This window comes from Lycium barbarum, chromosome 9 (genome assembly GCF_019175385.1).
Source record: "Lycium barbarum isolate Lr01 chromosome 9, ASM1917538v2, whole genome shotgun sequence".
Lineage (NCBI taxonomy): Eukaryota > Viridiplantae > Streptophyta > Magnoliopsida > Solanales > Solanaceae > Lycium > Lycium barbarum.
Window position 1 is genome coordinate 18,786,007 of NC_083345.1, and position 72,089 is coordinate 18,858,095.

General features: G+C 36.8%; 2 protein-coding genes, 1 long non-coding RNA gene and 1 pseudogene across 6 annotated transcripts; 3 read left to right on the plus strand and 1 right to left on the minus strand.

The window, feature by feature from the left end:
- The first annotated feature begins 12,004 nt into the window (after positions 1–12,004).
- LOC132609233 (uncharacterized) lies at positions 12,005–14,802 on the plus strand. Its single transcript, XR_009570767.1, has 2 exons — positions 12,005–13,603; positions 13,699–14,802. It is a non-coding gene; the product is annotated as an uncharacterized LOC132609233 (long non-coding RNA).
- LOC132609232 (tubby-like F-box protein 3) lies at positions 14,683–20,583 on the minus strand. Of its 3 annotated transcripts, none has more exons than XM_060323110.1 (6): positions 20,446–20,583; positions 17,169–17,256; positions 16,538–16,667; positions 16,277–16,459; positions 15,082–15,561; positions 14,683–14,895 (listed from the first exon to the last, which is right to left on the minus strand). In XM_060323110.1, the coding sequence occupies exons 1-5, from the start codon at positions 20,455–20,457 to the stop codon at positions 15,093–15,095; spliced, it is 882 nt and encodes a 293-aa protein (XP_060179093.1). In that variant the 5' UTR covers positions 20,458–20,583; the 3' UTR covers positions 14,683–14,895; positions 15,082–15,092. The 3 variants fall into 3 exon arrangements, with proteins under 3 accessions (XP_060179093.1, XP_060179092.1, XP_060179091.1); XM_060323109.1 differs by lacking the exon at positions 20,446–20,583 and adding an exon at positions 18,897–20,088 and having other exon boundaries at positions 14,683–14,983; XM_060323108.1 differs by lacking the exon at positions 20,446–20,583 and adding an exon at positions 18,897–20,087.
- A 14,553-nt stretch (positions 20,584–35,136) lies between these two features.
- Positions 35,137–38,514, plus strand: LOC132610264 (sodium/hydrogen exchanger 3-like). 2 transcript variants are annotated; one of them, XM_060324575.1, is made up of 9 exons: positions 35,137–35,715; positions 35,817–35,935; positions 36,129–36,257; positions 36,445–36,470; positions 36,699–36,745; positions 36,824–37,474; positions 37,554–37,616; positions 37,766–37,849; positions 38,125–38,514. In XM_060324575.1, the coding sequence occupies exons 1-9, from the start codon at positions 35,551–35,553 to the stop codon at positions 38,455–38,457; spliced, it is 1,617 nt and encodes a 538-aa protein (XP_060180558.1). In that variant the 5' UTR covers positions 35,137–35,550; the 3' UTR covers positions 38,458–38,514. The 2 variants fall into 2 exon arrangements, with proteins under 2 accessions (XP_060180558.1, XP_060180557.1); XM_060324574.1 differs by having other exon boundaries at positions 36,129–36,226; positions 36,414–36,470.
- A 2,989-nt stretch (positions 38,515–41,503) lies between these two features.
- LOC132610732 (protein NETWORKED 3A-like) lies at positions 41,504–44,496 on the plus strand (annotated as a pseudogene).
- Positions 44,497–72,089: the final 27,593 nt, after the last annotated feature.

Here is a 72,089-nt window from a genome sequence, read left to right on the forward strand (position 1 = left end):
GATAACAAGTTCAATTTTCAAATAAACAAAGATTGATTTAAAATTGAATCGTATTGATATAACACATTTCACATACTGAACTTACACTGTTGAATATAAATCTATATATAATATAAAGTTAGGCATAGACAAGGTGATGTAACACTTCTCTATGGCCACCATTCCTATTTATCTTTTTTCTCCTTTTTTTGGCCTTTTTTCCTTTATTAATCTTTTAATCACTTTATTAAAAGCCAACAAAGTCTCTATTGCATAAAAATAAAAATAATCCGTTTCATTTCCTTATACTTAAAAAGCACTTAATACATCGTAATGATTTCACAATGTGGTCTTTTCTGTTACAAATTGAACCCTGTAATAATTACTCAAAAGTTTGCCCCTTCATATCCCCAAAACAATAAAGAAGAAGAAAATAAAGAGCTTTGTCCTGGACCATATATATCCCATGGTCATTGCTATCTTTGTGGCTGGTGATTGAAGAACAAAAATGGCATGACCATTGAATTAGCGTTTAATTTTCAGATTAGAATACAAGCATCTCCTTGATGTTCCTAAGATTTCCAGGTTTTCACTTTTTCATTTCAACCTTCATAAGCATTTTGATGATGCAACTGATCTGAAAATATTACTTCAAATGTGAATATGTTCTTACACACTTTATTATTATATGCTTCAACTTTATTTGTTGAATGGTTTTGTTATCTTAGCATGCAAGTCTCATATTTAGAAATGAGTCTTGACTATTTTTCATGGATATTGATTGAATGAAAGATGAGGGCTCTACTAACTTTGGTTTTTTTTTCACGTAAGATTAGACTCGAAATTAATTTTACTAAAGTATTTGTACCAATATTCCTTTTACTGCAAAATCATATATATGGTTCCTTCGTATTATTTACCTTCTCTCATATGATTATATTAACTTGTATTTTATATTTTTACTGAATGGATTATGTTTACTATATGAATCATTTTTATGCGAAGAGTTCTAGAGTGTTAAGATAGTAGAGAGAGAAAATACATATTTCTGCCAATTTTGCATAAATTTGATGATGAAATTGGTTATTTTGTTTCACGATAGTAGAAAAAGAGAGAAAAAGAAGAAGCAAGTATGTCTTTCCTTTGAAAGAGCCCATCCTCTCCATTTAAATTGAGTGATGAGGTGTTATAATGGTAATTTTTTTTAATTTAAATTATAGAAAAGAAAGGAGAGAAAAAAAAAAAAAGGAGTTGAAGGTGCTTTTCTCCTTAATGGCATATTGGCATGTCGCTTTGCAAGGAATTTGGTAAATTCTACTTAAAGATAAATAGTTTTGGAAACAGTAACTGCTATAAAAATCAATACTTATGTTTTGACTATTTGTACTATGTGTGCTTAGTCGCTCTTAAGTTATTACATGAAGAGGGTCACGTGGTTCCCATTTTAAGAATGTTAAACAACTTTAAATGTTCTCAAGAAATTAAACTAAATTAAAGATTAAAAAATAAAAGGTCTACTATGTAATAATACTTTTATATATCGGTTCTTGATATAGTGATGTTCAACGTGAATTGGATATTAACTTAGACTAATACCTTTTTTTTTTTTTTTTTAGAAAAAGAGATCTCTTGCTTTCTTACAACTTGAGGACAAGAACTTTTACCTTGATATAATAATGGTATAGTGTTGATTATTAAGGAGGGGAGAATTGCAGAGAAAGAGACAAATAAAAAAGGAGTATAGAGAAGAGGAAGGATAGAGTGTTATGCTTGTAGGCATTTCTCTATTCATGGATGACAGATTTACTCTTTATACTTTTTCTCTTTTTTCCTTTTCACATATCTTCTTCCGTCTTAAGTTTCTAACTATTGGGCATTCAAAACTATTTTTAAAAAAAACCACACTTAAATATGCATAAAATATATATTAGAAAAATATATTTATTATTTCTCAAAATAACATTACAAATTTTCTTGGAACTTTCTTTCATTTTTAAGAAACAAAAGAGGTAATTTTTTTTAATTTAGAAATACGTATATATCATGTTCACATATACAAATTAGCTAAGAAAAGGGATATTTGCATGACCTCATAATCAGCCTGTAACCGTATGTATTCCGCTTGATCTATATCGGTGTCACTGAGAAGTAATACATTGGTGATAAACTCACTTATAAAATTAGCTGTATGTATACATAAGAAACTATGTAAAATCTTCTATCCCAACTACATTTTCAGAAAAGAAAAAAAATCAATTTATTATTATTTCTTATGACTGCGCGAAGCGCGGCTAAATTCACTAGTTAGTTATAAATATAGACAACAATAACATACCTAGTGAAATTTACAATGTAAGATTTGGAAAGGGTAAAGTGTACGCAGACCTTATTCCTACCTTGGAAGGTAGGGAGGTTGTTTCCAAAAGACTCTCGGCTCAAAAGAAAGCATGGGAAAAAAGGACAGATAAAGACAAGCAATTCAAAGCAGTATGAAAATGAAATACAAAAGTGAAAAACCATGGTAAAACAGTCTTAAAAAAATGAGCAATAGCTAGCACAAATAAATAAAATAATTGAAGTACAATACACAACAGATAGTAGCATAAAACAAATGACAATAAACTATAGGGCAAAACTGCGACTACTAGTATAAAAGGGTAAGCAAAACTACCTACTAGCCTTCTACCCTAATCTACGTCCTCCATAACCTCCTATTTAAGGTCATGTCTTCGACAAGCTTGAACTACGCCATGTTCTATCTAATCATCTCTCCCCAATACTTCTTTGGCTTACCTCTACCTCTCCTGAAACCATCCACAGCCAACTTCTCACACCTCCTCACTGGGGCATAAGTGTCGCTCATCTTCACATGCCCAAACCATCTCAGCGTCGCTTCCCGTATCTTCTCCTCCACCGAGGCCACCCGCACCTTATCTCGAATATCTTCACTCTTAATCATATCTCTCTTAGTGTGCCCACACATCTATCGCAACATTCTCATTTCCGTAAATTTCATCTTCTAAACGTGGGATTTCCTGACTGGCCAACACTCTGCCCGATACGATGAAGTCGGTCTAATCACCACTTTGTAGAACTTTCCTTTAAGTTTAGATGACACCTTCTTAACACACATCACTCCAGAAGCGAGTCTCTATTTCATCCACCCTGCACCAATACGGCGTGTGACATCACCATCAATATCCCATTTCTTTATATGATAGACCCAAGATACTTGAAACTTCCTTTATTTTGGATGCCCTGGGTAACAAGCCTCACTTCCAGGTCATCATCATGCTGCATGTCACTAAATTTGCACTCCAAGTACTTTGTCTTGGTCCTACTCAACTTGAACCCTTTAAACTCCAAAGTTTATCTTGAACCCTTCAATTTAGCGTTAATTCCGCTGCGAGTCTCGTCAATCAAAACTGTGCCATCCATGAATAACATACACTATGGCACCTCAGCTTGTATTTGTTGCGTCAATTCATCCATCACCAAGACAAATAAAAATGGGCTAAGAGTTTATTCCTAGTGCAACCTCATCATAAATAAGAAGTGTTGCGAGTATCCTCTCACTGTTCTTACCCTGGTCTTGGTTCCATCATACACATCCTTGATCGCCCTAGTGTACGCCACTTGTACCCCTCTAGCCTCCAAGCATCTCCATAGGACCTCCCTGACATTTTGTCATGGGTCTTTTCTTGATCGATAAATACCATGTGTAAGTTATTCTTCCTCTCCCTATACCGCTCCACCAGTCTCCTCATAAGATGAATGATTTCTGTAGTTGAGTGCATCGGCATGAATCTAAACTGGTTCTCTGAAATAGACACGCCTCTGCTCGCCCTCATCTCTACCACCCTTTCCCACACTTTAGCGTGGCTTAGCTGCTTAAAAACTCTATAGTTGTTGCAATTTTGAATGCCATCCTCGTTCTTGTACAAATGAATCATTGGACTCAACCTTCACTATTCGGGGATTTTCGTCGTCTTAAAAATGACATTAAACAACTCAGTCAGCCACTTTAAACCCGCTCTACCTACACTCTTCCAAATTCCCAGGAATCTCGTTAGGCCCGGTCGCTCGTCCCCCAGCACATCCTCCTCAACCTTAATACTCCTACAATACCCAAATCGCGACGCCTCTCAGAGTACTCCAAATCTCCAATACAGTGTCTATGTCCCCTTCTTCGTTCAAGAGTTTATAAAAGTATGACTGTCATCTCCGTTTAATGAGAACGTCCTCTACCAATACTTTGTCATCTTCATGCTTGATGCATTTCACTTGATCTAGATCACGTGCCCTCCTCTCCCTCGCCTTGGCTAGCTCGAACTACTTCTTATCCCTGTCTTTGTCCTCCAATTATGCATATAGGCGTTCAAAAGCTGTAGTTTTTGCCGCCGAAACTACCAACTTCACCTCCTCTCTCCCCATCTTATACCTTTCCCGATTCGTCCATTTTTCCTCATCATCCTTATTGTCTACCAACTTCGTATACGCCACCTTCTTTGCTTCCACATTCCCTTGAACTTTTCCATTCCACCGCCAATCCCTTCAGTGCCCACCACGACGATCTCTCGAGACCCCCAGTACCTCTCTAGTTGCTTCCCTAATGCAACTGGCCTTCCTAACCCACATACCACTCACATCCCCCAATTCTCCCAAGTCTCCATAGCCATCAACTTCTCCCCCATCTCCTGGGCACTAAACAAAGTGAAACTCCCCCACTTGATCCTCAGCCGGCCATCCACAAATCTATATGACAATTAACTTATAATATACAGATTAAATTACACTTCACAATATCAAATCACAATATCAAAGAACAAATCTTATTGCATAAAGGAAAGAGAAAGGAAGGACATAATGAAAATTGAAACTATTGAAGAATAGCTAAAGGTAGAAAACAATGAGAATTGAAACGATATGTATTATGTGATAGACTCGTCAACACGACTAAATTCAGCGTGGCTATTTGGCCCTACATATTTAATATTTGAAATAATATTTATAAATTATCCCAAACACAGTAAATATTTATTTTATAATTATGTCCATTAGTTTAACTTGCAACAAAGAATTGCAATTTGGAAAACGAGTTTGAAGAGTATTTTTTAACCGTTCGGAGATGAGTTGGTTGAGATTTGAAGAAAAAAGTATAGTATTTAAAGTTAAAAGTTGAAAAGGGGCATTTGAAAGTTGAAATTATGCTTGAAATAAGAATACAATCAAAGTTTTGTGAGTGAGAACATGAATTTTTTAAAAGACTCTTAAAATTTGTTCTTAAAGCTTCAAATTATATATTTCAAGTTAGAAGTTGAAATAGAAATCATTTCAATAAACAAGCAATTATTCTAAATAATCTCCAATGTCTAAATATTATTTCAAAATTCCGAGCCAATATCTATGACCAAACGACTTCAAATTAAGCTTTCATTCACAAAATTCCTCTTTTTGCAAATAAAATTCATTAAACTACTTTTTCAATTTGAAATTCACACACTTGTCTTTCAAAATTCAACCAAATCAAATCACATCATATGAGAGATGTTTGGCAATATAATCGGAATTGTCAGATTCTTTTACCTAATCATACGCAAAAGTCATTATGGCCGTCATTTGTTCTTAATTTGCTACTGCGAGTCCCTTTTGTCCGGTAGTCACTATCTTTAGAGCCCGTTTGGATGAGATTATTTTAGGCAGTTTATAAGCTGTAAACAGTTTATAAGTCAATTTTTTTTTTTTTAGTTTATAAGCTGCTTAAAATAAGTCCATTCAAACGGGCTAATTATTTTTTTGAGCTTATTTTAAGCACAAAATGACTTTAAGCTGATCAGTCAAACACTCAAAAAAACTGAAAACAGCTTATAAACAACTTATAAGCCAATCCAAACGGGCTCTTAGTCATCAGTAATTAGCAATATCGATTATTAATTCTTAGATAATTAACTTGCCTTCCAAACAAACAATCAAACACTTAAAAGCTCCAATAATTTAGTTAGTAATTAATGTTTTCGTGATGACAAAAAATGGCAGGAGTCATTATTTCACTTCAGTCGCGTTTCTTATTACTACCTAACTCGACCAATTTATTGTGAAATTTCTAGTCAACTTTCCTCTTTTACTTTTGACTGGTCTTTTTATCCGACTTTATGTCACTTATTTTCCCTTTAAGTTTATTTGAAGTTTAAAATTTATTCTGTCTCTAGTGACGTGAGGTAACATTACACAAAATTAACCAATGAAATCAAGTTATTGAACTAATCAATATCATGAAAATATGTTAGTGATGGATACATGGCAGACTCTTTTTCTATCTCAATATGAATTCCATCTTTTAGCAAATGTCAGTTATTTAATGACATTCAAATTATTGGCTATACTTTGATAAGTTCGATATAACACGCTATATCAATTTTAGACATGATAAACACATAATAAACGATTGAACAAGAAAAGAAACATCACACTTCTCAAGCAAGCTCCGTAAATTTTTTGCCTTTCAATAACACCTGCAGATATCTGAGCCTAACATTATCCAACTAGGTCCCAAAAGATCGAATGACACGCTAGTTAATTAAAAGATGATAGGAAGAGGGTCAAGATATGAAGTTTGTGGGTTTTAGATCTATCTATTTTAAGTTATTGGGTTTAAAGTTAATAATTTGTACATATTAAATGAATTTCTTAAGATAGATATAATCTTTGAACCAAAGTTATTGGGTTCGGCTTAACCCGTATTACGAAAAAGTAATGGAGAAATAATGGATTTCCATACAAATAAATTATAAATGCTCACTGCCAATAAACCAAGAATTTCTTATGTATAGATATTTTAGTGATTTGGGTGATCTTTTGATTTCGTCTTGGTCTAGTTGATAGAAAGCTAGTGTTTGGAGAATAATGCTTGAGAAGTTTTGTGACTATTTCCAATAAGTAGCTTTAATTAGGTTTAGAGGCTTAACCCATATTACGAAAAAGTAATGGAGAAATAATGGATTTCCATACAAATAAATTATAAATGCTCACTGCCAATAAACCAAGAATTTCTTATGTATAGATATTTTAGTGATTTGGGTGATCTTTTGATTTCGTCTTGGTCTAGTTGATAGAAAGCTAGTGTTTGGAGAATAATGCTTGAGAAGTTTTGTGACTATTTCCAATAAGTAGCTTTAATTAGGTTTAGAAATTATTGAGCCACAAATTTTGTTTTCGAATTTTTGAAAAACAACTTAACCTACACTTTTAGGAAAAGCTCTCAAAAAAGACTTTCCACGGAATAATCAGCATCACATGTTTCAATATCATTGGGTCCATATTGATCTGACTTATTTCAAGTGCAATGCAATAAAAGTCGGTGCATTTTATTATAATGCAGATAGTTGTACGGTCCAGAATGATTTGTGAATAATCCAATAAAATAATTATGTTGCATATATAATGAAATTGTATTCGTCTGTCATGACTTGTATTATTTTTCCTCCTTTTCCATTGTAGTTTTAAGATCATGATAGTCGACGGCATGATTTTGAGTAGTCCTATGGAACCCTATATCATAAAGTCATATCGGTTTGCATGACTTATAAGTTGTATGTGATAGTTTTGAAGAAAAAAAAATTCCCTTCTTCTAGCTCTAAAATCATGATAATCCGACGATTTGAATTAATATATAACATGAGGTTATATCGTTCTATCACAGTCATGACCTGCAAGTGTATTTTTTTCTTTTCGCTTTGATAATATTTCATTCACGGTACATATAATTCTTTAAATAATATTTCACACATGTTATCTTAGAAAAATAATTCACTAAGATCTATTTCAGTCACTTTACTTGAGAAAATAATTCGTTGAATAAACATATTTCGTTAATGATATTTGAGAAAATAATTCTTTGGATAATTCTATCTTAATTGTGGTACGGCGTGGAAATAGTTCACTCCTTATTACAAACTATATACTCCTAACATTCTTTAAAGGAAAAAGGGCCTAAAATACCCTTGAACTATTGAATTTGGTGCTAAAATAATACCCTTGACGTTAACCTTTGGGGCCTAAAATACCCCAGACGTTAACCTTTGGGGCCTAAAATACACTTATTTTTAAGGGACCCGTTTCATTTATTACGTGACACCCTTTGATTGGTTGACAATTTAATTAACTTAAACTAATTAATCTCCTATTTAACCGATCCAACAAATAAAACCCGCCCCGCCCAATTAAATCCCCATTCCACCGTATAAAAAAAAACATACGAACCCAGTTCATTACAAACCATATCAAAAAAATCCACGAACCCATTTCATTACAAATCGCGAACTCAAAGAGAACAAACCATAATTTCTACTTAAATTTTGACATGTTAAGATCAGTAATGTCCACATTCATAACGTTTACTAAGACCTTACTTCATATGCTACACGGGTATGCTAATTTGCTTCACAATATCACAACTTATCATAAGCAGTAACAGAAGATGAAGATAAAAGTCATGGAACTAGAAATTCACATAATTTTGGGTGATGTGGTATCATCAGCAAAAATATAAATATCAGAGTCACATAGATAACAAGGCCGATCAAGAATACAGATGATATGCATAGTGAAATGCTGAAAATCATAAATAATTAAGATAAAAAATGAACCATCATAATTGAAGCACCACAGTTATGATTTATAATGGAATCGGTTCGTGGATTTTTTTTTATATGGTTTGCAATGACTTGGGTTTGTATGTTTTTTTTTTGTATGGTGGAATGTGGATTTAATTGGGGCGAGTCGGTTTTATTTGTTGGATCTGGTTAGATGGGGAGATTAATTAGTTTAAGTTAATTAAATTGTCAACCAATCAAAGGGTGCTACGTAATAAATGAAATGGGTTCGTTATAAATAAGAGTATATTAAGCCCCAAAGGTGGATGGAGGGTATTTTTGTACCAAATTCAATAGTTCAAGGGTATTTTAGGCCCTTTTCCGTTCTTTAAAGAAGAACTCCTCGTTGTTGTTTGTAGCTTTGCAATTTTAATGATCAAGTACGGTACGTGAGTTATCAAACAATATAGCTTGGTAAATATAACATGAAGTGATATTGAGTTGTCATGTTGCGAGCCACAAATCTGAAGTGTTTTTCCCTCTTCTTTGTTTGTTAGTAATCCAACATGACAACTAGGTTCTTTCAATTTACTTATTTGTATCTTTGAAATCATGATTTGATATGATTCATTGAGTAATCCAACAGGACAACTAGGTTGAATATAACATGAAATCATATAGTCGGTCATGACATATACCACATTTATCGTTTTTGGTTCCGCTTACCAATGTCTCCTTACCATTTATACCGCACAACTTAAAAGTATTTTGTTCATAATTTTTCATTACGCTAAAAACGATCAATTTCTCACACATATAATAAAAAGAGAAGATAAAATTTTAAATACTGACTCAAAGAATCCTTTAGTGCCAATCACCCGACTTCTTCAACCAATTCATGCACATTTTATTGCACTGTGCACCCTTCAAATCGAATTTATGTCTGGGGACATAAGTTCTTTAAGAGCGTGGGGCATAACTTATGGGATATTATGATGTAAAAAAATAAGTCTACGAAAATATTATTACTTTGTTATAAGAGACAAAAATTAAAGACCAGCACAAGATAGGGACAAAAGTGCAAATGACCTTAAATAAAACGGGCCTAACAAGCGGTTACATTTGAAACCATTTTGGGCCCAAATAACACGCTTCCACTTTCAGCACCTATATCTTCGTCCTCTTACAGAAAACCCTAACCCTAAAGCTCTCTTCCCTGATTTGCTAAACTCAACCGACTTATAAAATCATAATCTTTTTAACGGTAAAAACATAATCAAAGAAATGAGTTTTGCTAATCGAACTTTTATGTTATTTCATAGTTTGCTGACTTAATTTTTTGAATTTTGGTTTGTTTTGGGCCGGTGATGACAAAAATATATGCACGAGCGGCAACAACATCCTTTTTGCGCACCTATGGTTGTTACCATGGGGTTGTTTGTTGCTATGAATAATGTGCCTATATGCTAATCTGAGGCCCTTTTTCCCTTCTTCTTTCTCGTGTTTTCTATTAATTTTTTCAAAATATATAACTCCCTCCATCCCAATTTATGTGGTATCGCTTGACACAAAGTTTAAGACAAAAAAAAAAGGGAAGATTTTTGAAATTTGTGTTCTAAAACAAACCTTAGACATTTGTGTGACTTCATTTCATTAAGGGCAAAATAGAGATTTTTTTTTTTTTTTTTTTAATTATAACAAGATGAAATTCTTTTTGGAACGGACTAAAAAGGAATATAGTGTTGTAAGTGAAGGGATTTTACCATAGGAGTAATCTGCTCTTTTCTTTATGTTGTTTGGATCCTAAAGTTTTAGTCTTTTAAATTTATTCTGATATGTTTGTCTTAATAACTTGGTTTATAACTTTGGTTTAGGCATTGGATGTGAAGGTTATTTAGTTATACTAATGTTTAACTACCATGATTTAGAAAAGTAAGTCAAGGAATATAAGTTTTATGGTAGAAAGTTTTAAGCTTGAGAACTGGATCATAGTTTAAAAATGTACCTAGTTAAATATCCTATATCAGGTAGTCAGTTCTGTTCCATGATTGAAAGAAATGCAAAATGAGAAATAGGATAGGGAAATAAGTCCTCCTCGGACTGACTTTGTGTTTGTTCCAAATCAACGGACCATCTTTAGATTGCTATCTTATTTAAGATATTTGTGGATCACCTTTCTAGATTGCTGGTTGTTCGGTGCAAGTTGCTGCTGCATTTCATAGTCTTGAATTGTTGTCTCGAGTAGGCATCTTAGCCGGTCTGTCCAATAGCTTAAATACAAACTTCTCTTTTGCTTGAGATCGTTGTCCTTTGATGCCCGCTTTCTTATGAAAAGAATAGCTAGGAACCCTACTCGTATACTTGTATGCGGCTGCAGCTTGGAACTGCTGGGATTGTAAGTTTTGTTAGTCCGGGGTCTAAAACTATCTCAACTCTGTCCTTTGATGCTTGCTTTCTTATGAAAAGAATAGCTAGGAACCCCACCCCCTTATACTTCTATGCAGCTGTAGCTTGGAAATGCTGCGATTGTAATTTTTGTTAGTCCGGTCCAAAACCATCTCAACTCTACTTTCTAAAGTAGAATTATGGAATTTAAATGCTTTTTACACTGCATTGGTTTGGTGGAATGTATGGATGCTGGTTCTTATTTCATATGGCTGGTAGATGTAAAGAATATTGCTCTGGTTTTCACTTTCCAGTGATATTATCAATTGTTTGTGTGTACTAGTTCTATTTATTAAAGTGAAAAGTTTTTTGATTGAAAAAAGGTTTAAGTGAACATGAAAGGGAACTACAAGTAGCACTTTGTGCATCTATTGTTGGTTTTAGTTCTCCTTGGCTTCGACCAGTACTGGATTGTGGACGCTGTTGATTTCAATAAATTTAATCGGTTATTTAGTTTTGAATTATTAGACTTGTGGACAAGGTATTGAACAATATTGATAGTAGAGTAAATTAAAATATCAAAAGAAGTACGCAGCAATAAAAAAAAAGCGTGATTAAGTTGGGTTAAGAAAATATCTTATGTCAATACAATTTGTTTTGCATCCTCCTCCCGTTCTCCATCATAAAAATGATTTATATGTAGCTTTAATAAATTATTTCTTTTTTATGGAATTTTATCATTTTTGATGCCAAAAAAATCAAAATTTCTAATGAAAATAAATAGAAGTTCTCATCCTTTTCTCGATTCAAAACTATGCTTTTGATTCTTCTATTTTGGAGACATCCTCAGAAAGCTATAAATGATAATTTTTAATACAATTAGGTCAAGTCAAAAGATAATTCGAGGTAAGAATTTTTAATATGTGAGACTTGTAATTCTTTAAAACCGGTTATATGCTAAAGATGATTTAATGATTATAAAATTTCTTATATTATCGGTGTATATAATTTTAATCGTTAGATAATAATGACACCAGAGGTCGTGCAATTCGCTGAGCCACAGTTCTATTTGGTGGATTTCCCGGCTTGCAGTTTGGTCTCAGTTTTAGAACAATAAGTCAGACCCACGTTGATTTGCTATTAATTGGTTTTATTCAGCAGCCTCTTTTGAATTAATCTTCAGTTCGCGTAGTTGTCGGCAGCATATAAAAATTGACGGATTAATATCACGTATTCACGTATTAATCATAAAAAAAGTGAAAAACTAGATTTGTGGATACTAAAGTGATTGAATTTATTAATATAACAATATGGTTACCCAAGTTTTTGTCACATTAAAGTAATCGTAATAAGATCAGGAAATTTGTCAACTATAATAGCAAGTCACCTTGATAAATATCTCATGAACTGAATTTTACTCACTGTAATAATAAGATCACAAAACTGCCATTAAAACAGTAACTTCACCTTGTTGGATAAGCTTTAATCGTTACAAGACTTATAGCGATAAAATCTAGTGACTTTACTGTATAAAGAGTATAGTAACTTTACCCTTATAATGTGTAAAGTTTACTTGATTTATTGTAACAAAAAGTACCTTTCCTAATTTTAATATTAGTGACCCGTAGCGTCCTTGATGATTGCGTCATTGTGCCTGGTCTTCGGGAACGCGGACACAGGTGGTGCATGGCTTTTTTCGCCCTCATGTCGCCACACGGGGGAATTGTGACCTCTTGGGAGAATCGATGACTGCATACAGAGGATGCCAGTGTTATCCGGAATGATTGGGCGTAAAGCGTCTGTATTCTGGTGTCCTAGGCGTAGAGGAACCACACCAATCCATCCCGAACTTGGTAGATTGATTTTCCAATCTCCATTTTGCAAGTTGGTTATTACGGGTAGTTTCTATCTTCTTTTTTTACCAGAAAAACCCGAACTATATAAATAGCCTCAGAGCTATGGAACAAAGGATTATCTCATTTTTTTAACGCCCTTCCTCGTCTCTGGATGCCTAGGGATCTACCGTATGTATATGGGTACAATTATCTCTGGGGAAAGTGATACCATGAGCGCTTTAGGGCGCAAAATAAAATCTATTCCAAACATATATGCCATGGTTCATTACTTTATATTTTTGTAGGTTATGTGTGGCTGAGCCGCTGAAGTTCCTTCTATAAGTTTGTAGGTTGGGAGTTCTGAGGTCATTACAGTGATATATGTAAAATTTTGCACAAATAACACCGGACTATTATCACAATGCAACTTACTGTGGTGATTTTAAGATTTTACTTTTTTGTTTCAAACTATTTTCGAGCGGTATCAACCGACATTGTGCATTTAGAAAACATATTATTTACACTAAAGGGTGTCTGTACCACTCGTTTTTTGCTTTGTCTGTTGATAGGCTGTTTTAAAGGAAATTTCCATGTAGCTGTTGCTCCTTCAGTATGGTGACGGTAATACAGAATGTTTGAATCAACACAGGAATATTGACTATGCTCGTCTTATAACCTGTCTAAGAAATTTCTTTTTCAACCAAGAATATGGTTGTAGTTGTGTTATGTTATCAGCCTTCGCGCCAGTTTAATAGAGGACTTATACAATTGTTGTTGCAGAAAACCTTATTATTACTCCCGCTGCTAGTTGATGTATGCAACTTAAGATTCCTTCTAAAAGCATTGAATCAGGTAATAGTCTGGAACTTATAATATTGCAGCTATAACTTTAAGTTTCTTTGTGATAGGGATCAAAGGGAGACACCAACGCACCTCTTTGTTGAATGCCCATGGGTAACCGAGGTGAGAAAGCGGCTGCCAACTTGGACAGGTTTTCAATTCAGACAGTTAGATGTGCAGCAGACGTTAAGGTGGTTGAAAAGAAGGCATTGGAGCAAATTGAAAAAGGAGTTACTAGCTGCAGTTTTTGGGGCTCTGATTTACCATACCTGGCAGGCTAGGAACTGGAAAATATTCAAAGATATCAATGTAAATAGCAGCTTTGTCATTAGTCAGATCAAGAAAGAGATGAGAGATAGACTGGTTACACTACATAGATCAAGGAACGAAGGGAGGAACCAATACTTAATAGATAGAATTTGTAATTAGTGCTTGTTTCTTTTTTGGTTTTAATTGAGCCTAGGACTTCCTGGAAGGTGGTTGTAGTCCTAGGTGCTCTTTAGGTTGTAAATATTTGGTTGTTAATGGTAATATTCACAGTTGTTACCAAAAAAAAATAAAAAATTGAAGTTTCTTGTTTTGCAAAAATTTGTTTATTAAAAAAAAAAAATACTGTCTATCTTTCCCTTTGTGAGGAAGGCCATTTAAAAGTCAATAATCAGAACATAGTTTAGAAACAAGAACCAGCGTCAAGTCTGGTATGTTATCAATCTTCACAATCTTGATAGTTTTTACTATTTTTGTTCTGAAAAACTGGTTCAAGTGTCACCAGACAACATTGGTCATTTAGGCATTATTCCAGATGAGAAAATGGCCCAAGACTTTGGTTCCTAATAATTGCATAGTATATAAGTGAAGGATACAAGCGCAGGTCCACCGAGTATCGAACTGCACATTAGCTGAGCCTCGAAAATACCTCAGTTATCAAAAGTTAATAATAATAATAGAAGTTTTGAACTGTGTGAGGAAGAACATGAAAATTCCGAAATGCAAGCACTTCCGCTCAGGAAAAAGGTGAATCATGTCATCACAAGTACAGTTCAACAATGAGCTAACAGAAATAGTAAGTTAATTGAACAAACCGTGAAGCATCCTTGTCTATTTACAGAAAACCAAGAAAGGGAAGGTCCAAGCACATGAAAAACAGGTGATTAATTCAACAACAAACATACCTACTACAATTTAACTGGGCGTTAGTTCAGTAACTAACGTAAACAGGGTTAGTGCAATCGCCAATCCGAACACCTCAATACTTCTTGCAGAACCTGCACGATCCAGTCTACCAATCATTACACATGACAGGAAGCAATGCTTCATCAGTAATTCTTAGGGTTTCCAGAAATGAGATATTGCCTATATATTAAAGAGAAGTTAATAGAAGCATTGGACAGTCGTTTTTACGTGACATTAAATGATGATTTTTTTCGAGAAAATGGTTACAGCAGAAGCACCTGTTGTCTAATCATTCGCAGGCAATTTTGGTGTCAAAGCTGCTGAGGCAGATTGCGAACGCCTGAAATGCAGATATAGGATACTGATAATCCATGGTGAACACATCTTCTCCCACTTTCCCAAATTGGAGAATAACATTCTCATGTTCCTGTCCAGCTCCATCCCCCAGAGAAGCAACTAGCTGAAAGTTTTTTACAGAAGCAACTGTCACCCGGCCATTGAAGTTAAGACACCAGCATTGGAGTTGCTCGTGCCACCTAGGAGCCTTGTTTTTCAAAGTTAGTACTTCATCTTTTTGACTGGGTAAAGGTCCGGATGGGAAATTATCCATGCGAGTTGATTTTGACCTAAAAAAGGGGATGGAGGGGAAGGAATCTATATTCACAGGAACAAATTCTGTTTGCGTAGGGGCTACACCCCCAGGTTCAATAGAAGAAGCCGGAATTGCGTCCATGACACACAGCATCCTCCTCGGTCCCCTGAAAAAAAATACAATTTATTTCAATTTGCAAGTGAAAGACAACCAACCTTCTTCAATCGGTAAAAAAGTAGCTATTCTGTTTTCAAACTTTAAGGGGGTGTCCGAACTCCAGTGTGGAGGAAAATATTTTCCAGAGAATGTTTTCCAATTTCCCATGTTCGGTTGGTCACAAGTTTTGGAAAATGTTTGCTGGGGAAACAAGTTCCACAAGTGGCATTTCATATTGATTATGTCCTCCCCACCCTCCAACACACCTCAGCTTCACCCCACATCCGTAGCCCCCATCCCCACCACCCCACACCAATGCTTTTAAGATAATATTTTTCGCTTACATATAGAACACAAGAAATTAAGTAAGAAACTCACTTATTTGCAAGAAAAATATTTTCCTTCATACTGAACACACCATAAAAGTGTAATATTCATACAACACCAAAAACCTATTAACTTAATCTGGAATTTCCTGTTCTGGGTCGGTACAAAGAAAAAAATAATTACTTTTTAGTATGAACTGAACGAAATATCCACTTATTTTTTGGGTTTTTAGAGGAGTGAATTGGAATTCAAGTAACTTCTATTTTAAAGTAGTTAACGATCCTTTTAAAAGACTAAACATCATTTATGGATACCAGCCGGTTAGGCATACAAAGTCTATTTCCTTAATTGGACATCCCTGAAGATAAAAAAAGCACACAAAAAGAACTATCTCTTACCTAGACCCCAGGACATTCAACTCGTATGAAATGTGAGCTACAGGATAGTTGCCGGCAGGTATTCTTGGAGAGACTTGTTTCATTCCAACAAACCTAGTAGAGCGGCATTTACTGACTTTAGCTCCTCCTGCATTAGAGGGTTGCGCATCATAGATAGTGAACTTGGTCCCAAGGAAGTTGGATCTGTTACAAAGTTCAGCAAGGAGAACATAGTCAGCAAGAAGACTATAAAGTAGTAAATGACATAGAAGTGCGACAAACCTCAGCTTCCCGATGTAGGTGCTGCTACCCTTAGAAACATCTTCAGCATTTAAAGAAATGATGTAATCTGTGCATGTTGCCCTTCTACATTTCCGAGCAGCAAGAAGAAATTTACCATCATCGTTAGAAGCTGTATGACAAGTAGTGAATGTTAGTGCAAGATCATATAACCTGAATAATGTAGGGATATTTGCATTTTTGACCCATCGGCAGAAATTAATTACGGGCGCTAGCCAAAATATACAAAACATATACACTGATCATGTATATATATTTATACTTATTATACAGAATTCTCTTGAGCCGAGGGTCTTTCGGAAACAGCCTACCTACATTGTAGGGATAAGGTCTGCGTACACTTTGCCCTCCCCAGACCCCACATTGTGGGATTTCACTGGGTACGTTGTTGTTGTTGTTATACAGAACATAACGTTGGCTTTTATCTTTAGGGCGGCCCAAAAAGGCAATTCTCCCAATAATTTAAGCAAAGATATCCTATATAGGAGCAGGTATAAGCAAATGAAGCCTCTGAGGCTGTGATTGCACCAAAAGATACACTGAAAAGGAAGAGAGGGCAAAATTACAACATCTATAGAAAGAAAGAAGTGAAAATGAATAAATGCTTATTCACCTTCATTTAAATTAAGGTAGAGGTGATATGTCTGAGAGCTGCGGTTCCTTCTGATGAAACATTGAACAAGATTGTCTCTAGGACCAGGCTGCAGGAAGAGGAAAAGTGATTATTCATTAAATTTTGCAAAAAAATAAAGATTGTTCTAATTTGCATACTTTAACTGGGAAAGGGAAATGGGTATATAGGAGAAACGTAAATGTTAGAGAACAATATATAATAATATAACTACATAAATCTAATCATGCTCAAAGTGGTATGAGCATCAAATACAAGTAAATTAACGCTTAGATGATAACAGCCGGAAATAGTATAAGCATTCAGTAGTAATTCCACCATACATAGTAGCTACCAGTCTTTGCAAAATATCATTCCAAAAATCTTCTTTTAGGTTGACAATTTTTTTCAGTCCTTGGTATATATACTTAGCATTTTGTATTCATATGCTATTGTCAAATCTTCTCATGGCTGTTACAATAATGTCCCGTCTGTTTGTTCTCTATCTCCTCCTACCCTCCCCCCTTTTGAGTGCATTGAATGCACAATCAGTGAAAAGTTTTTATTTAGCCAAAGTTAAATATTGTAGAACACAGGACCTTCCAAATGCACTCTAAAGTTCCAATTAGAGTCACTCTTTCTAAAATAGACAAGATCAATCCTTAGAAGGAAGTTGAGAATGTCTTCCACACTACTTCAGGAGAATCTTCACTCAAGTGCATACGAACCCAGTAGTTTGCAGGTTTATAAATGTTTATGTTGATGGTCATAGCAATTACCAAGATACGCACGAATCCCTTTTTTTTTCTAGCAACTAACACAGGTGCTTAACGGCAATTATAACGAACATTACCAAGAGTTAAGCATAGAATAAGAAATTAGAAATACGTATGAATGTAATAAAGGTTAAAAGATCTGCTATTTCTTGCTGAAAATAAAGGTTACTTAGATTAACAGATGTGGTGAGGATTTATGCGGGTACTATATGGTCAAACTAGGTTACAATTGTTAGAAATAGCTATTTGCTTTGATATTTCAATTGGAGTAACCACCCCTTCCAACAACAAGAGTATAATTTGTCTTATTTTTGCTCCCTGTGACTTTCTAATCTTTGTGAGTTCTTTCATACTTGCACTCAATCAGGTATCCTATATCCTTTGCATATCCAAATCCTCAAGGGGGTGACTGAGGGGTTGAGCATAGGAGTAACAGCCTAGAGATCCCAAGTTCAAATCCTAACTACAACACTCAGTTTGACCTTGTTTGAAGGCTGAAGCAGGACGATTACCAGCACTCGTGCTTGCAGCGCTCAACCATTCAAACTAGTAAAACTTTGAGTTCATTCAAACGGGAACTTGGGCTTAACAAAAGTTGTTCCATAGTCAAACCCTAAGTGGCCAAAGTTTCAGATGTAAAAAGCAGGTCAGAACAAGATCACATTATATGTTATATGGAATACAATGTGTGAGCTTTACTACACTTTCATTTCTCCTTCAGGATCAGCTGCCCCCAGAACCATGCGACATTTCCCTATTAATTAGCCTTGCTTTTCTAACAACAACAGTAGATATAAACATCCATTATATGGTTCATCCCCAATGCAGAGAACTACCTTCAATCAAACTAACAAATAGTAAAACAATGAGTTCTCCTAGAACTATGTAATGTACACCACAAGAACGCAAACGCATACACTGGAACACTAATATTCATTACATTCAAGAGCCGAACCTGCTTCAAGGAGATGGGGAACGTCAATTTCCCACAAATTTCAGGTGTTTTAACAATTTCTTTCATTATTTCTCTCCAACTCCTACAAACACCAGCACAAGCAATCACATGTTTCCTCGGCCTCCAATCAGAATCAGATGCCTCAATCCTCATTAGGACATCTCTCAATAGCTCAGGAGGCATATTAGCCCAACAACTTTGCCTTAAAGCATCTAATGTTGTCACAGTACAATCCTGAACCACCCTATGTGACCTAGACCGAAATCCTTTACGGGAAATGCTCCCAAACTCACCTCTCATATCCTGAATCATACTCCTGAAGGACATTTTATCACCTAATACCTCACTAGATAATAACTATACAACACTGGTTTCAAACTCCTCAACAATGAACTTCAAAGAAGTTCAAAGAACATCTCTTTCTATAATTAGAAACCAAAAAGCAAAACCCAATGCAATCTAGACCTTTTCAAGAATCAATCTTGGATGGGAATTTTGTACCAGACCCAAAATCCACCTAAAAATACTCAGATCCTGTTTCTTGGTAAGCCCCAGATAAACAAAATTCAGCTCTGTGTTGTACAATTAACCATAAACATAGACCAAAATTGATAATCAGCCATCTATAAAGCTAAAGCTCCAATCTTTGATAACTAAAAATCAAATCTTTGATAAGAAAAAGCTCCAGTCTTTGATAAAAAGCTAATCTTGGATAAAATAGAGAAACCCCACCAAAATGTCCCACCTAAAGATGAAACTAAACACACCCAAGTTGCATTTCTACATCTATGGATCCATAAGAATGAATCTAGACCATCAATTCAAGATTTGATAAGGAAGTGATCCATGATTAGTAGCTAGCTATGCAGATCTAAAAATGGTACATTGAATGTTTCCTAAAAGGGAAAGCTGAAACGTGTACTAGAATTTCAGGTTTGAACATCATATGGGATTTAGAGGATTCTGTAGGAGTAGATAGAGCGAATTACAGGGGGGTTAGGGTTGGTAGTAGGTTTGTTTGGTTGAAAAGTAAGAAAATTCTTCTTTAGTTTTTGGGCTTCACATATACACAGACAAGATGTGTTGGTAAGTGCACTGGACTTTTGTTTTGTCTCACATAAACATTGGATCATCTCTGACACCGTCAAACCGGGTTTGGTTCTTGTTTGGATGGATTCTTAGACATTGAGTTATTTGGGTAGGATACTATACACCACAGTATCCAAATTAATCAAGGATTTATATATATATATATATATATATATATATATATATATATATATATATACAGTACTTAGTAAATTGATAGATATTTATTATTTAGACGCTGAGATGAGGAAGAATGTAGTAATGATAAATGCTTCAAGATATTAAGAATAAATAGAGATTTTTCAATTTCCTTTTGGATCATAACGCTTATCCTTCGCTCTGGATTCATTACCCCCGCCCTTGTTTAAGGATTCCGCTCTTCGAGATTTTCTTTATTCTTTTTTTCGTTAAAACAAATACAACTGAAAAAGACTGTTAGGAATTTAGACTGACGGCGTACCTGAGCACTCATGCCTGCAGACTCCTCGATTCTCTTTCTATGACTACTCTGGAAACAAAAGCCTCACTACTCAATGGCTTTCGATCTTCTTGAATAGAGCAACTTTTTGAAATATTGTTAAATTGATGATTACACGTAAACCGACACCAGAGATTGGTTGATGTATGCTAGCTGGCGTCTAGCAAGGAAGAAAACTTAAAGTCGGCAATAAAGTCCGGAGTCGGAGCATCAAGACAAGAGTTGTGCTCACATGATAAATTCGGAACAGGGAAGTTCAACTCTATGAGACCGAATCTGCTGATATTCTTCAGTTAGAGGTTGTATAATAAAAGATTACTATCCTTTACAATTAACTATTAATGTTTGTACAGTCAAATCTCTCTATAATTGTCATTCATTATAATAACATTTCACTATAATGATCTGATTTTCTTCGAAACCGATTTTTCATGTTATATTTTACTTCTCTATAATAACATTCTACCTATAACAACAATAACATTCATTATACCGGTACACTCTTTGTAAAATTACCTCTCTATAACAACCATATTCAAATATTGTGTAATAATATTTTGTAAGAAATTTATTATGTATAAAAATAAAATATTTAAATATTTATGGTAATCATCAAGGGAAAACTATTGAATTCGGACAAAAATATTCGTCAATTCAAGCGTTATATTATCATTAAGAGACTGGAGTTTACGAAACAACCTACAATTGTTGAATTCTTACGTCAAACTTGAAATGTTTAAATCTTCAATTAATCTTAAATGCATATGTTTCTGATATTTTAATTCTTATCTGTACGTTACAACTACTTCAATTTCTAATTAATGAAACATGAAAATCAATTGAGATTTTCAAATTAACTAGCATTTTTTTGTTTGTTTATAACATAAAAGTTATAGAAAGCTATTATGCGTATTTTTGTTTATAACAACTAAATGAGATACAAACATCAAATGCCAATATACATGCATAACATCACCTCACTGTAGCAGCCATGAAAATTTCGGACAAACGCTGTCATTATAGAGGGGTTTGACTGTATAGATAAATCAAGTATACTTACTACTTTTGACAAGTTATTAATATACTCTTAGTATAAAATCGATTATATCAAGTTAAATATTTACTACTATTTATTATTTCTTACAAGTTATTAATATGCTATTAGTATAAAAATATACGTATAATTGTTTGATAGTAATTTTCTTATCTTGTAAACTAGCTTTATTTGTTTTTCTCTTTGAACTTAATATTGGATCGTTAGTGTCACGCCCAAATTTGGAGAGGCGTGGCCGACACCCGGTGTCTCACTCAGCCCGAGTGAACCACTCTGAATCTGTATATCTGGAGGGGTAACCCTCAACTTAGGCCAACATGGTCTACCTGCAAACAAACAATACCATCATAGCCGACAAGGCCACACTCTGATTGTATATAAAGACTGATTATCTCATCTGAACGGGTCACACAAATCCCAAACATATATATAACTGAGCAAGCCGACGAGGCTGCAATGAACATACACAACCAACAGTGTCTAAAAAAGACATACTATATACAGGACTCATCTACAAGCCTCTACAAGAGCATAACTGTATTATGGTCGGGACAAGGCCCCGGCCTACCCATCATATCTGTAACACACAAAAGAGAAGACCTGGCAACTCTGGATAAGTGGAGCTCACCAATCAGTTGATATCTGGTCCCGCCTACAAGGGAGGTCTATCTGTCTGTCTATCAGTACCTGCAGGCATGAATGCAGCATCCCCGACAAAAGGGACGTCAGTACGAAACAATGTACTGAGTATGTAAGACAACAAAATAATTAAAACTGAAACTGAACGGATAAGTATAATAATCTGGAGGCCAAGGAATACCCTGAAATGTCTCACATGATCTGTCTCATGTGAAATGCAATATTGTAATAATATATATATATATATATATATATATATATATATATATATATATATATATATATATATATATATATATCTCATTGACCAAGTGACCAGACAACTGTAAAATCTCACTGACCATAAGGCTAGGCAATTTGTCACACTGACCTGTAGGCCATGTAATAATGTCTCACTAACCAAGTGGCCAGGCTAAAGCAAATGTCTCACTGACCAAGTGGCCAGGCTTAAAAAAATGTGTATATATATATATATATATATATATATATATATATATATATATATATATATATATATATCATGCTGTATATCATGTGTAAACTGAAATATATGAGATATTAACATGTTTCTTTCTAACTCTTCTTCTAACAGTGAGCTAATTAGCAGATAGAAATCCCTTGGAAGACACAATATCACATCTAGAAGCGTTACACCTCTATGAAAGCTCTAAACAATAGTTCTCAAGGCCATTACATACCTTTGTTGTTAACGACTCAATATATACTGCCTGTAGTACTTCAACCTACTTCCTGTAGTACTTGAACCTACATCAAGGTATTAGAACTATGATTAATGCCATGGAAGAACTCAAAACATATTTCTAAGTTAGTAGCTCTCTTAAGGAAAATTGGGCAGCACTTCCCCTACATTTCCTCACTTCCCCAATTTCAAAACAGCACCAAACAACGATATTAACAATATCAACAACCAATCCCGTCCATTCTGCCCCTCAACAACGTAAGAACAATTCCAACAATTCAAACAATAGTACAAGGAGCAGCAAACTCGGTTTACGATTAAACAACTATACTTTTAAACCCCTTCTTCCTTCCAGAATTTATCAATAACATTAACCATAACATATTCAATTATCCCTACTGATTTTCAGCCAAAATACAACTTCAAAATGACTCCATAACAGTCCCACAAGTTCAGCAACTCAAAAGCGATTTTCAGATTACTAAAACACGTTTCCGACTTGCCTTTTCTTTCAAATCAAGCAAAACAACTAACACTACATAATTAAACCTCTTATCAGCCATTAATTCAATAAAAAAAACACGTTCACAATCAGCCAACAGTGGCGCAACAACAAACAACATACTACTCTTTCGAAACTCGCAAGTTCTAGTCTTTACGATCGAGCTACAACTCATAGCAACTTAGATAAGGGAAAGAGAAGCATAAACTTACCTTGGATTGAGTAGAACCCATGAAACCTAGTCCCTCTACATTTGAAATTAGTCCCCCAACGCAGCTACAAAAAGGAGAATGGAAAACTAGCAAGTAGTTCGGGTTTTTTGGCACTAGAATAACTTCATATCACTCAAAATCACCTAGGGTTTATGTGGAGCTCTAGGGAGAACGTTTGAAGGGGTTTCTCTCTTCATTTTATGCTCTGAAATATATGAAAATAAACGAAGAGGATCAGCCTTATAAGGCCCCTCTTGGCGAGTCCGGAACCATAATAGCCCTATAAAAATCATTTTGAACCAAAATACCCCAACAAAAAAAAAAGTTGCAAAACTACCTATAGCGCAGTAACGGAGACGGAGTCGTTAACTGCTATAGCGCAGTAAATTACTGCACTATAGTGTGTGGACAGAACTTATATAGCGCAGTAATTTACTGCGCTATAGTGCCTTTGTTTTTTTTTTTTTCCAACCCTTTTAGTTAACCCTTCTTCCATTGTCTTTTTAACGTATTTTGACCATAGATTAATCATGCTTCGCGACCCCGAAACATCAATATTTTATATAGAACCCTACTTATTTTTGTGCGATTAATAAGGTAGGATCAATACATCAACGATACGCAAAAGTTCGGATGGCCGTTTTAGTGGCTGAAAAGTGCTCGAATGCCATTTTCGTTTGAAGGTTCGGCGACATTATCTTGAAGTTCTTTGCGAATACTTAAATTTGTTCATCAATAATTAATCAAAAGTTTCTCAAAATGACAGCATTCATACAAAAAAAAAAAACTTAATTAAATTGCACCATTCATTCATAACCTTGAGTAGATGAAAATACTTAACATACTAATATTCTTCAAAATAACAGCATAATCATAAATTAAACTTAAAACTAAAATCACAACATTCTTAATCATCATCAGAGTACAAGTCCTCAATATCGTCCTCAGAAAAATATTGGCGGTTTCTTAAGACACATCTTTTTTCAGTAGCAGTTAGTTCTCTACCAGTTGATGATGCTTGTTCTTCGGCCAACTTTAGCATGTAAAATCTACAACGTCTTGCCAGCATTCTGTTGTTTTCCTTTCTAATTCTTTGCACGGCAAACTCGCAACTTTCTGGATCTACTTGAGGCATGGTTAAGGAGTACCTTGTTGGGATTGGAGCGTTGAGATTTTTCAAGTCACGAACAAGACGTTCTGATTCGTCAAGCCGATGTGACCATTCTCGACGTAAACCGCAATAATATTCCCGCGGATCTGAATATTTCACACTGCAGAAATCATCATTACGCTCTATAAGAAGGTGGGGATTTAGCTCATCTAGTTTGAAATCACTGGTATCGCTCGAAAAACTACTATGATTTGAACTTTCATCATCACTGCTATTTGGTTCTTTTGGAAGGAGTAAAGACCAAGGTGAGTTTCTACTGCTTGACATTGAATAATATGGTGTAGTCTATTAAGAAAAGAAAGGGCTATTTATATAGTTGCAAACCCCCAAGAACCCTCCGCGGGGGGGGGGGGGGGGGGGGGGGGGGGGGGGTCTTAATGACCCTACCTACTTACCTTCTTGGAAGAAAAATATTAATCTTCATCAGACATTTCACAGTCCGAATCCCACTTGGATCTAAATCTTGTGCTACCATGTATACCATATTCTACCCTATGGTAACGTATTTGCATCCGATTGTTCTCTTCGCGAAAATGATTAAGAGCCAAATTAAACTCTTTTGGAGTTTCGCGAGGCATTGACATAGCACGTTTTTTTGGGCATTTAAGCCCTACTGACGCTAACTTGTGCTCCAGTGCTTCAGCTTCCCTAACACGCCAATCCTACTCCTCTCTCATTTTATTATTGTATTCTCGATTGAATCTGTCGTTAGGGTTATTTGAGTAATGAAAATCATCATCACTTAGTTCCCATGTCCTACCCGTTGCTTCAAAGATGTTTGCTGGAGTGAATGATATAACACGATTAATATCTCTAAATTGGTCAACAAATGACATCTTAACTCAATTTTGTGTGGAATGTTGCGTTTGTAACAGTTAGTCGTCAAATTACATTATATAAAGTTTGATTCGAACTATTTTGGCAGGTGAGGTGATGTTTGCGGAGCCGCATAGCGCAGTAAAATCATGCGTTATATAATATAACGCATGATTTTACTGCGTTATTATGACACAAGGCCTCAATAACGCATTAATTTACTGCGTTATAATGTTATAACGCAGTAAATTAATGCGTTATTCGGTTCTCCATCCATTATTTGATTTGACGTAACACTGCAAAACACTGTAATTGCATGCATGCGTTAGTCCTATTAATACCAAGTTTTAACTAGTTTTATCATTCTGTATTCCTCCTCAGTTATTCAAAATATGACAGATGTTCCAAGAATTAAAGTTTCTTTATTCTGGGACGGACAAATTTTATTCGAGGAAAAACTAGTGAGGAAATACCTAATGCGGAGGAAAGTGACGATGAGCAAAGTGACGATGAGATTGAGGTTGGAATTAATCCTCAACATCAATTAGAACTGTTGCAAGACATGATGGACAGTCCGGCACACGAGGAGGAACTGAATTCACAGCAACCATTTGAACAGCAAGAGTCGACTCTGGTTCACTCGCAAAGCCAATTTCAACAGCAAGAGTTGACGCCGATTCAGTGGCATTCCGATGAGATCCCCTATCTTGATCATCTTCAAGATCGCCCAGATGCCTTTGTCTTTACTAGGGATGATGATCATGTTCGGCGAAGTTTGTGGAAAGAGCCAGTGGATCTTTTAAAACATAAGGTTCATATTGAAAAAGGGATGATTTTCCGCTAAAAAAAATCATTGCAAATGGCTGTTAAGATTTATTGCATCCAGGGGATGAGGGAGTTTAAAGTTGACGATTCCACACAAAAAGTTTGGCGATTGGTCTGTAAGCGAACATATCAAGGCTGCGAATGGATGCTTCGTGGTAAGGAAACTGCTGAAAAGATGTGGACTATTTCAAAGTTCTACACAAAGCACACTTGTGATATGGGTGACCTCCCAGATGATCATTGCAATCTAGATACTAATTTGATTGCGCGTGTATTAGTTGCCAACATTGGAAAAAACCCAAGGTATCCTCTTTCGCCTAAGTTTATTTTATTTTTGGTGTTAATATAATGTTCGTCGTTGTTACATGCTGATATTTCAACTTTTTCAGGTACCCTATTAAAGATTGTATTACAGCCGTCCTGAAAGTATATAGCAAAACTGTTACTATGAGGAAGGCGTATCTTGGGCGTAGGCGTGCACATGAGATAGTCTACGGCAATTGGGAGGGCTCTTTCAAGAAGTTTCCGAGATACATGGCGGCTCTACAACATTTCAATCATGGTACTGTTGTTGAATGGAAGCTCAAATCGAAACCTGGTGTGCCCGGTAATATTTTTGATTTTGTGTTTTGGGCATTCAAACCATGCATTGATGGTTTTGCTCATTGTCGTCCTGTAATATCAATAGATGGAACACATGTGTATGGGAAGTATGACATAAAGCTGCTAATAGCAGTTGGAATGGATGCAAATGGAGCTATATTCCCTCTAGCTTTTGCAATTGCAGCTAATGAGAGCATTAGTACGTGGGGTATGTTTTTGGACTACTTAAGGCAACACGTTATTAAGGATCGCATGGGAAACTGTGTGATATCAGACAGAAATGCTGGCATATTGCACAATATGTTCAATTTGCAGGGGTGGCAACCACCCTTTGCCTACCATCGTTATTGTTTAAGGCATTTGAAGGCAAACTTCCAAAAGGCATATCGAATCCCAGCACTTTGCAATTGGATGTGGGCGGCTGCAACAGAGCATCAGGAGAAGAAGTTTAACCTGCAGATGGACATTATTAGGCGGGTGAATGAGGAATCCTTCCACTGGTTGAATGCAATTGATAAAGACAAATGGACATTACACCAGGATGAAGGTAGGCGATGGGGTATGCTGACAACAAATAGCTCTGAGTCATTCAATGGTTTGTTAAAATCTGCACGCGGACTACCTGTCACCGCAATGGTGAGAATGACATTTAAGCAGGTTGTGGAGCGGTTCGTCACTCGATCAAAAGAGGCCAAAGCATATGCAACAGAAGGTCTAAGATGGTTGCCAAAACCGTCAACACTGTTCGAGCACCACAAATATAAGGCTCAGAAACATGACCGGATGGAGTACAACCCTGCAGAGCGCATATTTGAACTCACAACAAGTGTACACCAAGGTAAAAGAGGTAACGTCCATACAATTTGTGAGATTCCAAGAACATGCACATGCGGCAAGTGGCAATCATATCACATGCCATGTTCTCATGCCTTCAAGTGTTTCATCACAATGGGAAAGAACGCCTCCTCGTACATGGCTGAGGAATATACAGTTGAAAATTATACAAGAACGTATGCTGGAAGGTTCTACCCACTTGGTGGTGAGAGTTATTGGCCACCGGATCCATTTTCAATGGTCGCAAATAAAGCATTTATCCGTAAATTCAGAAAGAATGCATACTCGCGTATTCATAATGAAATGGATGTTCCACCGGGGAGATACACTCGAAAATGCTCATTTTGCAATTATGTTGGTCATGATAAGCGCAAGTGTCCCTTACGACATGGTGGTCAAACTACATCTCGCGGTAGAAGTACCTCTCGCAGTGGAGGAAACTTTCGTGGTGGAAGTACCTCTAGTGGTGCTAGCACGTCTAGCGGTGGTGGGGGAAGATCAACTCAAGGGCATTAATTGATGAATTTTTTTAAAGATTTTTTCTTACTTTGATGATTGTATGATTATGCTGTTATTTTGAAGAATATTAGTATGTTAAGTATTTTCATCTACTCAAGGTTATGAATGAATGGTGCAATTTAATTAAGTTTTTTTTTTTTGTATGAATGCTGTCATTTTGAGAAACTTTTGATTAATTATTGATGAACAAATTTAAGTATTCGCAAAGAACTTCAAGATAATGTCGCCGAACCTTCAAACGAAAATGGCATTCGAGCACTTTTCAGCCACTAAAACGGCCATCCGAACTTTTGCGTATCGTTGATGTATTGATCCTACCTTATTAATCGCACAAAAATAAGTAGGGTTCTATATAAAATATTGATGTTTCGGGGTCGCGAAGCATGATTAATCTATGATCAAAATACGTTAAAAAGACAATGGAAGAAGGGTTAACTAAAAGGGTTGGAAAAAAAAAAAAACAAAGGCACTATAGCGTAGTAAATTACTGCGCTATATAAGTTCTGTCTACACACTATAGCGCAGTAATTTACTGCGCTATAGCAGTTAACGGTTCCATCTCCGTTACTGTTGTAGGGCAGTAAAATACTGCGCTATAGGTAGTTTTGTAACTTTTTTTTTTGTTGGGGTATTTTGGTTCAAAATGATTTTTATAGGGCTATTATGGTTCCGGACTCCGGTGCTCCGGAACCAAAATGCCCCCCAAAATAACATTTTGAACCAAAATACCCCAACAAAAAAAAAAGTTACCAAAGTACCCATAGCGCAGTAAAATACTGCGCTATAGCACTAACAGAGACGGAGCGGAGCCGTTAAGTGCTATAGCGCAGTATTTTACTGCGTTATAGATTTTTTTTTTTTTGGTACTTCTATAACGCAGTAAAATACTGCGTTATAGAAGTACCAATTTTTTTTTCTTTCTATAACGCAGTAAAATACTGCGTTATAGAAGTACCAATTTTTTTTTCTTTCTATAACGCAGTAAAATACTACGTTATAGAAGTACAAAAAAAAAATTGGCCAACTTTATTTTTTGCAACACTTAGTGTTATTTTTCATACTTTGACCAATAATTAGTCGTGTGTCAAGATTCCGAAACGTCAATATTTTATATAGAACCTGATATTTTTTTCTGCGTACAATAATGTAGGCCCAATACATCAAGGATACGTAGACGTTCGGATCGTCATTTTAGAGGTTGAAAAGATGCCCGAAGTAAGTTTTGTTTGAAAACTTTAGGGTGTTTTTTTAAGATTTTGATTTAAGCGTGTTATTTTTTAATCAAGACATAACTTTATTTTGAATATAAATATAATTCTATAAAATATAGGGACAAAAACTAGTTGTAAAGTCGTCAAACTTTAGATGGTCATAACTTTGCACTCGGACGTCCGTTTTACGCGTTTTTTTTTTAAATTGCGTATTTTTTCGAGATCTATGAGGACAAACCGCCATTAGGCCGAGCCGATTTAAAAAAAAAAACTCCTTTTATCCCATTCAATTTCGATTTTCCCCCAAATTGGCGTGAAATTTTCAGTTTTATTTACTTATAAGATGATGATACGCAATAAATTTCTACGTAAAAATCCCGGGGTAATGTAGCTGTGAATGTCAATTTCACTTCTACGGTTTCAATTTTTTAAAATAAAGCTGACTAATTTTCTCGACACATAAAGTTGACTAAACTAACCTTACAGTCAAACACTAAGTTTTATCAAACAAAACTTACTTCGGGCACCTTTTCAACCCCTAAAATGACGATCCGAATGTCTATGTATCCTTGATGTATTGGGCCTACATTATTGTACGCAGAAAAAAATATCAGGTTCTATATAAAATATTGACGTTTCGGAGTCTTGACACACGACTAATCATTGGTCAAAGTATGGAAAAAACACTAAGTTTTTTCAAACAAAACTTACTTCGGGCACCTTTTCAACCCCTAAAATGACGATCCGAACGTTTACGTATCCTTGATGTATTGAGCCTACATTATTGTACGCAGAAAAAAATATCAGGTTCTATATAAAATATTGACGTTTCGGAATCTTGACACACGACTAATTATTGGTCAAAGTATGGAAAATAACACTAAGTGTTGCAAAAAATAAAGTTGGCCAATTTTTTTTTTTGTACTGTTTATATAACGCAGTATTTTACTGCGTTATACAAAAAAATAAAAATAAAAATTGGTACTTCTATAACGCAGTATTTTACTGCGTTATAGAAAGAAAAAAAAAATTTGGTACTTCTATAACGCAGTATTTTACTGCATTATAGAAGTACCAATTTTTTTTTTTCTATAACGCAGTAAAATACTGCGCTATAGCACTTAACGGCTCCGTCTCCGTTAGTGCTATAGCGCAGTATTTTACTGCGCTATGGGTACTTTGGTAACTTTTTTTTTTGTTGGGGTATTTTGGTTCAAATATTTTTTTTGTTGGGGCATTTTAGTTCCGGACCCCCTCACATGCTGCCCTTATTTAATTTAAATATGTGTCTCGTCCTTGTTTAATAATTATGACACGTGTTAAGTAGCTCAAGCAAGTAGAAAGGGAAGTAAGTTGGTGAAGCAGGCACGTCGAGTAAGCAAGCAGCTCATTTTTGATTTGCCCAAAATATCATTTCTCACGTTTAAGTGCATTCATCAATCTCAACTTTGTCGTGTATATGTTGATTGAAATTACAAGATGTAACAGTTAGGTAGGGTTCCAATAAAGTAAAAATAATTTTTAACATGTGTTAGTCTCATCCTTTTAAAAATTTATACCATCAATTATTTGCTTAAAACTTTTTGCTAATTAACTGGACATGGATTTCACATATTGAAGATTTTTTTTTATTACACAGGGGGTAGGAAAGGGGAAATGGGGGAGGAAAATTATAATATCCTTCAATAATTTTCTCATGTGATTGTATTTGAGACAAACTTGTCTCGATTTGCCACTATAACAGTCACTCATAACAAAATATATAACAATTTTATTATCACGATAGACAGTCAATGAACGTGGCACTAGCTTACTCCATATAGGAATATCTAACATAATATTTCTAAGTCAATCAATTCATTTTCAAGTAGAAGGTATAACTATAAATTCTTATTCCATCAACTAATCATTGTCAATAGCGGGCTAGTTCAATATATCCACCAAAGATTTCGTGGGTTGACTAATATATTTTATGTCTTCAAATTCATTAAAATTTTATTAGACGATCCAGTTTACTATTGACTTTTGAGGACTAGCCAGATGCTTCATACTTTTAATATTTTACGAGCTTTTCCCATAGTTAGAACTCAAAGGTCAAAGTAAGGGGTGTCAATGGTACGGTTCGGGCGGTTACTTTATAAAATTTATACCATACTAATTTTTCGATTATTTTATTTAGTATAACCAAAATTAGACTTTTTGAAACCATTCCATCATCTCGATTTTTCTTCAATATCGATACGTTCGATATTTTTTTAAAACAAAAATTTCATGTCAAAATCACTAGTAAAAGTTAGAACACGATAACATGCATACTCCGGTTGGACTTTGACAAAAATTCTCTAGACATTTTTACTGTTTAAAAGGTAATGAATCAGGAAAACGTGAAAGACGACAAGAAAGAGATTGATCTCATTATTTTATGATAGTGTAAAACAATATTAAGCAGATACAAAAGATATAATTTAAATCACACAACTGGGAGAAAATCAATCAAGATGAAACTCAAAAACTGAGTCTACTAATTAAAGTTAAGTATCCAATAAGAGAAATATGATATAAATCATACAAGAGGAAAGATATCTACTATCGTTCCAATACCTTGTAGCTTACATGTTTCTAATCGAGATCCTAGAACTAATTTAGTTTTAATTTATAGAAGCATGATATAATAGGTTTTCAGTATAAGGAACTTGGGTGTTAATCATGTTGCCGACTCATATTTGTTTCCATCACCCTAGGCCCAAGGCGAAAATTTTAATGTTTTATTATTTTTAAACTTAATATATAAAATATATTTACATATAAATAAAATTTGTTCGGTTAGGTTAGGTTCGGTATTTTTCGGTTTATTTATATAAAAATAAAAACCAACCTAATTATTCGGTATGGTTATAAATTTATATAAAAACCTTCGGTTTTCTTAAAGAAAATCTAAAAATCAATTTGATACGGTTCGGTCGGTTAAGTTGGTTTTTTTAAAAACCATTACCATTGACACTCCTAGTAAAAGTTCATATTGTTGCCGAGTATAACGCGCTATATATACTCCTCTAAAGAAGACATCATCATATTAGATCATAAAAAGCTTCAACCTATAATGTATTCAAATTATTCAGTATCATTTTTAGCTGATCTTAAAACGATATTCTAATTACTTTTAAGTATTGATAGTCTTTACAATAATATACTCATATCACTACACAAACTTGAAAGTGTATTTTCATGATTTTCGTGTGTCACATCTATATACCAACTTTCAAGTATAGATATGGTGTTTTCAAATAACATGTTTCGCATTTACTAACAAACTTGAACGTTTATCTTTAATAAATATCAATGAAAGTGATAAAATATCTTTTCATTACGTAACAAACAATCCATATCATGAATATTTGTGTGGCTTAATCCCAAAATGTGAATTTCCTTCCAATTGTTTTGAAAGATTTTTTTTATTATCTTGCACTTACTAAAACTAAGAGGCTAGCATTATATTTCTGTTCACAAAAAATAATTAATTCATTATTTACCAAGAGTCAAATGGATATAATATTCAGATGATACATACATTCATGCCTTAAAATCAAGAAACTCCACAATATAAGAAGAAGTATTCTCATTTTGTCACAATCGCAAAATAATATTTAACCTTTTAGGCATATATATTACGGAAAAGGGCCAAAATTACCCCTGAACTTTCAGAAATAGTTTATTGTTACCCTTCGTTATAATATTGGGCCAATTGTGCCCTTACCGTTATACTATGGACCAAATATACCCCTGAACTTTCGAAAATAATTTATTTATATCCTTCGTTATACTATTGGGCCAATTGTGCCCTTACCGTTATACTATGGACCAAATATACCCCTGAACTTTCGAAAATAATTTTTTTATATCCTTCGTTATGCTATTGAGCCAATTGTGCCCTTACCATTGTATTATGGGCCAAATATACCCTTAAGATACATGGTCTGCCATGTGTCACAATCACAATGGCCCAATCCATTTCCCTTATAATTATACTCAGATTAAATTAATAACCGGATCGGACCCGTCACTTAATTTCACCCAACCCATTTTGTTTATTTCAAACCAAATAAAGTACCCGTACCCGTTTTGTTTATTTCATTACAGGTTCCGTTTCTGTAAAACATGGTAGTATACAAAATGAAAACCCAAAATGAAGGATCATAAAATGATGGATAACACGATGACTTTTTGGTTTTAACTGTCACATAAATGGGGATTCTTGAAACTGCAATTAAGTGGTGGCTAGTGTGTGTTGCTATTTTCAATAAACAGGCTACTTGTTGGTCCATTGATGAATTAAGTCGAGAGGGATAGGCTCGACTATTCCATGATGGATTTCCTAGGATAGAATGGTTTTTTCTGTTTTTTTTTTCTCTTCCCCTCTGCTTGAGTTCTTTGCATTGTTTTCATTTCTATGAAGAAAGGATAAATATGTTTTTGTTACTGTAACGATCTTATTAACATGGTGATTTTTTTAATTTGAGTTTTCATTTTGTATACTACCATGTTTTACAGAAACGAAACCTGTAATGAAATAAACAAAACGGGTACATGTACTTTATTTAGGTTTGAAATAAACAAAACGGGTTGGGTGAAATAAAGTGAGGGGTTGGATTCAGTGATTAATTTAATCTAGGTGTAATTATAGTGGGAAGTGGGTTGGGCCATTGTGATTTTGACACGTGCAGACCGTGTAACTTAAGGGTATATTGGGCCCATAGTATAACGGTAATGGCACAATTGACCTAATAGTATAACGAAGGGTATAAATAAACTATTTCTGAAAGTTTAGGGGTATATTTGGTCCATAGTATAACGGTAAGGGCACAATTGGCCCATAATATTACGAAGGGTATAAATAAACTATTTTTGAAAGTTCAGGGGTAAATTTGGCCCTTTTCTGTATATATTATCTAATCATATAATATGCTTCATATCCTTTCCCGAACTTGAAAAATTCACAGTTAACAATTGATGCGTGCAACATATATGTATATGCAAATCAATTTGCATTTATTTCAAAACGAATCATATGTCATCTCTAATCGTAATATTGTATGCACTATTCAAGATTATCATAAAATGATTATCTACGTTCCTAGCATTAGATTTCATGAAAAAATAATTATTAAGTGTTTAATTAATTTTTGTGAGTCACATTGATAATTGATAAATATGTCATATTTGACATCTAAAAGCACTTCTTAAAAATATTGGTCAAACGCAAACTACTAACATAAAATGTTTCCCAAATAATTTAGCCAAACATAAACACTACTCCCCTATTCGCTTTTTCAAAAACACTTCTAATAAAAGTTGATTTCAACGGGTTGGTCAAACAGTCTCTAAAACTTTTTCAAAAATCTAACAATTTTAATATTACGTACTTAATTACAGTACCTTATAATATTTAAATACGTAATTACTAGTTTTAAAAAATATATAAAAATAAACAAATATCTGAATACACAATTTGGGACGGAGAAGGATTATCTTTGCCCTATCTTGACAAGATTAATTACTAAGATTTTGCAGTGGACCCCGTAATTTGGGTCCATATCTATATAGGATTATAATTGTTGCTCACAGTTTTTGGTGTTGGATTAATTGCATGAGACTATCCTTGTTCAGCTCAACTTCAAATTCCTATATCTTTTCTAATTGGTAATAATCTCATAATCAATTTCTCTCCTTAAATACTACAAATAGTGTTCCTCTCTCGTTAGTTCGTTAAGCCTAGAATTCTACTACTTCTTTGACAACACAAGACAGTTTTCAGGTTCTATTTTTGTGGCATTATATTCACAATAATCATTTTCAGGTAAAGTAGTTACTTGGTACAGTTAATGTCATGAATTTTCAACTTACTAGCATTTATCAAGTTGTCTTCTTTAATTAGAAAATGGCGTATGAAACAACTAACTTACGTTTTTTTTTTTTTTTTTGAACTGGTTGTGTAGATAACATTATGGTTTTGGATGCGTTAGTGAGATTGGGGGCATTATCAGGTTCAGATGATCAAGTGTTTGTAGATTTAACTCTATTTGTGGCACTTCTCTGTGGATGTATTGTGATCGGTCATCTTCTTGAAGAGAGCCAATGGACTAATGAGTCGATTACAGCACTAATTATCGTGAGACTTCTTAACTTATATATACTGACAGTGTAAATTTATTTCTTGTTCGTAAGATTTTTGCTCGTGATATTGAGTATTAATCTTTTGTTTGGCTGCAGGGTTTATGTACTGGAGGCATCATTTTACTAACTACAAATGGAAAAAGCTCTCGTCTTTTAGAATTTGACGAACAGCTTTTCTTTATCTATGTTATACCACCCATTATATTCAATGCCGGGTAAGTTTCTATTATTCTAATTTTGATATAGAAGTATATATGCATTTACTCAGAGGGTCACTACCTTAATGCCTGGCACGGTTATTGTGGTTAAGTTTTTTAGTCGATGGTATAATCTTTTTTTAGGTGTCAAATGTAATCTATTGAAACTGATGCATCTTTTTTATTTTTTATTTTTTATTTTTTTAACCAGTTTCCAGGTGAAAAAGAAGCATTTTTTCAGGAATTTAGGGACCATTGTTCTGTTTGGTGTCCTCGGCACATTGATATCTTTCGGCATCATAGCATTTGGTACGCCCTGCTTCTTCAGTACCCTAATTCAATTGGTTAAACAAAGATATTTCCTAGTGTTCATATGTTAATCTTCTACATATATTTTGCACTATACGCTCTCTGCAGTGTAATGTGGTTACTTCATTGTTGATTTTATTCTTGAGTTATTATCTCTCTTAATTTGGTGTCAAAATTTTGATTTTAGGTGCTGTTGAGTTACTCGGGAAGCTGGATACCGGTTTGAAGTTAAGTGATTATCTTGGTAAGCATGTCCTCTTCTCTCAGACTGCTATGTGGTTATTGATGGTATATATTGTAACAATAGAAAAGTAACGATACCAATGATGTAGTTATCAGGAAAAAAGGCATTTAAATGAGTTAAGACTGTAAACTTATTACACATAATGTCCTGTTTTCTTCCTAATAATGTCCTGTTTTCTTCCTTACATCTTCTCATGATTGTTGATTTTTTTTAATTTTTTTTTTGTAGCGATCGGAGCTATATTTTCAGCGACGGACTCTGTTTGCACGTTACAGGTAAGCAGGTTTTCTCCTAAAACTGCAACTGAAATTGCAAGACAAGGGAAACTGAAGGTTTTGAGGTTATTTTTGCAGGTGCTTAATCAGGACGAGACACCTCTTCTCTACAGCCTCGTCTTTGGAGAAGGTGTTGTAAATGATGCTACATCAGTGGTACTTTTTAATGCAATCCAGAAATTCGACCTCTCAAACATCAACTCACGAGTGGCCTTATCGTTCACTTCAAATTTTCTATACCTATTTTCTGCAAGCACTGTGCTGGGAGTGCTTGTTGGGTTGCTAAGTGCTTATATAATCAAAAAGATATACGATGGAAAGAACTCAACCGATCGTGAAGTTGCTCTCATGATTCTCATGGCTTACCTTTCGTATGTTATAGCAGAACTGTTTGATTTAAGTGGAATTCTTACAGTATTTCTCTGTGGGATTGTCATGTCACACTATACCTGGCATAATGTGACCGATGATTCTAAGGTGACAACAAGGCATGCTTTTGCAACAATGTCATTTATTGCGGAGACTTTCATTTTCCTTTATGTTGGAATGGATGCTTTAGATATCGAGAAATGGAGATTTGTTAGCCACAACACTCCTGGAAAATCTGTAGCAGTGAGTTCTGTGGTACTTGCCCTGGTTATGGTTGGACGAGCGTGCTTTGTGATTCCTTTATCCATGTTATCCAATTGGTGGACATCTAAGCATGATAAGATTGGCTGCAAGCACATGGTTAGTTTATTGACTTTGTCCAATTTTGATGCTGTAACTTTGTGAATCGCTATGGAAACTTAATAATTCATCTTCACAGGTTACAATATGGTGGGCTGGTCTGATGCGAGGAGCTGTCTCCATGGCTTTGGCTTATAATCAGGTAGATACTTGAACTCTCTGATGTTCTCATTTCCTAAAAGATAGAAAAAGGGTAAATTAATCATGAGGGGATAGTTTATCTGAAACTGAAATCTTCCGGTTACTTAATAATGATTATGTTGCCAACTAAAACCTGATTCTTGCCTGCAGTTTACGAGATCTGGCCAGAAACACTTGATTGGAAATGCAGTCATGATCACTAGCACAATTGCAATTGTCCTCTTCAGTACAATGGTAATTAAACAAATCACTCCTTCGCCACCTATGCTTGAAGTTTTTGCATAGTGAACCAATTGATTTCCTCATTTATTGCAAAGAGTTATCAGTAATGAGTTTATAGGTTGACTAGGCTCTCCCGCCTGATAGCCTAGTATTTTTGGTTGGGCTCTTCTGTTCAGTCTATAATAGAATATCGAAAAGTTTTCTAACAGCTCAATGTTGAAATGTTAGATGAACTAGTACCAAATATTGAATTGTTAGCTGAATCTGCAATTTTTGTTTTACTATAGGTGTTTGGGCTGCTAACAAAGCCTCTCATAAGGTACTTGCTACCTCCATCACAACATTTCAACAGCATGAGTTCTTCCGAATTCTCCTTCATGCTACCACTTCTCAATGGGATAGAAGATGATGAAGGTGATGTTCCTCGAATAAGAAGTTTGACATTGTTACTGAAAAGACCCGCACAAGCCATTATGTATTTTTGGACAAAGTTTGATGATGCTTTTATGCGCCGCGTGTTTGGAGGGAGGGATTCCATGCCAGACACACCAGTATTATCGAATGAAGGAAGTGATCGCGATTCAGAATTTGAAAGTTGTCTTAATATATGTCTCGAGTAGAAAATAGGTTTCTAGGATAGCCAATTTTCCTAGCAAGTGTCAACCTTAACCAGGAACTATTTGTTAGTATGCTTTCTTTCTGTATATCTTCATGAAATACACTAAGCTTAACTGCTTGTAAATTGTTCAGTGATTAATCTGTAATTATTGATGATTTAGCCAGGTTTGTACATCTAACAAACATCGCTCGTCAGGCTTAGTTTTATTTGATGTACTATATTTTTGTATTATGGGATTGTGTTCTTCTCTTTGGGCTTTATGATGATGTCTTTGGATTATGATGATAAAGTTACAACTGAGGAATTCAGCAGTGGATACGCTTAAACTTGCATACACAAAAAAAAGTTATCCGTCTCGTGCTAGACTCTATATATCTATAAAACGTGTGCACAACCACTCAGCGACGAGAAAAAAATAGAGAAGAAATTCTTGCAAATAATATGTAAGACTCAAACTTATTAATATTTTTCAAATTTTATTTACAAATCTTGGCTCTTCTCCTCATAGACTCTGACTCTATCAACATAAGATCTTGAATCTTCATTACGAATGTTTTCTTTTGCCAAAGAAAATGGAGATTGGCCGATCTAAGTATTGGCAAATGGACATAGCAATCCATACTCCTTTTATTGGCATTGCTCCCTAGTATTATTTTTATCTGAACATGTTTGATTAGACACAAAATTTTAAAGAGAAAGAAATATTTTTGAAAATAGTGATATATACCATGCCATAACATTTTTATAGTCATAAAAGCATGTTATTATGTATTAAATAAAAAGTTAAAAGTTCAATTATTTTTAAATAAAAAAATTCTATCATTCTTCTTAAAATTGACTTAAAGAGAAAAATGTCATATAAAATAAACAAAGAAAACATATTATGGCAAGGGCATATTAACGTTGCCAACACACGTCTCACATCGATTGATCTTCCATGGTGTCACTTGACATGGGGCATCGAAGAGTTCCTTAACCGCCACGTAGCTGAAGTGGTGTGTAGATTTGGGTGTACATGTATTGGATTGGTTTGAGTTTTTCAAATAACAAACCAAACTAAATATATCGGGATTTTAAATTTATAAATCAAATCAAATTAATAAAGTCGGGGTTTTTAACCTCGGGTTTTCTCAGATTTTTTTCTTTTTTTTTTCTTTTTCGGAAAAGTCTTCATAATGAACACATAACTTCTACTTCAAATATTTTTTTAGTCCTAGTAAGATACTACTAAATAATTGAGGTGTTTCTTTAAAAAATAACACAAAATGTGAGATAAGTAATGACATTGTTATAAAATATTCAACAAAAAAAGATAACAACTAAATATTGCTAATTAATACCTATAATGAAAATGGTCATAATCTAAAAATACTAAAAATTACGAAGTCATGCTAAAATAAGTACAACTAATAAGTACTAGTTACATGACAAAGAAAAAAATAAAATTAAGTTATGTATTTTCACCCTCGAAATCAATGCAAAACTAAGGAATAGATATCCAACATTATTGTCATTCGTAGTGTTAGAATTGAATTTCTTTTGTTAGCGTTACTATTGAGTTGCTTTCTGTTCGAATTAGTTACTAACATTTGTGGCTATAAAACTTATTCAACCATTCAAAATTCTAAGCTCAAGTTTGAAATAATATGTTAAAAGACAAAAAACTATAGAAAAATTTAAGAAATATTAATAAGTTACGTTATTAAAAATTGTATACATGTAATGTCAGGTTGATTTGGTTCGATTTGACTTTTTTAATTAGAACCAAACCAATTATGGTCGGGTTTTTTCCTTCAACACCAAATCAAGTCAAACTAAATCACTAATCGGATTTTTTTTTCGGTTTGACTCGGATTTTCGATTTTCTTTGTACACCTCTAGTGTAGACGATACATTTCAGAAAAGATTTGGTATGCAAAAAGTTTCTCATTATGGAGGATTGTGTTATAAGGATTTTGATACAAACTCAGGAGTAAACTATGTATTGAGCTTAACTAAAATAATACTCTCTCCATTTTAATTTGTTTGTCTGATTTTGACCTGATATGAAATTTAAGAAAGTAAAGAAGACTTTTGAATCTTGTGGTCTTAAATTAAAAATATGCAAAATGTACCAAAATGCTCTTTAATCATGTGGTCTTAAACATGTCATGCGTAAAGTTGAGATTGAAAGAGTTGACATGTATTGTTCCTATTGAACTCTTGAATTCGTTCTCAAGTGTGTCTATCAAACCCCCTAAATCTGATTCTTATTAGAATCAGAAATTAAATTGGAGAAATGAAGGTGGAGTAATATTTTAGACATGTGGTAAGCTATTCTTTAGGTCATGAATGTGTCGGTTTCTGCTCTTCCACTACCGGTTTAATTAAGAGCTGCTCTCTTTTTTCCTCTCAATTAATGCTAATCTTAGCTAAAAGATGGCATAATTAAATTAGAATATATATTAGCATGTTGCTACATTGAAGATGAAATACTATGTAAGTCGGATTGTGTTTGATAGACACACTTGAGGACGAGTTCAGGGGTTCAATAGGAACAACATTTAGTTGAGATGTCAAAATAGAAAAAAGAAGCAAGTTTAGGAAGCTCCTTATGCATTAAGCCTAAAAAAAAATATTCTTTTAGAAGCAGACTAAAAAAGAAAATAAGAAAAACAAGTGAAATAGAGAAAGTGAGTTATATACCACAAAACCAAATCTCTAATTCAAGTAGTCAAGTACTAGTAACACTCTGTATCTGAATCGAGGTGGGTCCCGGTAGTGAACATGTTTGTGCTGTTTAGACCAGATATTTATTTAAAACATTTTCCCACTCTAGTCTAGACCATAAGGGAGTATAATACAGGCAAAATTTCACACATTGCTGATATACAAATTTCGACCGTTACACTTTTTCTATATCAGGCATAGACGCTCCCCCACAGGACTAAGAAAATCAAGTAACAAATCATCACTACAAACTCGGTCCCACTAGGCCCATTAAGTAGACATGGGGTACACTAGCAACACGTGGCAAGTTCCTACTGGACAAAGATAAGACAAAGTACAAAAACCAAGGCCGTTGAGTAATGGCACATTTAAATTTCTACTACATCAAAATCTCTTTAGTTCAGAGCACAGTTTTGGGTGGGTGAGAGAGAGAGAGAGAGAGTGAGGGAGTTTCAAAGTTTAATTCAAACTTTGGTTTCTTTGAAGATAATTTTGTCAGGTGAGTTGCATCCTCCAATCATGTTATATAAAAAATACAGATCTACAATTTATAATACTAAGTTAATGCAGGTTCCACTTTTACTACTACTTTTATTTATTTACTATAATGAAACTTAAATGTGTTATTTCCGGCTTTTTATGGTAGTGTTTGGCCATAGATTTTGTGAAACTTGAAAAAAAAGAGTTTTTTAAACTTGAAGTTGTGTTTTAGACATGCATTTTACTAAGTTTTGTGAGCGAAAGAAAAATTTCACCCGCTAGTTGGAACCTGAAAATTTTTCTTCAATTTTTTTTTTCAAGAACTGATCAAATTCCGGGACAAACAATGTGTTCAACCTTTTTTCTGGGAAAAAAAACTTTAAAAATCTATGGCCAAACCAAACGGGAGCTAAAACTGTGTAGTATAGTTTGCTTTATAGACTTACCTTCATTATACTTTCGCCTTTGATACACTGAAGCTTCTTTTAGTTTAAGTTGCTGAATTTCTTGTGGCGATGTGTATTTCATGTTCTAGCTTAAATTTTGTAAATTTTTGTTGTGAATTTAGATAGGTAGAAGAAAATGGTTGAGGCAAAGGATAAGTTATCGTCATACCGGTGGTGGTTTGACAGTAAGAAGAACATCTCTCCGAATCGCTCACCATGGCTTCAATCTACTCTTGCTGGTGAGAAATTACTCATTTTCTTTTCTGTATATACAGCTCTTGAACTCAAATTTTTGAATAACTTTTGGGAGGAACTCAGAGTTTTGAACTTTATTCTTGCTTTAAGTGACTACATGACCGTTGGAGACCTTGTAAAAGCTACAGCTTTGATTTTTCTACTAGTTTTTTTTTTTTTTTTTTGTTTAGTTAGATGCGCTTTTGCCTGCTCCTTTCACAATTCTATGCACGTTGGAAGGTTTAGAAACGTAATCGCATACAAAATAGATTATCTTTATGTGTTTTTATTTTCAACAAATAAGAGAAAAGTTTTGACCTTTTCTTGATATTGCTTCACATTGATTGGTTTTTGGGCTTTTTAGTTATGTTAGACAGAACTATTCAATTTGTTAGCTGATGTTTGAAAACACAGTGGCTTAGTTTTCTTATTCAGCTATGGTATACTCGTTTGAAATAGTGCACAGTGGCATCTGTAGTTAACTCTAGGAGCCCTTTTCAAATGCATGTTGAAGTCGAGAGGTCTCTAGCCTTCACTTTCTTTTAAGTATCCAGAAATGAGAAACCCCCTGGTCAATCTCCAATAGTATGTCCATCAACGGCTGTGTGGTTGTAGGAGTTTGTGCTGGTGGGATCTATGACATCCTGGATAGGTAAGCTAGGATGACAGAAAATCTTGGTGACTATAGTGTGGTATATAGCATTTCCTAGAGCTCACTGAAAACCCTCTATTATTTAGGGACTTTTGCTAGGGTTGTTAACAATTGCTCAACTAGATAATGTGCAAGTCTAGTCCTACTTATTAGTTGTTGTCAACTAGCGTTGAATCTGAACAGGTAATGTAAATTCTCAGTATTTTTCTCCTAGTGTCTATAATTATGCAGATTCGTTAGTACATTGTAATTGCAGCATGGTGTAACGACTATATATATGATGTGTGTGGCCCTCAATTGTGGTCCAATTGATGGTATGGTAACTTAAAAGCAGATCCAAAAGTTTCCAACGTGGTTTTATTCTGTTTTTCTATTCTTTAATCACCATTTGATTAAGGTGGAACAATTAATAGTCCTATTAGACAAAAAGTCTACCACTTTTACTTAGAAGTTGGTATCTTTTCTGCACTGGGCTTTAATTCTCATTACAGCAAGTTGAAAGTGAGTCATTATTAACTTTTAGCCCTACCTTAGCATTATGTCAAACCCTTTTTGTCTCTTTTAAATTTTTAATTAAATTTAGTGATGTTTAAGTATCCTAGACTAGCAATGTTTCTGGACCCTTGTTTAAATTGGATATTATTGCAGAACTAGATGAAAAGACAGAGGCCATGCTGAGGATAGTTGAACAAGATGCAGATTCGTTCCGCCAAAGAGCAGAGATGTATTACAAGAAGCGACCACAGCTCATTAACATGGTTGAGGATTTCTATAGGACCCATCGCTTGTTAGCTGAGAAGTATGATCAAATCAAGTGCGAGTCTGGTACTCGCCTTTTGACACCGTGGATGTCTCCATTGTCTTTCACCAAGTATCCACACAAAAAACCGATGAGCGCCACTGAAATATCCTATGACAGCTATTCAGAAACATTTGACCCTGAGTCTGAGTTATCAGATAATATGTCTGAGGTCGATGATCCTGACATAGAAGAAGAAGAAGAAATACAAACCCCCCGATCAGAGAAGGGAACAGTGGAAATAGCAAGTGGCTTTCGCGTCAACAATGATGAAGCAGTGAAGCTGAGGGAAGAAATTGAGAGGCTGAAAGAAGAGAGCAGAGTTCAGCAGGAGCTTCTAATGCAGAAAGATGAAGAGAAAAGAGAGGTCATCAGGCAGCTCAGTTTAGCTATTGATTTGCTGAGGGAGGAAAATATTATGCTGAGGAAGTGTGTTACTAAGACTTCATCTCCAAAGAAGGAAAACATCAATGAGCTCAAGACATTAAAAGACGGGTTCTGGAAAACGTCATCTCCAAAGAAGGAAATAACATTGAGCTCAAGACATTTAAGGAGGGGTTCTGGAAGAGGCTCTTCAATGGATCTCCTTAGTCAGAGGCTGTAATAATTGATCATTCTACAGTCTAGTGTGCAATATTGCTTCATTCTTTATAGTCTTGTTGTTGTCTAGAAGTAGTGATATATTTAATATATGTAGGATTTATAAGTACTCTTATTTCATTTGCTATCCTAGTACTCCTAAGTCATTCTTGATGTTATTATTGGTCTGATCAATTTGTTGTAGTACAGTAGTAATATATAAAGTATTGAATTTCAGTTCTACATTCGTGTCTTGGATACTGCCACAAATCACATCAGTCATCAGCCATGTATGCCTACACAATGCCGGCGTATATTATGCATTGGTGGAACAAGGATTTTTATCGGGGGTGTATGTAATTTTTATGGTGAAGGGTGTCAGTTGACATGAATACATGTGGCTTCCCCACTGCGTATACGTCCTTAATAAACTACATTATACCCATTCAACAAAAGAACTAGAATCAGAACTTGAGACAAACTAAAGAAATCATGTTTATTCCCTTAATTATTTGACACAAGACATGTAATATCTCAACTAATCTAGCAACCACAATGTAATACAACCCAGAAATGAAGCCTAACAAATTATACACTACAGAAAGAAGATGAGAAAAAGTATAGTACATAAGTCATAACAGAGGAAAAAAAGTGTGAAACTTCATCAAAAGTACCTCACAAGATCCCACAACCAATAATGGACAATCATATTAGAACATTCACACATTGTAGAGCTGTGTAAACCCAAATGATATCAACCCAAAGACCAGCATCGTACACAGAGATGACAACAGAGGAACTGCAGAAGAAACCGGCAAAGACTCAGTAGGCGAAAACGGCATAAACATAGGTCCAGGAGCAATCATAGCATCTGGATTTGGAGGGCTGGGGCTAGAAGGAATCAAGGGTAGTGAAGAATCAGTAGGAGCAAGCTCAGAGCCACCTGGTGAAGGAAAAAGTGGACTTATATCAGGTGAAAGAGAAGGAAATGGAGGTGAAGATATTGGTGGATTTGGTAACAATGCAGGTGCAGCTGAAATAGCAGAAGCTGGTACATTTAACAGTGATGCTCTCTGCAAGGCCAGTGACAAAGAAAATTCCTGGCACGCCAAGAAAATAACAACCCAAATCAAGAAAAGACTAGTAGATATGGAAGTGGAAGCCATTAATGATGAGAAAATGAGTGCTAACAATTTTTGAATGAAGGAATATTGAGGGAGTTAGTATTATGATTGAAGAAGGTTGAATTGTTGTAGAGAGTGAGAATGATAGGTGGCAGAAATTTTGTTGGGAAATGGTGTGAAGAGAGAGGTTATCATGTGGGATTAGAAAAGGGACAAGGATTGGTGAATGGAATTTGTATGGAAACACATCAGCTTGTATAGGTTGCTTGTGTCCTTTTCTTGTGGCTTTTTTCGAGCCAATGTTCGTCCGTGAGATTCTTATATCTGACATGTGAACCCCAATCCCCCCAGCCCAAATTAATGATTTAGTTCTGATTGAGATTTTGATTTTTGAGCACTATAGTCTGTACTGTAGACTGTAGAGGGGTGAAGTTCACTAACTCCGCACTAGCCGGAAATGTTCATTTTGAACTTGCTTGTGGATGTTTCCGTCGATCTTGACTTTGTAAACTGTTAGTTTTTATCTTTCTGTATGGAGTCCGGCTTGAAGTGGTTATGATAGAGTCTATTGAAGACATTATAAATTAAAAAAGAATACAGTCTCTCTAATACTTAAGTGTTTGAATGAAGTGATTACACAATTTAATATGACATTAGAATATATAGAAGTTCACCCGCAAGGGTGACTCAGTTGGTTGAGCATGGGGCTTTCATAATGGAGGTCTTAGGTTTGAAATCCCCTGCCAACGACAGCAGGGGATATGCCTTCTGGGTCGAGCTCGTCGCATGGGGTTTGCCTAGTGCGGGTTACCTCTCCTATGTGGTTTTCGAGCTACTAGGTTACCTCTCCTGTGTGGTTTGCGAGCTATTGCGCAGGAGCTGGGTTTACCCTGTGCGCACCCAAAGGGTAGTGGTTGCCGGTTCCCATGTCATAAAAAAAAGAATATATAGAAGTTCCAAGTTTAAATCTCATTGACACCTATTATCAATAATTATTTCACGTGTTTTCATGAAAAAAAAGATCAGGTTCACTCGTGATGAGACATGTTAATTGAGTTAAAATTGTCTAGTCTAATAGTTTAAACTTTTAAATGAAATAGTCATTCAATTCAACAGAGTTAAACTTATGACAACTATGATATATATTGGAAAGAAAATTCACATAGAACTTTCTCATTGAGAAAAACTTCTTCTCTATGACTAACCCACTTTTAACCTCAACATTATTGCAGTCATTCTATAATCATACCTATTAGTACATACTCCCTCAGTTTCAATTTATATGAACCCATTTGACTGCGCACGATATTTAAGAAAGAGAGAAGACTTTTGAAACTTGTGGTTCAAAATAAGCTTTGAAAATTTGTGTGGCTGTAAATTATTCATAAAGTGAATTTGTTTCCAGATTAGGAAAGAGATCATTCATTTTGGCATGGATTACAAAAGAAATAGGTTCAAACAAATTGAAACAGAGGGAGTATGACTCTTCCGAGTTCTGGCAGTGATTGGTGTTTATTAAGACAGAATCCTTGGAATGCGTACCACGTTATCACGTATGTATCCAAAAATTTCCAATCAAAGCTCTCATGAGAAGGCTAGTCCAGTCCATTATATGGGCTTTGGTACACTAGAACAGCGTTATCTTGAAAATCGTATTTTCCAGACTAAATTTTTTAGATAGTTTTACCTTTAGGTTTCATTTGTAGCTTCTCTATCTACATAGAAATTAAATTCAGTTCATCACTAATTATCGTAGCGTATGGTTGTATAATTATTTAGATAAATTGAGTGCTTGTTTTGCCACTGTTTTAGGGCCTGGCCGACCAATTATATATTCTTGTTAGAGGCATCTTGTATGCTCTTTTGAATTTGCTTTTGGAGAAGCTTCGATAAAGGTGATTGCACAAATAGGATCTTTTCGTGTCACTGGTTCAATTTTGACCTCGTTTTAAAAAGTTTTATAAAATTAGATGCACGGCGAAAAATCACCAGAAATCGGTCACCAAATCTTGACGATTCTGACGGTCGCCATAAAATTAATCAGGTGTTCTTGTCACAAATCCTGACGATCGCCAGAAATTGACCACCAAATCCTAAAAATTAAGGCTAGTCGACATAAATTTGTTGTGTAGAACTTCAGCAAGGCCTTTTTGCTACGAACTTGATCCAAAATTGTTTCGAATCAGTTCAATATTTGGTATCCAGCCTTTTAATGCCAGTCCCAACGATTTTCAATTTTCATTCAACTCAAACTTTGAAAAACCAGTATACCCATATTGTCTTCTTATTCAATCAACCTCAATAAGAACTAATATAACCAATCCAACATAACCACAAATAAGCAATAAAAAAATATCTTCGTGACTCTAAAAAAAAATAAGTCTACCTATTTTTTAAAACGAACCAGACCCGACCCACCAGAAAAAAAAATACTATGTGGCTTTAGAAAAGTATGTCTACTAAAAAAAAATGGATAGACTTTTTTTTAAAGTCACGTGACATTTTTTTAATTAAAAAATAACCTAAATAGTTTTTTTTTTAAAAAAAATCCGTCAGCAAAAAGAGGTATATTTGCATCATTTTATAACGACAGGGGTATATATACACTATTTTTATAATGAAGAGTATATCTGCTCTAAATCGCAAAGTTAAAGGTATATTTGCACCTTTGCCATTTATTAAAAGATGGATGAAGTCGAAGGATAAGAAGGAGGACATTTGGCGAGAAAATTTGTTAATATTTTATTAACAAGCCATAAAAATAAATGAATGTTCTTCCGACAATGGCTCAGATGGCCTCAGATATTAGTAGCCCAACAATAACATTATACTTATGAACAAGGTCCAAGAATAGCCCAATGATATTACGAGCCATTTGATTTGATTTAGCGGCCCAACATGAACGTCATATGTCCCTTACGTTATTGGAAAAATTACTCGACGTGACAAATATTTAGAAAGTATTTATGATACATAACTATAGTTTTAAAAACTTACGAAACGTAGTTATAGTTTGGGTTCTGTAGCAAATACACAATACACGCGCGTAACTGTATGCGCTGATACAACTCTTTTGCGCGATTTCAGCTAATCCAGCACAACTAGTGTATGCGCTGATATAACTGATACCCACGATTATGCGCTGATACATTATGCGTAACTATAACTTCGTGTCGTAAATACGCAATCTGTAGCTACGTTTTGTGTAATTACGCACTAAACTATAACTATTCATCGAATTAGCTTTTGCATAATTGGATTACCAAATCAGGTGCAGAATACTTCTCTGATGATTAACCTTTACGGCGTTATATATCAAGATTCGGGAGGTGTCTTTCGGGTATAAAGAGAGAGCCTTCAATGTGTTAACCCTTTGTGAAGCAAATCTGACCACGTACTTCTATTTTACGATCAATTGTTCTCATAGGTCAATCATTTTCACCTTTATCTGTGCACATTATGTTCAACTATGCCCTACATTCTTCTTACTATTCATCATTTGACAGTATAAATTATTTTGTGGTGTCTAAAAATTATTTTGTGGTGAGATCTACTAACTAGGACTGATATGGTAAATGGATTTAATTTAATTTTATATATGTGTGTATATATATATATATATACACACACTCTAAGACTATTAGTGTAATTTAACCTTGCAGCAGGTTGGCTGACTTATTTTTCAAGTCACTAATTCCACTTATTATGGCTTGTTGTGTAGTTAGTTTTTATTATGTGATCCGACGACGTAAAGTTCTTCTATGTTGTCATTGTATGAAAATTAAACTTGGTAAAAGAGAAGGTAAATTGATGGGACTGTATATGCATATCTTGGTCGAGTGATGGTCACTTGATCATTGCCTTGCTCCTGAAATTTAAGTATTAATTATGTTAAAGTCTTCAACTTAATTTGTGCCTTGACGAAACCACCATCCTCTACACACAACATCTGCCAAAATCATCATTAAACTTCCTTTGATTTTTAACACATCAATCATATGAATATGATAATGAAAATTGATTATAATAGAACCAACCAACGTTCAAACAGTCACATAAATATTAGCAAAATTGTAAAGATTACAAACTATTATCATGATATAATATTCTTAATTCAAATAAAAAAATAATAAGTTCCAGGTCAAATTAAGCACTTGGATTTCACCAATCAACATATATTCGTAAGTATTTGCTTAACTCCTCCCATAAAGTCCATCTTTAAGAAGTTTGTTTCCAAGTGCACTTATTAATCCTTGGGTTCTGCAATTAGTTAAGGACAATATAATATTTGAAATTGTAAAATATTTATGAACTCTTAGACAATTGACATGTAGGAAAGTAAAATGAGAGCAAATATTATTAAGCAGATTGACTAGTGACTTCGCAAGGGTTATATTTGTATATACGTAGGTGTTGAATGTGAATTGAAGGTTCATTTTGTTACACTATTGACGCATGTGACGTTGTCTGGTTTGGATACAAGTTATGTAGGCATTAACAATGCACGAATTATTTTGACATATAGGAAAAAAAAATGGGAGCAAATATTATTAAACGGATTGACTAGTGACTTTGCAAGGGTTGTATTTATATAAACGTAGGCGTCGAATGTGAATTGAAGGTTCATTTTGTTAGACAATTGACGCTCGTGACACTGTCTGGTTCGGATACAAGTTATGCAGACATTAACAATGCACGGATTATTAGATAGATTAGTTACATTAAAACTCAAACCAAACAATGCATTGCAGTCATGTTCACTTTGTTACACCTTTAGTACAATTGGTCAGTGATTCCGAGATGACATATGTACAGAGGCGGATCCACCCTTTAGGGTGGGGGTGACATGGCACCCTCTCAATTAATAAATTTTTTATATACTTATGTTATAATTTGCTTAAATTAGGTTAAATATTTGATCCTGCCACCCCCAATCGTAAATTAGACAAAGGTGCCACGGCTGGCTGACACAAGTTTGAATCTATCTTGAACATTTTTCGACTCCTATTTTTCTTTGCGCTTTTTACTTCCTTTGTACCGGTAATTCCCTTTTCGGCCCTCCCAATTTTCTATTTATCTTATTATTTATATTGCCTTTCCTCTTTTCTACTCCCTCTATTTCAATTTGTTTGAACCTATTTCCTTTTTAGTCCGTGCCAAAATGAATGACCTCTTTCCTAATTTGGAAACAAATTCACTTTATGAATGATTTACAGCCACACAAATTTTCAAGACTTATTTTGAACCACAAATTTCAAAAGTCTTCCCTCTTTCTTAAATGTCGTGCCCAGTCAAATGGGTTCATATAAATTGAAACAGAGGGAGTATTATTTTATCTGTGATCTCTAGCGAGAACACACAAATAGAAACTTCAAAATCCCTTAAATTAAGCATTTCTCTTAATCTCAAATATGTGAGTATTTAAATCGTAAAACTTGAGTCTCAATGGGAATTTTGGATTGAGATCAAAATTCATTTTTTTTTTATAATTTCTTTTGTTTATTACTCCCTCCGTCCATGTTTACTTGTCTAGATTTGACTTGGGACACTATTAATAAGCAATAAATAACATGAGAAATGAATTAGAGTACGTATAATTTCAATTTAAATCACTTTTCCTACTTAAATTGTGATGGAAATTTCGTAATCACTGCTTAGAAAAAACATAAAATTTATGATTTATTTTTGAGAACTTGTAGTTTATCTAATTCTACATTTACTTATGGGGTGTATTTACCTATTGAAGAGTTTTTCTATTATTTTTCTTATTTTGATTGGTGTAATTCACTTATTGAAGATGTTAATTTACTTGTGCAAACTCATTTTTTTTTAATATAAATAAGAGATGCAAGTCCCTGGTGAAAATATTGATTTTAATTCTGTTGTTAATGGGTGTTAATGAGTGTGATTCTTTATTTAAGATGCTAACTATGTTCGTTTCTTGATTTTTGAGATGTAATTTTCATATTTGCAAATAAAAAAAACCTATTAATTTGACCCGAATAAATTAAAAAGAGATGGACCCGATCCAAATATACGTTTCTAATAAGATGTACATTGAAGAAAATAGTGACACCCGCCACCTTCAAATTCTAGATCCGCCTCTGCATATGTACACATGCTTTTGCTGCCGGAAGGACGACAGCTGATGCAGGAAGTAAGCGATTTTTTTTAGCAAACTAGAGAAGACTTAACGCGTGAAGAACGTTATGAATTGTATCCTTGACGTTCTTTATGGTTGGAATGAATTACCTTTTTTTCTTTCTTTAAACAATTTATGTCTTTCTTTTCATCATTATGGTGTGTGTTTCTTTTTGGAACGAGGAGGTTGCTCCATAGCTTGATCCATAAATGTGTCAATTTTAGTAATTAAGCCACACAAAAAAAAAAAAAAGTCTGACCCAAACTCCAAATACGGATAAATTTCTTAATGGGTAGGGGCTAGCCGAATATCCCTTTTATCTCCAAGCCGCCTCCCTAAGGGTGAGCCCAATGGGTAGGGGCTCGCCGAATACCCCTTTTATCTCCGACCTACCTCCCTAAGGGTGAGCCCAGCCTGTAGGGCTCACCCTCAGTTGACTGGTTAGGCCTGACCCGATCCCCCTTAACAAGCTTAAGATTATGGGGTAGTGTTAATTTATAATGTTTTTTTATATTTAAAATATGTTGTACTAGTTTGATATTTACCAAAAAAAAATAAATTACCCTCTGTATACGGTAAAAACCGGATATGCGTTGAACCGGTGGGACCCGGAACCGAGGGAAGAAGGGGACAAGAACGTGCATGAAGACTTTCGTTTTGAACCGGAGGAACGCTCGAACCGAGGCCAAGGTCGGGGCATCATTTGGTCCGGTTTCCTTCGTGGCCGAGTTGGTCGTTGCCGTTAGTCCGTTTGGTCGTTGCCATTGGTCCGTTTGGTCGAGGCCGTTAGTCCGTTTGATCGTGGCCGGTGGTCCGGGAGATCCGTTGGGCGGTTTCCACGCGTCGATAACGTCCTGCCATGTTCAATTACCAACCGTACGGGTGTCAGATCGTACGGTCAACCTAACCCAACTCAGAGCTTTTTCATTATTATTTTATTGTTCATGTTGTATGAAGCCCATGGGGCAATACTATAAATAAGGGGCATTGTCTTCCTCTTAAAGGGTGGGCTCCTTAATATCAAGAACATTCTTTTGTACTAGAAATATATACAAATCTCTCTCATTATTGAGTGCAATCCGAATTTATTGTGTTCATCCCTATTACATTTCTTCAATCGAGTAACACACATATATTAGTAAACATTCAAGTCCATAACAAACCTCCAATTATTAGTTGCTTCTCCAATTATTAGTTGCTTCTCCATAACACATTCGTATATTTCTTTTGTCTATCAAAGGGTCCAAGGCATAACCACATATCCTATACCCCACCCACAAATTTAATCGATTATCCAAATTCGGGGTAAACAGTTTGGTGCCCACCGTGGGGCTAGGATAATAGTGGTCTTTTATCTTGATCTCTACCTTACCCGTCAAAATCGAAAACATCTTCTGTTCGTCACTGAAAGAAAAAAGAAACGGACTAGATGGCTGACAGTGGGCAATCTGGTCACGTCAACAACCACGAAATCGTGGCTGAAAACGAAGGAAGCGGTCCACGGGGACTACCAAACCCCACTGATCCTAACCCCGTTAATTCGAGGGAAGGCCTCAACCATGAAAACACCGTGGATCAGGAGAATGCAGCCCAACCGGCTACCGACCCTTTAAATACACACAATTCGATTACTTTGTCCCAGACTCAGGGCCGGAAAGAACCGGGTACCCCGAAGGATAATGTTGACTTACGTTTAATCTTTGAAATGTTGCAAGAACGAAGAGCGGCGATTGCCGAACAGGGAATCGCAATAGCCCGATTGCAAAACGGAGGGGATAAAACGACCTCGGAGGAGGCAAAGGGTGTTGCTGAACCCAGAAGAGATGAAGCACGGATGGTTGAGAGCGATGGGTCCGGAGCTGGGTCCTCCGCCGAGGTTCTGAGAATTCTCGAAACTTTGGCAAAACAGGTAGACTCAGCCGAGAAGAGGGTGGAAACATACAACTCTTGGGTAGACCAAATCCCGGGGGCTCCGCCTTTGCTGAAAGGGCCGGATTCGAAGAGATACATCCAAAGGCCTTTTCCTCCGAGTGCAGCTCCGAAGTTAATCCCAAAGAGGTTCAAAATGCCAGATATCCAGAAATATGACGGCACAACGAACACGCACGAGCACGTGACCTCATACACCTGCGCCATAAAAGGTAATGATTTGGAGGGAGACGAAATTGAATCGGTATTGCTGAAAAAGTTCGGGGAAACTTTGTCAAAAGGGGCGTTGACATGGTACGACCATCTGCCCGAGCATTCGATCACTTCATTCGAAATGCTCGCCGATGCCTTCATAAAAGCTCACGCCGGTGCCAAGAAGGTGCAGACCCGTAAAGCAGATATTTTCCGTATAACGCAGAGAGACGATGAATTGCTGCGTGAATTTTTCAACCGATTCCAAAGGGAACGAATGGAGCTCCCCCCGGTTCCAGAAGAATGGGCTGCACAAGCTTTCACAAAGGGGCTCAATGTTCAGAGCTCAACGACTTCGTTCAAATTGAAGGAAAGCTTGCTCGAGTACGAGGCTGTGACGTGGGCTGATGTCCATAACCGATACGAGTCAAAGATTCGGGTGGAGGATGATCAATTCGAACTTCCCCGAGGGCCGATAAATGTGAACAAAAGTTTTGAGAGACCAAGGAAAGGTTACGAAACGAAGGCCGGATCGTCGGGGGAAAGGTATCGGCCATACTCCCATTCGGAGAAGCCAAGCTTTAGGTCGGAGAAATCAAGGGTTAGCCCAAGCCATTTCTCCGGTCGGGGTAGTAAACGGGTCGAGCGCCCGTCAAACAGTCGGGGTAGTAAACGGGTCGAGCGCCCATCAAACAGTCGGGGTCTCTCATTCAGGAGCGATGCCGGAAGCTCTGCTGGTGACAAGGATGTGCCAAAGATATCGGAGTACAACTTCAATGTCAGTACCTCGGGCCTCATCTCGGCTATTGGCCGTGTCCCGGATGTAAGATGGCCAAGACCTCTAAGGTCGAATCCGGGCCAACGGAACCCGAGCATGGTGTGTGAGTACCATGGAACCCATGGTCACAGGAACGAGGATTGTCACCAGCTAAGAGAAGAGGTAGCCCGGTTACTGAAGAATGGTCATCTCCGAGAATTGCTGAGTGAACGAGCCAAAAATCACTACAAAGAAAGGGAGGCTCATCGAAGGGCCGAGCCAGTAGAACCCCAGCATGTGATCAACATAATAGTTGGGGGCACCGACGCCCCTCGAGGGCCGGTGATTAAACGGGCCAAGGTTTCTGCTGTTCGCGAAAAGCGCAGCCGGGATTATCTACCCGAGGCTTCCATCTCCTTCAGCAACGAGGATGCAGAGGGCATCATTCAACCGCACAATGATGCATGGGTAATTTCTATTCTTATTTTTAAAACTCAGATTAAACGTATTTTGATTGACCCAGGTAGCTCGGCCAATATCATCCGGTGGAGAGCGGTCGAACAGCTAGGGCTGCTCGATCAGATCGTACCGGTAGCCCGGGTACTCAGCGGGTTCAACATGGCGAGCGAAACTACAAAGGGGGAGATATCGCTGCCGGTCAACATCAATGACACTATCCAGCAAACGGTGTTCTATGTGATCGAAGGAGACATGAAGTATAACGCATTACTGGGCAGACCCTGGATATATAGCATGAGGGCCGTGCCATCGACATTACATCAGTTACTGAAATTCCCGACACCGGAGGGGATAATAACCATCCGAGGCGAACAACCCGCTGCAAGGGAGATGTTCGCGGTCTAGGAAACGACACCTCAGCCCGAAAAATCGAATCAAAAGGAGAAGGACTCAACCGGGGAAACGGACACCAAATAGCAATCACAACATACAGGGTTGGATCTGGGGTGCGAAGAGGATGACTTCAGTGTGCCCAGATCATTCGTCATGCCGGATGACTCGGACGCAACCAAGTCAACAGTAGAGGAGCTGGAGCAGATCATCTTGTTCAAGTATCTACCGGATAGAAAGGTATACCTGGGCACGGGGTTAACCCCGGAGCTCAGGAACAAGTTAATTGAATTTCTTCGAGCTAACGCGGATTGCTTCGTATGGTCCCATATAGATATGATAGGTATATCACTGGAGGTAGCAGCTCACAAGCTCAGCTTAGACGGGAAGTTTCCCCCGGTGAAGCAAAAGAGAAGGCCCATGGCGGAAGCAAAACACGCCTTCGTAAAAGACGAGGTAACAAAGCTTTTAAAAATAGGTTCTATCCGGGAGGTAAAGTACCCGGACTGGCTAGCTAACGTGGTAGTGGTGCCCAAGAAAGGTAACAAATTTCGAATGTGTGTTGATTACAAGGATTTAAATAAAGCATGCCCGAAGGATTCATTCCCGTTGCCTCACATCGATAGAATGATCGATGCGACGGCCGGGCATGAGATGTTAAGTTTTCTCGATGCCTACTCCGGGTATAACCAGATTCGGATGCACCCGGAGGATCAAGAGAAAACATCCTTCATCACCCGATATGGGACTTACTGTTATAATGTCATGCCTTTTGGACTAAAAAATGCCGGTGCAACTTACCAACGCCTAGTTAATGAGATGTTCGAAGAAAAAATAGGAAAAACAATAGAAGTTTATATTGACGACATGGTGGTCAAGTCCCTGGAAACAGAGGACCATTTAAAACATTTGCAAGAAACCTTCGACGTGCTCCGCAAGTACAACATGATGCTCAACTCGGAAAAATGTGTCTTCGGGGTAAGGTCCGGCAAACTTCTGGGTTTCATGGTGTCAAACCGGGGGATCGAAATAAACCCGGACAAGATCAAGGCCATCGAGGATATCGAGGTGGTGAATAACGTCAAAGGAGTACAGAGGCTCACCGGAAGGATAGCGGCGTTGAGTCTTTTCATATCGAGGTCCTCGGATAAGAGTCATCGTTTCTTCTCCTTACTAAGGAAGAAGAACGACTTCGTTTGGACACTGGAGTGCCAGAGAGCTTTACAAGAGTTGAAGAGATACTTGTCTAGCCCGCCGCTGTTGCATACGCCAAAGGCGGACGAGCCGCTTTTTCTCTACCTTGCTGTCTCCGAGGTAGTGGTAAGTGGCGTTTTGGTCCGAGAAGAATTAGGTACGCCACTCCCTATCTATTATGTAAGTAGAACTTTGGGGGATGCGGAGACCCGTTATCCCCACTTGGAAATATTGGCATTGGCACTGGTAAGTGCATCTAGAAAGCTCAAGCCCTACTTTCAATGCCACCCAATATGTGTAGTAACTACTTATCCCCTGAAAAACATCATGCATAAGCCGGTTATCGGGTAGACTAACTAAATGGGTCGTCGAAATTAGCGGATATGATATCGAGTACAAACCTCGAACGACCATCAAGTCCCAGATCTTGGCCGATTATGTGGCAGATTTCACCCCGGCTCTGTTCCCCGAGGTTGAGAAAGAGCTTCTGCTGGCCTCGGGGAACGCCTCGGGTATTTGGTCGCTGCATACGGACGGGGCTCGAACCTCAAAGGTTCCGGGCTGGGGATTGTCCTTAGAACCTCGGCCGAGGATGCCGTTCAACAGTCTATTAGAACTACTAAATTGACTAACAATGAAGCCGAGTATGAGGCTATGATTGCAAGTTTGGAACTGGCCCGAAGTATGGGGCCGAAATAATCGAGGCAAAGTGCGATCCGCTCTTGGTCGTAAACCAGGTGAACGGCGTCTTCGAGGTCAAGGACGAACGGATGCAGAGGTATCTTGAAAAAATCCAAGTGATACTACATCGGTTTAAAGGATGGACCATGCAGCATGTACAGAGGGAACAAAACAGCGAAGCCGATGCACTGGCAAATTTGGGATCCTCGGTCGAAGGGGAAGAAATCAACCCCGGGACTACGGTGCACTTTTTGAACACGACAATAGAAAACGGACATGCCGAAATAAACACAATGGGTTTGACTTGGGATTGGCGCAACAAGTACATCGACTACTTACATGATGGAAAGCTCCCGAATGACCCAAAAGAATCACGGTCATTAAGGACCAAAGCTGCGCGTTTCTGCTTGGTAGATGGCCAATTGTATCGACGATCTTTCTTTGGTCCCCTGGCTAAGTGTTTGGGTCCCGGAGAGACGGAGTATGTGTTGAGGGAGGTGCACGAAGGAACCTGTGGCAACCACTCCGGTGCTGAAGCTCTGGTCCGAAAAATCATCAGGGCCGGCAATTATTGGAACCGGATGGACGAAGACTCGAAAAATTTTGTCCGAAAATGTGACGGGTGTCAGGGACATGCTCCGACGATTCACCAGCCCGGGGAGTTGTGATGTGCCGTGAATTTTGGCACATTTTATGCCTTTGTAACTAGAAATATTGCTTGATTTTAAGTGTTTTTATATTGTTTCTTATGTTATTTTTGTGTTTTATAGGGTTGATTAACTAAGGATCGGAAATGAGAAGTAATGCTGGAAAAACGGACAAATTTGAGCTAAGCGACGGTCCGTAACTCATGTTACGGACCGTAACGGTGTCCGTAACTCATGTTACGGTTCGTACCTTTGAACCGTAACAAGGCCTGAATTTCCAGAAAGTTTCATTGAAACCATCAGTGTTACGGTGAAGTGTTACGGTCCGTAACTCATGTTACGGTCCGTAACATGTCACCGTAACATGAGCTAAAATTCCAGAGAGTTGCCAAGTAATTGTCACCACTTACGCTTCAGAAGGACGGACCGTAACACAGGGTACGGTCCGTCGCATGGTGGCCGTAACGTCGAAGTGGTCAAATGACGAAATGAAGGACGGACCGTAACCTGAGTTACGGTCCGTAACAATGCGGCGTAAGGGAATTTTTGTCCAGAAACTTGGCGCGATTTTTGGCTCTATAAATACATAATGTACGGTTTTAATTCATTATTCAGATTTTATTTTAGAGGCATAAACCCTAGATTTTTAATCTTGAAGTGATTGGAGCATTTAAGGCAACAACTTCACTCTCATTCCATCTTGTATTAGTATTGTAAGTGTATTATGTTAATCTTTAAGCTTTTTCTGTCAAGAAACATTATGAGTAGCTAATTTCAATTCGAAGGTTGTGAATCCCATGATGGGTATTATGTGAATGGGTTTCTATTATTGATATATGCATAATGGTTGTTGTTATTTATTCTATCTTTGTGTTGTAACGTTGGGTAATGATTGCAAGCATTAGCCGAAGCCATTATATTGACTTTTCTTGGGAAAGAGAGTCAATATTGGTAAGATTGAATAACAATGACTCGAGGCGTTAACCCTCGTTTAATAGACTAACTTAGGAATAAGAATAAGTCTAAATTGGCATTATTGGTCGCTCTTCGATTGTAACTCTTTTATATTCGGAAGAATCATAAAGAGGAAATACTGCTTAACTGTTGGGAAACATTAAGAAGTCTTTAAGAGATCAAGTGCATATTCTTAGAACAACCATTAGAAGTATATCACATTGAAATCCGAAGCATAATATCTAATCAAATTGAGAAACACAACCTTAGTCTCTCTCTCATATTAATTACATTCTAAGTCAAAGTATTCAATTACATTATTCAACAATCAATTCAAACTATCCGGAATAGGATTAAAGCATTTAAAGATTGGTATCGCATACGATTAGTACTCTTTTCTCTCCATATTCCCTGTGGGATTCGACCCCAACCTTGTTGGGTTACTATATTTGACAACGTCCGCTTTACGCCATTAATAGGTGTAATTTGAGCGTATCAAGTTGCTGCATTCGGTGGTTTCACCTTGGCCTTTCATGAAGTGGGGAATGGACATTGTCGGCCCATTACCATGGGCACTAGGTAAAGCCCGTTTCATTCTGTTTATGACTGATTATTTCTCTAAGTGGGTTGAAGTGCAGGCCTTCGAAAAAATTAGAGAGAAGGAAGTCATTGACTTCATATGGGACCACATCGTCTGTCGCTTCGGCATCCCTGTTGAGATAACCTGTGATAACGGACCCCAGTTCATAGGTAACAAAGTCAACGGTTTCCTCGAGGGGCTGAAGATCAAGAAAATTGTATCGACCCCGTATCATCCGTGTGCAAACGGACAAGCGGAATCCACGAACAAGACAATAATCCAAAATCTGAGGAAAAGGCTTGAAGCATCAAAGCATCACTGGAGGGAAATATTACCGGAGGTGTTATGGGCATACAGAACCACATCAAAATCAAGTACGGGAGAAACTCCTTTCTCGTTGGTCTACGGGGCTGAAGCCCTTATCCCCGTGGAAGTTGGTGAACCCACTCTCCGGTTCAGCTATACCACCGAGGAGTCAAACGAGGAGGGCATGGCCGTAAAACTTGACCTCACAGATGAACTTCTCGAAAACGCGTTAGTCCGTATTGTATCCCAGAAACAGAGAATGGAAAGGTACTACAATCGAAGAGCCAATTTTCGGCATTTCCAAGTTGGGGACTTGGTGCTTCGAAAAGTTACCTTAAACACCAAAAATACCAACGAAGGAAAACTGGGTCCAAACTGGGAAGGTCCATATAAGATAACCGGGATCACGGGCAAAGGATCGTATCAGTTGGAGTCCATGGACGGGCAACGGTTGCGCAACAATTGGAACGTGGCCCATCTGAAAAGATACTACTGCTAAGGTATGGACTCCCCGTGTTTTCTATCTAACCTTTCTCTTTTGCAGAAAAATCGAGAGCCGAATAAAGTTATAATTTAGGCCTGAAAACACGTGTTGCACTCTTTTCCTTAGTGCGGTTTTGTCCCAAAATGGGTTTTCCGACAAGGTTTTTAATGAGGCAACAAGTACAACGTGTTACTCAATGAAGACGAAGAAAGACGCCCAGAAATTCGGGGTCACACCCAACGTGTGGGGACTTAATTGCACTCACCTGATCTTGCAGCTCGGATAAGAGCTAGGGGACTATCACACCCACTCTGAAGTTTACCCCGGTTAGCTGAAACCTGAGGCCGCCCTCAACAAAATATTACCGGACCTTCAATATTAGGTTCCGATGTAAGGACCAAACGATCAAAATGAATCGTGTCCACATAACATTTGCTACGGCAAAATAAAAAACCAGATCTTCTGCATTAGGTTCCGATGTAAGGACAAAACGATCAAAATGAATCGTGTCCATTTAGTATTTGATACGGCAAAAGCGGAAGGGAAACATTCATTCTCATGTACACAAACACTTGCAATGCAAAAATTATTGAAAGTTCGGATAAACGATATCTCGGATGTCTTCCTGTTAAAACAGTTCACCCAGGTGATAACCGCTGTATTTCGGCACTATTTTCATTCATACACCCTATACCGGGCACTACGGTCGAAATTCGACAAAGGCAACAAGGTCATGGCGAACCGAGCCAAAGTCATTAATCCCACGAATGGGGACTTTTACATCAAAATCTAGCTACGGCTGAGATTCAGGTGTCCGAAAAATACCGGCCCTAAAAATGCCCGTCGTGATTCGGAGACGTCCGAATTCACAAAGCATAAAGTAAGTCCCATGGGAAAAACCTCAATAAAATTCTCGGACAAAATGTGCCGGATGAAGTGAGAAGCCGATATTCGGGCATAGTCATAAATAATGACTATTTAAACGAACCGACAATCCGGGCGAAGGTCATAACAAACAACCATTCAGGGAAAAGAATCAAGAAAAACACATGTTCTATTTATATATAGAGGATTTTACATCAGAGACCCCTACAATGGTGAAAAATAAAAAGCTAAGTACAGGCCCTAAATCTATCCGGAATGGCTGGAGCCGGAGTGTTTAGACATTGTCCGCTCGGATTCATCGGAGTCATCCCCGAGGGCACCCTTGGCCTCTTCCTCGATTCTTCTAGCCTAGAGAATAAGGGCCGGATGATCCGTAAATCCATGCTCGGCTTGCTCAAGGGTGATCCTCCGAGACTTTCATTTTTCGTACTCAGCAGTAATAGTGGCATGAGCCTCGGCGGCCTCCACGCTCTTCAGAGCTTCCTCCAAATCAGCCTCGGCCTGGGCTAACTTTGCTGCCAAATTATCCCGTGCCTCTCCGAGGACATCTTGCATGCGGATGGCCGACTCGAGCTCGGCCTTGAGGGTGTTATTAGCATCGGCTTTCTCCTTAAGCTCGGTTTTCAGATCATCGCATATCTGGGCCCTCTGCTCCGCCTTCTCCTCGATCACCCTCATGCGCTCTTTGTACCGGGCACTCTCAGATTCGAGCAGCCGGTTCAGCCAAGCTCGCAGCATCTGACTTCACCAAATCCAGCTCCCCCCGGAGTTGAGAAAGGGTGGTTTTGAGCTCATCGAGCCTCGAGGAAAATTGAGCATTATCCCGGCTGAGGCCGATCTTGTCCACTTCGAGACTCTGGTTGTATTCGACCATCTCGGCCAGCTCTCCCTTCAACCGACGGTTCTCAGACTTTGTTGCATCGAGCTCGGGTTGGAGGTTGGAAAGAGCAACTGATCGGCTCAGCTCATCCTCCTTCACCCGCAGAAGGTGCTGAAATTTCTCTCGACTTTGGGCATCCAGTTGGCCTTTAAGATCGTCCACCTCTTGCTGAGCATGGATGAGAGCCTCGTTGACAAGCAGCACCCTCTGCAAATGAAACAAGTTAGCATCTTGAACAAACAAGGCTAAAAGTCTCAGTGGAATTATGCGAAGAGGGCTAATAAACTTACCCGGTTACCCGCGTGCACACCCTCGTTAATGAGGCACTACCAAGGGACCCCGTTCATCTTTCGCTTGTCCGAGTCTGAGACCAAGGGCCTGAGATAGCTTGCCACCCCCAACCGGCGAGAGAGAAAACTGCAATCTTTCGGAACGGTAATCATAGCCGACCTTGTCCTCCTCGGCTCCACACTTGGGGCCAGAAAGGTGCGGACTAAGCTGTCCTTAGTACCGGACTTAGTGGTCCGACTAGCTTCCCTCGTGGCCCCGGGAATCAGGAGATGACCAAATCCAGCAGCTTCGCCGGTTGCGGGGGGAGTATCCGAAAACATGTCTTCGAATTCATCCGATCTCGAGGGCTGAATTGGGAAAGTCGGAGGGACCTCAGCAGCTTCTGTAAAAGCAGGGATCTTCAAAGACGTAGCAGGCTCGTGCTCGGGCATCGGATGAACGTCAAGGGGGACTTCGGCCTCTACGACCGGTTCGGTCCTTTGTCCGGCTTCGGTAGCAGCCGCCTCTTTGGACCTTCTTGTCCTTTGAAGGGGGGTCTCCTCGGAAGAAGCGTCGCCTGAAATATCGATGAATTCAATCGACCTTAGAGGATTTGGGCAATGAATTTCTGCCTCACCTGTGTATAAGACGGGAGCCGAGGGTCCTTCCCCGGTTGAAGGATGGGGTGAAACAGTGACAACCCCTTCCGGAATAGGGGCCACAGAAGGGGCCGCACTTGTCACGCCCCGAACCATGGCCTGGGCGTAACACGACACTCGGTGCCTGACTGCATGTGACCGAGCGAACCACATGGCGTGCTGAACCATCATGAGGCATACATGAGCGGAAATATAACGTGACGTACATGATGAGCTTTTATAAAATATAGTAAGTCATACTATTAAACCTAAATACTTGATTAAGTCATGAATGCGAACAATATCATAAATGAGCCAAACCGACTACCATATGTGGAAGTCTAACATGACACTTGTCTTGTCTATGAAACCTCTAAAGAAAGAAGATGCCCAAACCCCGAATGGGATGGGGCTCACCAAAAAGCTGGTATGTGCAAATCCTAATGAGCAAAAGTGTCGTTCTGTAAATCCGTACCTGCATCGTGAAATGCAGGCCCCCGGGCAATAAAAGGGTACGTCAGCACATTGAATGTACTGTATGTAAAGCAACTGAAAGAAACAACATGGGACATGGAATAACATGATAAGAACTGAAACTGAAAACCTGGACATGAACATGAGCATGAGTACATATATATATAACATAAGTAAAACATGATAAGTAGGGAGAGCATTTCATAAACCGACACATGATATCACCACGTGGATACGTGGAGTCTGGTACCTCGCCGGACCAGCAGAGCCCCTATACCTTGCCAGGGTATAAGGTGGTAACGTGCCTGATGGATCCATTCAGTGTAAAAGTAAGGTATCGTCCTAACTGGGCGGAGCAATCCTTGTCCTACAGTGGCTACGTAGTTTCAGGCTATCTAAGCCTTCTCGGTAATTCGTGCAATTCCCAAAAACATGAACATAATATAATTGGCTAAGAAGCCCATGATTTTCGTGAATTAACTTGTACTTGTCTTGTAATCATGATTTCACGAAATAACTTGTAAACATGATTTCATGAAATAACTTGTAAACATGGTTTCATGAAATAACGTGTAAGCATAGTTTCATGAAATAACTTGTAAGTATGGTTTCATGAACTAACTTGTATTTAGTATGTATGTATCTTGTATCATAGCATTAAAGTAATTATATAATACAGTTGCATGAAAACTTGTAGACATGTAGGATATTCATGAAACAATCATTCTTAGTCAAAAACATGCATGCAAGAACCCATGGAATACAAGATATGGGTTTTCATAGATTGCGGACGGATTCTCAATAATCATAAGGAAATATTAAGAACTCAATGATGGAATTATAACAATTCATACATAATATAATCATGGACATGGACCTAGGGTTATCATGAGCATGGTATTGAAACCCTAGTTTTAGTAGAGAATCATAATTTTATGGATTATGAGGCGTGGGGAAGAACAATGATGTTCCCACACGTAGATAGTAACTCTACATACCTTAGTCGCTCCAAAACTTGAATTAAAGACTTGAGCTTTGAAGAAAATTTCCAAAATCTTGAATTATTGAACCTTGAGATGGGTTTTCTTGAAAACCCTAGTTTTGGAATGATAGTTTCTTGTTTAGATTACAAGGATAGGTATTAGAATTGAGTTGGAATAATTAGAGCAGGCTTACCTTGGTGTTCTTGATGATGGAAGAGGGTAGGAGGTCGTTCTACGGCTTGAAGGAATGAAAAATAATGATTTGAACTGATATGGACGAATATATACTGTTCTGGGAAAATTAAATTTTTGGCCCAGTTAAATACTGGCCGTGTTTCAAAATACGGGCCGTATTTTGAAATACTGGCCGTATTTTGAAGTACGGACTGCACTGCGTCTCTTCAGTAAAATAGCCATAACTCTTTGCACAGATGTCCGTTTGACCCCCATAATATACCGTTGGAAAGGTATTTCAAAGATCTACAACTTTCATGAAGTAAGTGTTCCCAAATTCCAAATAAGTTTTGAAATAAGATCCGTATTTAACCATTTGACATCAAATTGCCAAATTCCAGAATGCTCAGAAATCCTTGGTACCAGTTTACGATTTGATTTACGGCCCGTAAACTGAAATACGGTCACTGTTCATTGGCGTAAACTCCCATCCTACAACGAAACAAGGAAATTCCAATTCCCATATTCTTTATCTGATTTATAAGTTTAGGATCATGGTTAAAGCTTACGTTAAAGTACGAGGTGTTACAGCACTGATACTCCGGACGAGGAGCTCGGGCTCTGCTTCGTCCCGTAAAGTCCTAAGGACGCTCCTCGCCCTTTTCTTGGCTTTCTGCCCTTTGTCCGAGGGCCTTTTTCTTTTGGCAGCAGCAGTAGTAAGGATACGAGATGCACCTGCTGAATCGAACTCGAGTGCCGATGTCGTGGGTTCGGCTGCCGTCTCCGGTCTGGGATCCACTGAGCCCTTGGGAAAACCTGAAAATTGAAGACGCAATGAATATGGGTAGCAGAAGATGCAGTGAGCACAGGTAGAAGCAAAGTATTACCGTGGTTTTGGGCGACCCATCGGTCGCGTGACAGGTGGCCCCACGTCCGGTCGTCGTGGACATACTGGCTAAGGAGTGCAATGACCCATTCGTTCAGATTCCGGAGGAATCCATTCATTGGCTAATACAAATAAGAAAAGCGGTGAGAAAAGTGGGATCGAAGTTTGACAAAACATACAAAAGCAATTACTTAGAGTTTAGGCTTACGCTTGTTGTTCCACGCTTCCGGAAAAGGCATGTGACTGTCTGGAATGATGTCTGAGGTCCTTACCCGGACATATCGCTCCAACCAGCCGCTGTCTCTATCCTCGTCCATTTTTGAGAAAAATGGATTCCGGTTGCGCTTTGCTAGTTTTATTACGCCACCCCGGAACACCCTCGGGGAATACAAGCGTATCAAGTGGGCCAGCGTGAGCTCCTTCCCGGCATTATTGGACAGCAACCAGTGGCATGCCACGACCCTCCAAACAATCGGACCAATCTGTGCCAATGTCACGTCATAGGTCCGACACATGTCTAAGATGACCGGATCGATCGGAGGGTCGAGCTTAAGAGTGAAAGGGTAAGTGTACATGTATAAAAAACCTTCCCGGTGGTCGGTGACTGATTCACTTGGCCCGGGGACAAAACCTTGGACCGAACGGGTGTCCCACCCGCAATCGGCCCGGACTAAGTCGAGCTTTTCCTCAGTAATGGATGAGGGATATCACCTCACATCAAACGCCCTATCGGATACCGAAGAAGGTTTTTCGACCTCGAGGTCTTTGTTGAAGTTAGGCTTGGCCGGTATAATGTCCGAGGTAGCGGGCTCGAAGGTGCTCTTTACTTTAGTTGGAGAGGCAGGTTCGGTTCCTTGGGGTGAAACCGAGGGAATATCATGGGAAGTGGTTTCCGACATTTGGAGATTACGTAGAACGACTTGGCAAAATTCGAAAGGAAAGTTAACAAATGGAGTAGGAGAACAGATGGTTCAAGAAATGATAGAATGAGAAGCAGCAACACTCAAACAAGAGCAGCTAGTGAAGATGTTGGCAAAGTTGTTTCCATTCACGCGGTATAAACGATGAATCAGCAACAAACTTGATATAGAGGATAACCAGATGTGGTGAAGATGAAGAAATGCAGTAGAGAGTGGAAACGAAAAGAAGTGGGTCGTAAAAATGGGAGAATGAAGAAGTTAAAGACGTTTTATAGGTGTGGGCTTCAGGCGGTTACGGTTTCCGGCCAACCGGGGGGGCCACGTGTCCCCATAATAAATGAGGAATGACTTGAAACGACGTGCGTGCGGCGGTTGTCAGAGCGGGCCATCCGGGATAAGACACGTGGCCGATGGCAGAAGAACGTGGCGCAACTGTTCCCTCCAAAAATGAAAAGGCAGCAACGGGCAAATGGAGTCACCGGTTTCGTGATTCATCCACTTCCCGTTACTCTGATAAATCTACGGACCGGGAAGTGTGGGGACTATCTGTATACGGTAAAAAATATGCGTTGAACCGGTGGGACTCGGAACCGAGGGAAGAAGGGGACAAGAACGTGCATGAAGACTTTCGTTCTGAACCGGAGGAACCCCCGAACCGAGGCCAAGGTTGGGGCATCATTTGGTACCGTTTCCTTCGTGGCCGAGTTGGTCGTTGCCGTTGGTCTGTTTGGTCGTTGCTATTGGTCCGTTTGGTCGAGGTCGTTAGTCCGTTTGATCGTGGTCGGTGGTCCGGGAGATCCGTTACGCGGTTGCCACGCGTCGATAACGTCCTGCCATGTTCAACTGCCAACCGTACGGGTGTCAGATCGTACGGTCAACCTAACCCAACTTAGAGCTTTTTCATTATTATTTTATTGTTCATGTTGTATGAAGCCTATGGGGCAATACTATAAATAAGGGGCATTGTCCTTCTCTTAAAGGGTGGGTTCCTTAATATCAAGAACATTCTTTTGTACTAGAAATATATACAAATCTCTCTCATTATTGTGTGCAATCCGAATTTATTGTGTTCATCCTTATTACATTTCTTCAATCGAGTAACACACATATATTAGTAAACATTCAAGTCCATAACAAACCACCAATTATTAGTTGCTTCTCCATAACACATTCGTATATTTCTTTTCTCTATCAAAGGGATCCAAGGCATAACCACATATCCTATACCTCACCCACAAATTTAATTGATTATTCAAATTCAGGGTAAACACCCTCAGAACACCTCTTCTACATCTTCTCCTTCATTTCATTCTACTCATCAACCCTCTCTCTTCTTGAAAAGAAACTTGTTCTTTAAAAGATGGCTAATCAAGATTTGAGGACTATGGTTGATGGACTCTGTAACCATATAGTAGGAGGGCTCCTTAATTACAATGACTATTGTGTTATTATGGGCATGCTTGAGACAATAAAAGCAAAAGTATTTGTGATTTTTACAGATGCTGACTTAAATCCAATACAACATGTTGCCACAATTAATGTTGGGACGTGTGAAGGAAATATTGCACAACCATATGTGGCGTCTTAACCAGAACATTTTAATGTAAATATCCCACCACCCCCAGTTGCACCACAAGCTTAAAATACTTTTCTAGTACAAGCTCCACCACCATCTGTAAACCTTGACGTTTTCATTGCAGAATTAAGTGATGATTGGAGGCCTTTTAATGAAACAACATTTGATTTTTTTTCCACCTGAATCTTCCCCTTGTTTTATAAAGAACTAATTGAGCATATGATTAGTATTTGTAGAATAATAATCAGTAGGGAAGAAAAGAACCTCCTTAGGCAGGAGGGAAGTCCCAATTACTCATTTTCTCATTCTAATTATTGGACTTATAGGTCATTTACTATAATTTTGCGTTATTCCAGAATACCTGAGGTCGTAACTACCACCACAACTCTGCTGTTTTTCAAGGGTCGCCTTAGGGTTTACTATTGTATTCGTCAAGTTTAATCAAACAATTCCTAATAGGTTAGTGGAAAATGTCTAGAAATGTCGGGAGGTTCTTGCTTGTGAGAGGATGAGACACAGGTGGGACGCCAAGATCTACTGGGCTTTCACGAGCTAGAGGCATGACGTTCACAGTTGAGTGATTTAGAGGAGCAGCTAGAAACAATTAATTATTTATTAAGATCCTTTATATTAGTAGTAAGTATATCCTTTATATTAGTAGTAAGTATTTGCTTTACCATGTACTCACCCTTCTCCTCAAGGTAGAAAGTTGGTTGAGCTTTACAACAAGTGTATGGCATGTGTTACTCATTGTTTTGCCAAAAACTTTGTCTTTCACAAGGTAGGTTAAGCTGTTAAAAATTGTTTGTTGATCCTTTTTATCTTGAATAATTTGCAATAATATCTAACCTTTAATTTTTACATGATAAAATGATTACATAATATTGGTTTGTAATTTTGTATGGATACTTTATACATAATGAATGTGCAAACCTTCATCCTTTTTAATTACAAGGACAAGATAGAGTTAAAATTTCACCGTTTTGAATTTGTTTGTAATGTTGATGTTTTAGCCATCCTGTACATATCTCTACCATTCACAAATACTTGTATAATGTTTTGAAAAACATTCAAGGTTGAAGTAATATTTTTTAAATTCGCATTGCGTAATGATCTCAATTGTTACCACTAAATAGAATGTCAAAAAGTAATTTCATACATTTTAAATAGTTCAGATTTATTTCGAAATAAAAGATGGTTGGTACATGTTTTAAATTCTCGCGTGTCTAGCTTCAAAACCAAGACAAGTTGATGGAATGTAGTGGATGAACAGTGGGACTCGTGATCAGTTGTAATCATCTTCAAAATGTCTTAAGCAAATTGAAAATTTGATATGAAAGAGAACTATATATATTTGGTCAAATAGTTTTCAGTATCTTGCAGAATCCTTGGTAAGCTCTTTGAAATCTGTTAACCATTAGAAGAAAAGAAATTGCCCCTTGTTCTTTGGACAAGCCATAAAAATTGGATAATTAGTACTACTATTTTTATGGCTTGTAAAATTGAATCGAAGTTATGTGAAACTTACAAGATATAAAATTGAATCAGATCGAACGATTGACGCCTCTAATTACACTAGATCAATAAAGGTATTATTTTGATGGAACAGATCTAAATTAAATAACAATTTTGGAAGCGCACACTTGATTAAGCTGCATGAAGCTTCAGTGAGATCTATAGCCTGTTTGACCAAGTTTCTAAAAACAACTTATTTTAAAAAGTACGTTTTTCAAAAGTACTTTTCAAAAAAGTACTTTTGGCTAAAAACAGTTTGTATTTGGCCAATTAATTTAAAAAGTACTTTTGAGCAGCAATTAATGTTTGGCCAAACTTTTAAAAAGTGTTTTTATGTGTATTTTTCTCAAAAGTATTTTTTTTAAAAATGCTATTGGACAAAAGCTATTTTTTTTAGCTTCTGAAAAACTGTTTCTGCTACTCCTCAAAAGCACTTATTTTCTCTCAAAAGCTTGACCAAACACCTCACTTTTTTTTAAAATAAGCACTTATTGAAAAAATAAGTACTTTTAGGGAAAAAATAAGCTTGGCCAAACAGGCTACTAGTGTTTAAACTTACAAGTAAGACTTTGTAAAATTAAATCGAATAGGATAATTAATACTATTTTTATGGTAACTTCAAGTGTAAGAAGACAATTATTACGATGGCTAAAAGATTAGTATTGCTACAACTAATTTCAACTCGTGGTAAAAAAATAAGCATTAGTTACGAAAATTTATCACAATAATAAACGTGTTGCTACATCATTTCGTCATGACAAATAATTATAGCTATTAAGCTAACTATTGTCATGACTTTTTCGTACTCGAAGAAAAAAAATATTTATTTAGCTATAATATTTTATTTCAAATAAGTTTTTGGGGCTTAAATATCACTATTGCTACAACAAGTTTCAAGGAGTGGCAAAATTAATAATTAGCTACGAGATTTTATAATAGCAAAATTTTTATGGCCATATCATTTATAACTATTGCCGCAGTTTTTATAACTTGACACAAAACTATTTATTTTGCTGCAAATAATTTATTGTGGCTATAAGGTTAATATACTACAATAAGTATTCACTCGTGGAAAAAGTTAATAATTAGCTACGAAATTTTATCTTAGCAAACAATATGTGGCTATATCATTTAACTATTGTCACAATTTCTATAACTTGAAGCAAAAATATTTATTTGGATATAATATTTTGTTTCAAATAATAAAACGTGGCTAAAAAATTACTATTGCTACAGTAAAAATCGCGTGACAAAAATTTACGATTAGCTACAAAATTCTGTTGTAGCTATTTAGGCAATTATTGCCACGATTATTAGCAATTATAGCAAAAATGAGGAATTAGCTTTGTCAATTTGATTTTCGTAACTAAGAAATTTTAAGAGTTTATAGACAGTAAACTTACATATATAACTACCTTCTATGAGGATCTTACCATTTGTAGCTATCATTTTTCAATTTACAATTCGTAGCTTAGTTTTAAGCAAAAGCTATGTATTTTGTGTATTCGCGTGTATTTGGGCGAGACTCTCCCCTTGCTCGCCCAGGTTCGAACCCAACCAACAACATTAATTTTCTTACGTATTTTTCCTAACTTCTTCTTCTTGTATTTTGAGTGTATTATGTTAGAAAAGAAATGTTGTTGGCCGGGTTCGAACCTGGACGAGCAAGGTGAGAGCCTTGCCCAATAACCACTTCAACCACTCTAGCTTTATGTATTTTAGTGTAGCTACGAATGGTAATTTACAAAATCACTGTAGCTACTAAATATAAATAAATTAAAAGGTAGTTATTAATTTATTATCAATAATTACCTCTTAGAAGAAGTTACACCAAGTAAAAATTCCTTTATAGATAGCTATGAAATTTGAATTTTTGTAGCTATTATTAGGTATTAGCCATGATTTTAAATTCATAACTAAGTGTTGGTAGCTATATATGCCTTATGTTGTTGTGGCACTATATTATACTCCCTCTTTTTCAATTTATTTGAACCTATTTCCTTTTTAGTCTGTGTCAAAATGAATGACCTCTTCCTAATTTGGAAACAAATTCACTTTATGAATGATTTACAGTCACACAAATTTTCAAGGCTTATTTTGAACCACAAATTTCAAAAGTCTTCCCTCTTTCTTAAATGTCATGCCCAATCAAATGAGTTCATATAAATTGAAACGGAGGGAGTATTAATTTTTATCAGTGCCGGCTCAACAACTAGGCCACCAAGGCATATGCCTTGGGCTCCCAATTTTGGGGGCCCCAAATTTACCAAGAAAAATTTGTTAATTTTTTCTTAAAGAAAATTGATTATTTATAATAAAAAGTAACTTTTTTTTATTTTTTTTATTTTCTTTAATCTTTTTCATATAGAATAAATCAAGAAAACATTGTTTTTCCTTCTTACATTATGTCCAATAGCACTCACATTATTTATTCTCTTTAACTCATTTTGTACTCTCTTTCTTAAAATCTATGATAAGTTAGAGTAATACGCTGTCAAAAATAAGAGTCAATAGTTGAAAAGTGTTGAACAAAGTGAATTGCAATTTTTTAAATTTCTTCTTAGGTTTTCAAGCACCGCAGCAAGCATATTAAAGTGGGGTAAGCCACGTTATCAACTTCTTGAACCAGATTCTATCATTCTAACTCCATTATTTTTTATCTAAAATTTGTCAACTTTTTGCATATAAAATTAT

What these genes read in the sequence shown, in the direction of transcription:
- LOC132610264 (XM_060324575.1), top strand. Translation starts at nt 35,551, where the DNA reads ATGGTTTTGGATGCGTTAGTGAGATTGGGGGCATTATCAGGTTCAGAT. An exon ending in TTCTTCAGTACCCTAATTCA is followed by an intron (nt 36,258 to 36,444) that starts ATTGGTTAAACA and finishes GAAGCTGGATAC; the next exon opens with CGGTTTGAAGTTAAGTGATT. An exon ending in TGGCTTTGGCTTATAATCAG is followed by an intron (nt 37,617 to 37,765) that starts GTAGATACTTGA and finishes TCTTGCCTGCAG; the next exon opens with TTTACGAGATCTGGCCAGAA.
- LOC132609232 (XM_060323109.1), bottom strand. Translation starts at nt 19,223, where the DNA reads ATGTCCTTCAGGAGTATGATTCAGGATATGAGAGGTGAGTTTGGGAGC. An exon ending in ACCTACATCGGGAAGCTGAG is followed by an intron (nt 16,460 to 16,537) that starts GTTTGTCGCACT and finishes ACTTTGTAACAG; the next exon opens with ATCCAACTTCCTTGGGACCA. An exon ending in TTGAATGTCCTGGGGTCTAG is followed by an intron (nt 15,562 to 16,276) that starts GTAAGAGATAGT and finishes ATTTTTTTTCAG; the next exon opens with GGGACCGAGGAGGATGCTGT.